The sequence below is a fragment of the Lathyrus oleraceus genome, chromosome 5 (genome assembly GCF_024323335.1).
Source record: "Lathyrus oleraceus cultivar Zhongwan6 chromosome 5, CAAS_Psat_ZW6_1.0, whole genome shotgun sequence".
NCBI lineage: Eukaryota > Viridiplantae > Streptophyta > Magnoliopsida > Fabales > Fabaceae > Lathyrus > Lathyrus oleraceus.
The window spans coordinates 602,353,583-602,425,671 of NC_066583.1; the positions used below are offsets into that span (position 1 = coordinate 602,353,583).

Consider the following 72,089-nt stretch of genomic DNA (forward strand, 5'->3'; position numbering starts at 1 on the left):
TTGAAAGTCACCTCTCTTCCCTTCACCAGAGTAGCAATCTTTCTTCCTCAGCAACTTGGATCTCTTTGGGCAAGAGCGGTATTTGGTGGTTGATCTCGATAAATCCTTTATCTCCTCGGATAGATTCCCTAGTAGAGTTATTGGTGTGGTGGACCTTGTCTATGATAACTCTCGTCCCCAGCTGGAATAATTGATGATTCATCCCTTACAGAGTTCTTTGCTTCCTGGTATCTCTGATCCCCAGCAGATTGGATACTCTTCGGTGAACTTGGCTTTCTCTCTTGAGATGTAATACCGGGTGGTTGATTCCTGGACCTGGTTGTGTTAAATATGTCTGTTTGTCAACATACATCATACATAAACCACACACATACATGCATAATTATAACATTCAGATATTCATGTTGCATTCTTTGCCATATATCGTTGTTTGCTGTCTCCTGCTATTTGGTGATATACTTCCCCAAGCAGACGTGTGTGTCTGATCTCTCCATATAGAGTCAGCTTCATAGGCAGAAAGCGTCTATCCTTTCTTCCATATTCCCCACCGGGTTATATCCTCGTGGATGTTGATTATTGTTGTTCCTTCCCAACACATATACTGGGATGGTTTTCCCCATTGAGTTATATCCTCACCGGGACAAGTCTTGATTTGGTATGCCTATCTAGTTTTATCCTAGATCGGTCTCTTGAGACTCTTTGAAGGTGAGAAAAACAAGAAAGGGGGGGTTTGAATTGTTTGAAAAAATAAGCGCTTTTCAAAATGAAAATCACACAAGGATTTTATACTGGTTCGCTTATAACACAAAGCTACTCCAGTCCACCCGGCCAAGGTGATTTCGCCTTCAACAAGGACTTAATCCACTAATCTTGAAAGATTACAAACAACGCCTAAGAGAAAAATCTCTTAGTCCTCTCAAGTTTACAGACTACACTAAGTCACTTGAGGAAATCAACAAACAATAAATGAAAGATTTATGTAATCTAGAGTGCTTCTAAGAAAGCAAATATTACAGTGTTAAGAACAAAAGTTTTTCACGTTATAAGCAAAAGCTTCGTGAATATCTTAGAGAGAAAGAATGTTTTCTTGTGTTGATGTTTCAGTATATTTTTCCTTGTATGTATATTGTTTGAAATGTTGATTTGCAATCCTTTATATAGATCAGTGAGGTAGTAGTTGAAACTGGTGGATATTGAGATGAAGTTACGCCATCACATAATTAGCTAATGCAGGATGACTTTTTCTTCTTGAAATGACTACTTACCACAAGTAGTATTTTCTTTATTGAGATTGGAGATTAACGTCTCTTTCTCAATTAGGAAATCCATTTGCAAATCTTTTCTTGACTTAAACGTTACTCTTTCATGATTAGCAATTCCATGCTCAGAGTATTTGTGTATCTGGAGATCTTGGAAACTTTCTTCTGATGTTGATCTCTTGTGAGTTCTGATGGATTCTTCAGATAGTGCCAAGAGCTTCTGAGGTTAGACAAAACTTTGTTCAGAGTCAAAACTTCTAGAGCTTACTACTTGTCCAGATGCTTCTGATACTTTGATGTTTTGCTCAGAGTTAGAACTTCTTGACATTGTTTCCACTTCAGATGCTTCTGATCATTTGATATTTTGTATCTGATCTTGTTTTGTATCTGATGATATCATCAGATTTCTTCCTTCTTTCTTTAGAATCCTGCACACTTAGAAACTTTTCGTTAGGGTGCCATTTTTGGTTTCATCCTTTGTTATCATCAAAATCAAGGAATCTGTTGTAGAACAATTTTTGTTCTTACAATCTCCCCCTTTTTGATGATGACAAAACAATCTTAATTAGCAGATGAAACATATAAAATATCAGATCAGATAGACAGAAGCTCCCCCTGAGATAATGCTAGGGAGTTTAGAAGTTCTTACCAGAGTTTCTTAAGTACAGAGGTTTCTGAAACTTTCTGCAATTACTTAAGTCCAAGTTAGATAATTTTATTTTATAAAAAAAATGTTGCAGAATGCTTAAGGTTTTAGACAATATTTTCATCAGAGCTAATAATTACTTCTCCCCCTTTTTGTCAGAATCAAAAAGACATAGTAGAAAATAAGTAAAGAGAAAATAAATAAGGAGAAAAACTGGAATTCATAGATAGAAGCACAAAGGCAACAAACAGAACATCAGGTTCAAAAGAACAAGAAAAACATCAGAGTCAAAAGAAGACAGAAGCAAAAACAATAGGCAAGCAAAATAAATCCTAAGTGCCTAAGGGTTCAGAGGCGGAGGCATTCTCTGAAGCAGCATAGCAAGCATGTTCTGGATGTTTTCGTTGACAGTATCTTGCTTGTCCATTCTGGCCCGGAGTTCATTCTGATCTTGCTTGAGTTCTTTCAGAGTCTGAAGAACCGTAGGGATCACAGAAGAGGACTCCCCCAGAGTCAGAGCCTGCTGAGCTTCAGCTTCTGCAGCAGCTTGTGCTTCTGCATCTGCCAGAGCCTTGGCTTCAGCTTCCTTTTGCCTTAGGAGTTCAGCTTCCTTAGCAAGTCTTTCTTCTTCTAGCCTTTTTGCTTCTTCTTCAGCTTCCTTGGCCAACCTCTCTTCTTCTAGCCTTCTGGCTTCAGCCTCTCTGGCAAGTCTCTCCTGGAGTCTTGCCTCAGCATTTCTGATGTAGTCATTTCTGACTTGTTCAGATATGCTCTTCAGCCTAAAGGACTCAGATGTCATCCAGCCAATGACTCTGTTCCAGTGTGTCCTTACAGATTCAGGATCATCACTGATTTCAGAGTTAGTGACCAGAGAATCAACCTTTTGAGCTGAAGCCTCGGTAATCATAAAGATGGCTTCCTTAAGGGTAGGTTTAGAAAGCTCAGGTTCAGGTTCTGGTTCAGAGGTGTGAGGTGGAGAGTTTGGAGGGCTGAGATTTAAAGTGAGAGGTTCTAGCTCAATTTCTGGTTCAGGTTGAGGTTCAGAAGATTGGGATGAAGCGTAAAGAGGGTTTAAGTCTAAGGGTTCAGATTCTGCTTCAGGTGCAGCGGGAATTTTTGGTGGGGTGATATCAGAGGTGTGGGGATCAGATGGTTGAATTTCAGAGGGTTGAGTTTCAGAGGGGATGGTGGTTGTTTGTTGTAGTGGTGAAGTTATTTCAGGTTCTGTGGTTTGTGTTTGTTGTGAAGCAAGTCTATGAGCGTAAAGTGTGGCTATGGTTGGGGAATCAGGATCAGAAAATTCTGGGTCAGATGAGAGGGAAACATATGGGGGTGATTCTGGTGCTGAGGATGATGAAGATGAAGTGCTTTGGTGGGTTTGTCTAGGTTCAGAGGGAGGTATGAATGTACGGGCTATATTTAGAACTGGTGTAGGTTGGGAGGTTCTGGTGATTGAGGGTGAAATATCAGAGGTGGTATAAATAGGTTGTGAAGAGAGAGGGTTAGAGGAAGCCATTAGAGGATTAGAGGTTATAGGAGGAACAGACTTACCAGTAGAGATATTCAGAGGCGCTGAAGATTTGCTTCCAGAAGTTTCTCCAAGTTTGACCTTCTTTGCCTGAGATGCTACCTTCTTTTCAGACAGACCTCTCTTGTATCTGACGAAGTCTTCTTCAGAATCCAGACAGTCATCGAGGCTGAAATCAGAGACATCAACACCTTCTTCCAGCAGACGATGAAGATAGATAGCTACAGCGTCTCTAGGTTCATTCTTGAAGAATCTGGCAAGGCCATGAGGCATCTTCCTCTGATCTTTCAAGCTATCCCAGGATGTTTCCAGAGTTGGCCTGACTTGAATTTTCTTGATAATCCCCATACTCTTGAGGTTTCTGGCATTCAGAGGCTTCCCCACATCAATTGCCAGATCATCCATCAACTTGGTCTTTTCCAGCTCATCTACTAGTCCATGCTCAATGAAGACGTCAGATAGTAATCTTCCCAGAGGAATGTAGGATCTGGGCTTCATGTTATTCCTGGTTTCTCTGACTGAATCTCTCAGATATCTGAAGAGAAGAGCAGGGAGGTTGATCTTCACACCCTTCTGAATACAGTACAGAATGCATTTCTGGTCTGCATTAATGTAATCAGAAGAGTTGGAGGCTGGACGGTGGTGGATAGTTCCCAGAATAATCTTCAGCCACACTCTGAGGTTCTGGTGTAGCTCCTTGTTCTTAGAGGGGTTTCCTTCAACATTGGGTTTGAAGATTGTTGGGTTTATCACATCTGTGATGCGTTTTGACCTAGGAGGAATGTTGTAGATCCTTTTTCCTCCACTTCTTTCCATATTCAACAGAGAGGCAATGGATCCTTCTGTGATAACTATCTTCACTCCCAGAACAAATGAGACGATGAAGTTGTCATCTGCATCTGCATGTCTCCAGAACTCCTTGACCAGAAGTGGGTAAATTGGACCATACAACCTTTGGAAATAGTTCTCCCACCCTTGTTGATGCAGTTCTCCAGTTAGATCAACGCCATTTCTTCTTAGATTGTCGAAATCAACCAACGATTCACACAGCACGTCCAAACCTTCAAAAGGAGTTGAAAGGTTGATGTGGCGTTCACGGTCAAGAACGTGAGGTTCTTTGTAAACAGGGGTTATGGTGACACCAGTAACGGTTGGAGTTTGAGTGTTTGAGGTTTGGGGATTAGAACTTGATTCCATCTGTTGAGAGAAGTTAAAAACTTCTTGTTGTTGAGCATCCATGAAGAAGAAGATGAAGATAGATGAAGAACTTGCAGAGAATGCTTTGAGAGAGGGTTTCGGGTTTTAGAGTGAGTGAGAGTGATAAGTGTGAAAAGTGAGAGAAAGTGTTTATATACTCTAAGTAAACACATGCAAAACGACACACATCCCAGCGTTAGCACAAAAATCAAAATAGCACGTTTGGGGGGAAAAATGATTACAGCTAATAAATGAATGTCTAATCCCAACAGTACGCACACTGCTCTAGGAGATTTCAAACGTTCTGACCTTTGATTTCTTTTGACAGCTGTCTAGAAGTTCTAGGGTTAGACGTTTAATGCTCCACGTGTTGATGTATCTGATCTTCAGGAATACCAAAGGATTGGTTTCTGAAGATTTCTAACTCAGATATCTCCTTAACTTGGTAGAAGTAACAGAGTCAGAGGCAGAAGTACATTTGTTTACATCAGATTCACATTTTACATTTTTCAGAGCCATTTTTCACTCAGGGCAATTTTTAATATTCAGATTTTCTAAGATAAAAAGAAATCTATCTTCAGCTAGAGGCTTAGTAAAGATATCTGCCCATTGATGTTCTGCATCAATGAACTTCAAAGTTACTATCCCTTTCTGAACATAGTCTCTGATAAAATGATGTTTTATTTCTATGTGTTTGGCTCTGGAATGTAGAATGGGATTCTTACTTAAACAAATAGCAGCAGTATTATCACAAAAGATAGGAATGTTACTCTCAAAGATTTGTAGATCTTCTAGCTGATGCTTCATCCAGAGCATCTGAGTTGTGCACAGTGATGCTGAGATGTATTCTGCTTCTGCAGTTGATAGAGCAATAGTTGACTGTCTTTTGCTAGCCCAGGAGATTAGATTGTTTCCCAGAAGCTGGCAATTCCCAGATGTGCTTTTTCGTTCTATTCTATCTCCTGCATAATCTGCATCACAATAACCCGAGAGTCTATACTCTGATGTTTTCTCATACATCAGGCCCAGGTTAGGAGTTCCTTTCAGATACTTAAGAATTCTCTTAACTGCTGTTAAATGAAATTCTCTAGGATCTGATTGGAATCTGGCACAAAGACAGACACTAAAGAGAATATCAGGACGAGTAGCAGTCAGATAGAGGAGAGAGCCTATCATACCTCGATAGAGCTTCTGACAAACCTTGTTGCTTACCTCTTCCTTTTCCAGAATGCAAGTTGGGTGCATGGGAGTTTTTGCAGAGTTGCATTCAGTCATGTCAAACTTCTTCAGAACGTCTTTAATATATTTACTTTGATGGACGTACGTGACTTCTGGAGTTTGATTAATTTGAATTCCCAGAAAGAACTTTAATTCTTGCATTAAACTCATTTCAAATTCTGCCTGCATTAACTTAGAAAATTCTTGGCAAACAGAGATATTAGCAGAACCAAAAATAATATCATCAACATAAATCTGGCATATCATGAGATCATTATTAAGGTTTTTACAGAAGAGTGTAGAATCAACTTTCCCTCTGATAAAATTTTGTTCCAGAAGAAAATTGCTTAATCGTTCATACCAAGCTCTGGGAGCTTGTTTAAGTCCATATAAGGATTTCTTAAGTTTGAAAACATGTTCTGGAAAGTTTGAATTTTCAAAGCCTGGAGGTTGATTGACATACACTTCTTCTGAAATATAACCATTAAGAAATGCACTCTTGACATCCATTTGGTATAATTTGATAGAGTGATTAATAGCAAAAGATACAAGAAGACGAATAGATTCTAACCTCGCGACTGGAGCAAAGGTTTCATTATAATCAATACCTTCTTGTTGACTATAACCTTGAGCTACCAGTCGAGCCTTGTTTCTGACAACTTCTCCTTTCTCGTTCAGCTTGTTTCTGAAAACCCATCTGGTTCCAATAACATGAGTGCCTCTGGGTTTAGGAATGAGATCCCAGACATCATTCTTTGAGAATTGATCCAATTCTTCTTGCATAGCTGCCACCCAATCGTTATCTTGAAGAGCTTCATCATAAGACATAGGCTCAATCAGAGATACCAGTCCCAGAGGAGTATCTTCAGAGGTTCTGAAGGTAGATCTTGTTCTGGCTGGTTCGTCTTTGTTTCCCAGAATCAAATCTTCAGATACATTGATACGACTTTTGACCTTCTTTGGAATTTCTGGAGATTTTATTTCTTCAGGGTTCTGAGTGACAGTTGCTTCTGGAGTTTTCTCAGATTCTACAAGAGTGATTTCCAAATCTGCAAACTTTTCAACTAGCTTTGACTTTTCAGGGTCAAGCTTATCATCAAATCTGACATGAATTGATTCTTCCACAATTTTGGTTTCTGTGTTGTATACTCTATAGCCTTTAGAGCGTTCTGAGTATCCTAACATAATACCTTTCTGTGCTTTGGAATCAAACTTGTTCAGATGTTCTTTAGTATTTAATATAAAACAAGAGCATCCAAAAGGATGAAAATATGAGATGTTGGGTTTTCTTCCTTTACACAGTTCATAGGGAGTCTTTTCAAGAATAGGTCTTATAGAGATTCTATTCTGAATGTAACACGCTGTATTTACAGCTTCTGCCCAAAAATGCTTTGCTACATTAGTTTCATTGATCATGGTTCTGGCCATCTCTTGGAGTGTCCTATTCTTCCTTTCTACAACTCCATTTTGTTGTGGAGTTCTAGGGCAGGAGAAATCATGGGATATTCCATTCGAATCAAATAATTCATCAAAATCTTTGTTTTCAAATTCTCCACCATGATCACTTCTGACTCTAATAATTTTAGAGTCAAATTCTTTTTGCACTTTGGAACAGAAACTTGTGAATACAGAGTGAGACTCACTCTTGTGCTTTAGGAATTTTACCCATGTCCAGCGACTGTAATCATCAACAATGACTAGTCCATACTTCTTTCCATTAACTGATGCTGTTTTCACAGGAACAAATAAGTCAATGTGAAGAAGTTCCAGAGGCTTAGAGGTAGAAACAACATTTTTCTTTTTAAAAGATGTTTTTGAAAATTTTCCTTTCTGACAAGCTTCACACAGAGCATCTGAAGAAAACTTCAGTTTTGGTAGGCCTCTGACTAACTCAAGCTTAGTTAGCTGAGAAAGTTTCCTCATGCTAATGTGGCCCAAGCGTCTATGCCATACCCATTGCTCTTCGTGAACTGACATTAGACATTTAACATTTTGATCTTTTAAATCAGAAAGATTTATTTTGTAAATGTTGTTTTTCCTCTTGCCTGTGAAAAGGACAGAGCCATCGTTCTGATTAATGGCTTTACATGTTTTTTGATTGAAGATTACATCATAACCGTTATCACTTAATTGACTTATGGATAACAAGTTATGCATTAATCCTTCTACATAAAGAACATCAGATATAGAGGGAAGAGTACCATTACCAATAGTTCCGGAGCCTCTGATCCTTCCTTTCTGATCTCCTCCGAAGCCTACAAATCCAGCGTCTTTAAGTTCCAGACTTTGGAACATAGACTTTCTTCCCGTCATGTGTCGCGAGCATCCAGAGTCCAGGTACCATGACTGGTGTCTGAACTTTGCTCTTCAGATTCTTCATCTGAGCTGCTGGATGTGGTAGCCATAAGTGCTATGTTGGCCTGTTCATCAGAGTCAGATTCTGATGATCCAGATTCACTATCATCCCAGGTAGCCATCAGTCCTTTCTTTGTTCTGAAGGTGTTTTTCTTGAAGCTTTCTTTTCTAGGGTTGTCTTTCTTCAACTTGGGGCATTCATTTCTGTAATGACCTGTTTCTTTACATTCATAACAGGTAATATCTTTGTTAGCTTTACCTTTTGAAGTTGACTCTGATCGATCCCCTCTGGGTCTTGGTCTTCTGAAGTTGTTGTTCCTCTTTTTCCAGAGTTGCTTAACTCTTCTGGTTAGTAGGGACAACTCTTCTTCATCATCAGAGTCTTCAGGTTCAGAGTCGTCAGTATCTTCAGTTTCTGCCTGGAGAGCTTTGGTTCTGTCAGGTTTCCGTCTTTCAGATCTGGACTTTAGCGCTACGGACTTGTTCCTTTTCTGAGGTTCATCCTCCTCTAGTTCTATCTCATGACTTCTGAGAGAACTAACAAGTTCTTCAAGGCTGATATTGTTCAGATCTTTTGACAGCTTTAGAGCAGTAACCATAGGTCTCCATTTCTTTGGCAGACTTCTGACTATCTTCTTAACATGATCTGCAGTTGTGTATCCTTTGTCTAGCACTTTAAGACCTGCAATAAGAGTTTGAAGTCTGGAAAACATAGCCTCTATAGCTTCATCATCTTCCATTTTGAAGGCTTCATATTTCTGGATAAGCGCCAGAGCCTTCGTCTCCTTGACTTGGGAGTTTCCTTCATGGGTCATCTTCAGAGATTCAAGTATATCTTTGGTTGTCTCTCTGTTGGTGATCTTTTCATATTCGTTGTATGATATAGCATTTAGAAGTATTGTTCTGGCCTTGTGGTGATTTTTGAAGACACGTTTCTGATCTTCTGACATCTTACTTCTGGGAACTTCAGCTCCATTTAAGACTGGAGGTGTGTATCCATCTGTGACAATGTCCCAGAGGTCAGCATCATAACCCAGAAAGAAACTTTCGATTCTATCTTTCCAGTAGTCAAATTTCTCTCCATCAAAAACAGGAGGCTTGGCATTGTAAGAATCTCTTTCATTTGAGTGGGCCATTGTTTTTCTCGTACTGGATCTCTCTACACGATTAAGTGTTTGATTAGAAAATCAATAACAGAGCCGGAGCTCTGATACCAATTGAAGGTGAGAAAAACAAGAAAGGGGGGGTTTGAATTGTTTGAAAAAATAAGCGCTTTTCAAAATGAAAATCACACAAGGATTTTATACTGGTTCGCTTATAACACAAAGCTACTCCAGTCCACCCGGCCAAGGTGATTTCGCCTTCAACAAGGACTTAATCCACTAATCTTGAAAGATTACAAACAACGCCTAAGAGAAAAATCTCTTAGTCCTCTCAAGTTTACAGACTACACTAAGTCACTTGAGGAAATCAACAAACAATAAATGAAAGATTTATGTAATCTAGAGTGCTTCTAAGAAAGCAAATATTACAGTGTTAAGAACAAAAGTTTTTCACGTTATAAGCAAAAGCTTCGTGAATATCTTAGAGAGAAAGAATGTTTTCTTGTGTTGATGTTTCAGTATATTTTTCCTTGTATGTATATTGTTTGAAATGTTGATTTGCAATCCTTTATATAGATCAGTGAGGTAGTAGTTGAAACTGGTGGATATTGAGATGAAGTTACGCCATCACATAATTAGCTAATGCAGGATGACTTTTTCTTCTTGAAATGACTACTTACCACAAGTAGTATTTTCTTTATTGAGATTGGAGATTAACGTCTCTTTCTCAATTAGGAAATCCATTTGCAAATCTTTTCTTGACTTAAACGTTACTCTTTCATGATTAGCAATTCCATGCTCAGAGTATTTGTGTATCTGGAGATCTTGGAAACTTTCTTCTGATGTTGATCTCTTGTGAGTTCTGATGGATTCTTCAGATAGTGCCAAGAGCTTCTGAGGTTAGACAAAACTTTGTTCAGAGTCAAAACTTCTAGAGCTTACTACTTGTCCAGATGCTTCTGATACTTTGATGTTTTGCTCAGAGTTAGAACTTCTTGACATTGTTTCCACTTCAGATGCTTCTGATCATTTGATATTTTGTATCTGATCTTGTTTTGTATCTGATGACATCATCAGATTTCTTCCTTCTTTCTTTAGAATCCTGCACACTTAGAAACTTTTCGTTAGGGTGCCATTTTTGGTTTCATCCTTTGTTATCATCAAAATCATGGAATCTGTTGTAGAACAATTTTTGTTCTTACACTCTTTTCCTGTTTCCCCGTGGTAAATGAATAATTGCTCAATAATTAGTAATTATTATCCCCGGCGGAGTCTGTGTTTCTCTACCCTCATACTGGTAGTTGTAAACCCTATTTCTTCCCTTTTTGCAGAGTAACTATTTTTGCTCATCTTTAATTGGTGACAGTTATCTTCATCCAATATTCGGTGATGATATCCCCTCATCTGCTTGGATAATTGCCCTGATTACGCAATTTATCCCCATCGGGTCATCTCTCGTCTACCTTGTTGTTGTTGGTAACGATTGTTTCTCCCCTGAATTGGTCATCATTATATACCTAGTTTCGGTATCCCGGTGCCTTTTCTTTTCGGTCGATTTATCCTTTATTAACCCAGTAACCGGTTGTGGATAATCGTCCATGCGAGTATATTATCTACGTTCTGACGGTAATAGATAGTATATCTCATGCACTCTCGGGTCTGAAGCCTTTTGTTCTTCCCCAGTTGAGTAAGATTCGTATCCCCTTTGTGGAGTCGAATATCCATCCTGTAATCGAGTTTGCTTTTAGCCCTCTTTTGGATGATGAGTGTTTTGGGAATATTCCCCAATTCACACCTTGGTTGGTCACCTATTATATGTCCAGTAACCGGTATCCCTGGTGTTCCTTCCTCTCTGCTCCCTATTATGACTTTTTGTCCTCTGTGGAGTCAGAATCCCTGAGTTGAAGTATACCTTTTAGGTTTTCCTCAGACGTTTTGAAGTTTTGATATCTCTCACCCTTATATCGGTATTGGATATTCATCTCTTCCTGAGCATGTTGTATCTCTCACCCTCATACCTGGCATTCAAATCACATGTCTCCTTGAGCTTATTACCCAGTAACCGATAATACCCCGTCTCGCTGCTTCCCCAGGAGTGTCCTTGTGGACATCTCCAGCGAAGTCCCTTAGTGGATTGTTTTCATCCGGATTTTATCCGAAGTATCCGTTGTGGATAGTTTTTTGCTGTATTGGCATATTCCCCAATACATGCATCTTCGAGTCAGCTCGAGTCTTTCCATTGGATCTTTTCCCTTTGGAATTCTGTTCCTCACGCTTTGAGTCGTGACCTGCTCGCGCATTTTTATCCCCTTTCTATCCCCAGGAGAGTCCCCAGGGTCGTGGTCCCATGGAGTGAATTGCTCATATGGATTATCAGTGGCTTCTGATTTCTTTGCTTTTGTGGACACATATCTCCACAGAGTGCTACCATTTTTCATACCTACATTTGCATCATGAGGTCTCTTAGGGACCAAAATTCGTCTCTTTGTTATTATTTAAGCCCATTCTACCCCGTCGAGACGAAGATTTTAACCTTCACTTCTCCGGCTAGAATGACCTTAAATAGGGGCATCTGTAAGACCCCAATTTTGACCCTAAGATCCCTCATGGCATCATAACATTGCATTTGCATTTCCTCAAGGATCTTTAGCATCTTGGTTCCCTTTGCCTTTGGGTGGGACTCCTTGTGATTAGTTTGAGATCACCAAGCATGCTTGAATTATACATCATTGTTTCTCTTACTTTTGTTTACTAACCAAAAGCACAAAAATGTTTCACTAACATCTTTTGTTTGAAGCTTGAGTATCATCCAAGACACTTTGTGGGTTCAATTTAGATGATCAGTCAACACAAGGGAATGGCTTGAGATACTTCCAACAGGTTCAAATGGGGTCTATTCGTCAGTCAAAACGTTAATCTTGAAGGAGCAAAAGTTTGTTCATGAGCTGTCATGCTCGCTAGGCGAGCAGAATGGGTCGCTTAGTGAGTCCCAAGAAAAGCCACCAGAATCACCTACGCTTAGAGGAATTTCTTGAACTGTCATGCTCGCTAGGCGAAGCCCACGTGTTTAAAAATAAAATAAAATAAATAAATAAATAAAATATAACAGAAAAATTTTGGACTTGGGCCTCTCTCATTTGAGCCCACAGGTCCACAAAAATCAGGTTATAAATTCAGAGTTTCAGTGAAACAAAAGGCAATTCTATTCCTATTACCCTGACAGGGAAAAAGATAGTGAGAGAAGAGCTAACAGAGTTCAGAGCAACCTCCAGAGACTGAAGGGGACTCATCGGCAAAGAACCAATTCCCTCTCATATAAACCCTAAGATTGCTTTGCAAACCCAACCGGGCAATTCAATTTCATTCAATCTCTCCAGTCAGGTTTGCCTTATTCCCATTACTTTATGCTTTTAATTTGAATGCTCTAAATGTATGAGGTATTATGGGTGAATTTGATACCCTTTTGATGCATGTGTTTGACAAGAGGTTTAGGCCTCCTACCCTTGGTTTCTTTTTGTGAATTTTAATGGCATGATTCATGTGGTTATATTTTGATTTGGGGGCAACTCTTGATTACCCTATCTTGTTTCTCTAACCTGTTTGTTAAGTTTTGTTTTGTGAGGGCTCACATACTCTTGCAGGGATAGCTTGCTTGGTGTTCCATTTTATTTGGGGGGTACCACCTGGAGGTCTATTCCGATTACCTGTACTGACTCGCTTTCTTTGATGGTGTTTAGCTTGGAAGAGTCTTTGGGTTTCTTATTTATCTAATTGTTGTTACTTCGGATCTTTATTCGTACGGTAGATCTCTCCATCCCTTTACTTTTCCCGCATGTTACCGATTTCTTAGGTTTCGTATAGCCTCTCGTGGCATGTCATTTAAGGTAGCGCGGTTCCTTCATCTAGGACTGCCTTTTTGCATGAGCATCCCTAAACACCCCAAACTTATTGATTTTTCTTCTCCTAAGAACACGTTATCTCCTTCTACTACAGGCGAGTAAGTCTCCAAAGGTCGAGCATCCGGTAGATTGCGTAGTAATGTCGTTCACCCCAAAACACAACCCTTACCCCATAGGTGGTCGAACTACATTTTGCTCTGATTTTCATCCCAGATGAGATACGTAGGCATAAGACGCGATGTCTTAGCGAGCACACTCCTCTTTAACCCATAGGTAGCCGAGCTACGAAGACTCTGATTCTCAGATTCAGATGAGATATGTATGCAGTGGATGCAACATCCGTGCGAGTCATTTTCTTTTGACCCTTCTTTTAGTAAGTAGTACATTAGATAAACATACACGCTTTTCTCATCCCTTCAATCATGTTTGCACAAATAAATTTTCACAAAATGCCAACCTTACAACAAGTGTGAAAAAGGCTCCCTAGGAGTACCTAGGATGTTTTGCGTGCCTAACACCTTCCCATTGCATAACCAACCCCCTTACCCAGTTCTCTGACATTTTTACTAGTTTTTGATTCGATAAAACTTTTAGGTTTTTGTTTGCTTTCTAACCATTCCTTCGGATAAATAGAAGTGCGGTGGCGACTCGACTTGTATGATTTACCTTGGATTTAGTCAATATCTCTAATGGTAACGAATACCCCACTACACGGTCTTGTTCTGATTTACCCGTTTCCCCTGCAGATTTTCCCTTATTCCCCCAACCGAGTCCTTCTATTGATCTATTTTCGTGGAATTCCCCTCGTGCCCCCAACAGTTTTTAAGTCGTAGCCTGGCCTACGCAAAACCTCTTATCCCTAGAGTCTCGGTCACCCCAGTGATTTTTCTTTATGGAATGCATTATGCTCTTGTGGACTTTCGGTCTCTCCGGATTCTTTTCCCTTGTGGCAATATTCTCCCCACAAAAACTATTTTTAACATTTTCATATCATATGCATCATGAGGTCTCTTAGGGACCGAAATTTATTTCTATATATTGTTATTTAAGTCCATTCTACTGAGTTGATACAAAGATTTTAACCTTCACATCCTCAGTTAGAATGTCCTTAAATTGGGGCATCCGTAAGACCAATTTTGACCCTAAGATCTCTCATGCTATCTCATCATATGCATTGACTTTGGGATCACACATTGGCATCCTCCTTACCCCTCATTCATTGGACTTGCATTGGGAGAGATCACCAAGCACATTTGATTGTATTATACTTTGTTTTTTATTATTTACTAACCAAAATACCAAAAATATGTCAATGTATAGTTTGTTGCTTTTGTAGGTAGTGTGTGTACTCACCTATGCTCCATCAATCTCATATCTAAGGTTTGAGACCCTCAATGCAAGAAGATTAATAAAGAAATGGTTTACATTGACTTTAGACATCGTATATGGATCCCCATGGTCTTAACATATGATTTTGATCAAGAATTCATCAAGGTTTTGAAGCTTGTTGTCCTTGGAAGCTCTAATTCATCTAGGTATCTTGTGTGACTTCCTCAACAAGTTTCTTCAATATTTGATAAAATATTTCAATGGATACTTCATATTACATCATCTTACACATATATGATCCTCCATGAGTCCCAAATATCAAGATAATGTCAAGTTTGCAAGATGGTTCATGGTGGTTGACTAGAGAAAGTCAACTGGTCAAAACTGGGGTTCCCTAGACCTTATCTCCTACAATATTTGTCAATTGAAAATGATTCTAAGATAAAAGTTACTCCTTATGACATTCCAAATAACTTTCATGTTTAAGTCAAGATCTATTTTTGCTTGTAAAGTCTTTTTATATGGTGAAAGATTATAGGTCATTTTGTATGAACCCTAGTTAGGAGGTCAACTTCCAAGGACCATAACTTGCTAAATTTTTATGATATGAAATCCATTAAAGTTCCATGATCAAATTCAATATGTCATTTTCAACTTTTATGCCAGGAAGAAGTTCAAATTCAACTTGCAAATGCATGTGTCATTTTGGGCCATTACCATTGAACAAGTGATTTTCCTCAACTTCTAAAATGCATAACTCCATTCAAACCTTTGGCCCTTTGTGCCCTCCTCAATTAAATTTTTGTTAAAAGCAATTCACCAATTTTGAAATTTTTACCACGAACTACGAGGTTTTAATCTGTCATTTTTATGTTGGTATGTAGGCATAAGTCCGAAGGTCTTGTCAAACACAATAATATATATAATGAATTCTTTTCTCATCCCCACACTCTATTTTTCTCAAACATATTTTATACCAAAAACACATACACACATAAAAAAGGGCTCCCTAGGAGTACCTAGGACACTTTGGGTGCTAACACCTTCCCTCTGTGTAAAATGCCAAAGATTACAGGTAAGGGGGTTGGTTACACAGAGGGAAGGTGTTAGCACCCAAAGTGTCCTAGGTACTCCTAGGGAGCCCTTTCTTGTGTGCATATGTATTTTTGTACAAAATGATGTTTGTAATAAATAGAGTGGAGGGATGAGAAAAGAATTCATTAATTATATTTTTGTGTTTGATAAGACCTTCGGACTTATGCCTACGTACGAACATGAAAATGAGGGATCAAAACCCCGTAGTTCGTGATAACAATGTCAAAGTGAATGCATTTCTTTTAACAAAAATTTAAGTTTAACAAAGGCACCAAAGGTCTTAAAAGATTTGAATGAGTGTTAGTTCTTTTTGTCTTTTGAAAATTTAAGTCAAGCATAGTTAAGTTTATTTACAAGTTTGATTAAGAAAAGATTTTAAAAATGAAATGGCAGAAAGCCAAAGTTTCTAATTTACAATATGGTCTAAGTTTAGAAATCACAAACAAATAAGATTTTAAAAGGAGGGAGAGATTTAAAATTAAAGAAGTGGAGAAGAGATTAAGAGACTAATCCTAAGCAAAAATTAAAATTTAAGAGTTGAAAAGATCTGGTCAATGGACTGCAATCCAATAGACAAGAATGTCATATAGAAACCCAAATTCCCCTTGGACTTTAGAATCAAGCAATATCAATACACAAATAGCAAGATGAAGAGCAAGGCATCAAATAAAGATAGCCACATCCGAGTTTAGCAACTCCATGATCTTCTTCATAATCTCTCATGTATCATATGAACTCGAAGATAGACATTTAGCACAGGTTCAAAGTAACAGCTTCAATCAGACCATGTAACAAATGAATTCAAATGGATCTTCAATACTTGCTTCAGATGAAGTTTCACTTCCTAAGCACTTGGTTTCATGAAAGTTGGCATTGGCCAAGTCCTTTTGCATAGTGTGTGTTGTCTAATTCTAAGTCCATTGTCTCAGACTAAATCCAACAGTCCACACAAATGTTTTTTAAGGTTTTTGTTGTTATTATGTACGTCAAGTCAAAAGACCACAAACACAAGCAAGTATATACAAGCACAAAATAATCACAAGGTATGGCTCAAATGAGCAAAGTGAAAATGGCATTAAAGTAACCAAGTTAAATGGTATGGATAATGGCAAATGAATAAAGACTTAAAATTAAAGTGCATAAAAGTAAATGACTTGAAATTAAATGTTAATTGTTAGTTGATTAGAAGTTAGTATCGCTTTTGCTTTTGTTTTGTTTAAGTCATTCTTTGGAGAATACTCAACCCACTATTCACAAGCATGGATCCTTGAACCAGGACATCTTCCAAAGGAAGGAAAAAAGGCCAAGTTTCCACATAATATCATGAAAGAGGGGAACTTACAATCTCACTTACTAGAATGCTATGCCTTTTGTGTCACAAATTTAGTGTTATATTAAGCAATTGTAATTGGACTTATTTAGAAGTCACAACTATTTGAGGTCGAACAATAGAAATTTTAGTGTTAATGCATGTTAGAGATATGGTATATTGAACCATACTCCTAAAACATACCACACTTAAAAGATTATGCAAAAGGGGTGGACCTAATCTCATCCACACTTATGTTGATTTTGCAATCAACTAGCCTTAGGATATAGAGACATCATAGGTCCATGAAATGAATGAGAAGAGAATGGGATTGAGATGAAGAGGGAGGGGAAATGGAATCAACACAAATTGTTCAAACGAGGACTTTTATCAAATTAAAATCATTCATTCATTTTGGGAGATGAAATGTACATTTCATCAATCCCCTAAATCCAATGATTTTAACTCAACAAAGTCAAATCAACCTTGACCAAGGCCCAACAACACAAGTCAAACTCAACAAGTAAATATCAAAAGCTCAACACAATTTATTTTGCAATTAAACAATTAAAATCAATTAAATGATGCATTAAATTAAATTATGGTTGGTCAAATTCCTAAAACCTCATCAAAACACCAAATAAATGGTCATGAGATTTATCATAGGTCAAACAAGGTCAAAAGACCTTGGAGAAAAAATTTCATTAATTTTGGAAACTTAAAACTATTTTTAAACAATTAAAAATATTCACAAAAACAATTAAATCATGAAAAATATTAATAATGATCCAAAAAATAATTTTAATTCAGAAAATGAAAGAGGGATTTATTTAAATTTTTTTTGTGAAACTCTCATATTTTTTGGATCAATATTAAAATTAGTATGAATTAATGAAAATAAACCAAATAAAATGAAAAATCAGAAAACAGCAAAAAACGTGGACCACTTGATCTCCCTTATTAATTGAGGTGGCAGATCAAGTGGTCCTCAGCGTGCATTCCATCATGGACATGAGTCAAAGCACTGCAAAGATGGTATTCAAAACCAACGCACGAGATTAAATCGTTTTGCAAGGATCATGTGGTTCAAATGAGCGCCAACACACCACCGGAGCCAAAGCTCCGGTCTCCTTCTCCGGTGAGCCTCACCGGACTTGTTCACTCACAACCATCACCAAAATTAAAAAGAAGGACATGGATTTAAAGTAAAAATGCTCAAGAGCTCGAATCTGGCCTCAATTTCTCCTAACTCCAAGTATATTGAAAGATACAGGGAGTTGAAATTTGAGGATCATGATCTGAGTTGCTTCTATTTGACCTCAAAGAAACTCAATCTTGTTTCCTACATTGGTAGGACTTCAGACAACCAAAGACCAAGAAAAATTATGGAGAATTGAGTGAGAATCGAAGAGATGAAAAATTCTGAAAAAGACCTTCAATGCAGGTTTGTATGAACACGATCTTGCTTCCAATTGCTCTTGATCTTGCTCTGGACACTTGATGGAGTGGGATTGAATCAATAAAAGGCACAATACTCTTGGAGATTTGAATCTCAAAACAATGGATATTCAAACTCAATTTCCAATGGAAATTCTCAAGGTTATCCTTTGAATGAGAGGGTTTTGGAGATTGGGATTCAAAGCTGGCGCGCACGATCCTTGATTCTGAGCATGAAGGGCTCTATTTATAGCCATATGATTGCTAATTGCACACTTAAAAATAAGTTCCAAAAATAGCAATGTACATTGCATGGATGCATGGGCGTGTGATAGGCCCATGTAATCATCTATTCAGGTCCCAAAATGAGTACGAACATTGTTGAAGTCACATTGGTACCATGCAATTGTGTATGAGAAATGCAAGTTCAATTATGCCAAATGGTCATCCATGTTCAAGCCATACGCAAGTCACTCATACCTTATCCAAATGGGATGAAATTGGACTTTTTAGAAAGGTTAGATCAAGAGGAATAACTTTCATGTTTAACACTTTTTCATTTGAAGTTTGGATCATGATAAATTTTAAGGTGGAAGTTGGGAAAATCAAACATGTCAAAAAAATTCCTAAGTGTCAAGCCATATGTTCACTTATTCCATCTTGGCTAACTTTTTATGTGAGCTTCAAATGAGAAAAGTTCCTTAATCAAAGTTGTAGCTATCTCAAAGTCCTTCAAAATTGTCATAAATTTGACCTCATTTGGATTCATCATGAAGGAGTTATGCATTTTTGAAGTTGAGGAAAATCACTTGTTCAATGGCATTGGTCCAAAATGACCTATAATGTATCCTCATATCACATGCACATAAAAGTTTAATTTTCTCATCCTACAAATATCAAAGTTGAAGTAGACATCTTGAATTTGATTTTGCAACTTGAATATCTTTCATATCATAAAAATTGAGCAAGTTATGGCCTTGGGAAGTTGACCTCTAAATTAGGGTTTAGACAAAATGACCTATAATATTTCACCATAAAAATAAACTTTCCAAGAAAAACTATCTCTAGACCTCAACATGAAAGTTGTTTGGATGTCATTTAGAGTAATGTTTCTCTTGGAAGAATTTTTATATGACAAAAATTGTAGGAGATAGGGTCTAAGGAACCCCAGTTTTGATAAGATGAATTCCTCTGGTCAACCACCATGAACCAACTAGCTAGCTTGATATTCTATTGACTTTTGGGACTCATGGAGGATCATATATGCATAAGATGATGAAATTTGAAGTATCCCTTGAAATATTTGATCAATTGTTGAAGAAGCTTGTTGAAGAAGTTACACAAGATACCTAGATGAATTAGGGTTTCCAAGGCAAACCACCTCCAAACTCTTGATGATTTCTTGATCAAAATAACATGTAAAGACCATGGGGATTCATATATGATGCCTAGATCCATATTAAACCAAATCTTGATTGAGCTCCTTGCAATGAGGGTCTTAAATCCTAGATGTGAGTTTGACAGATCAAAGGTGAGCATGTGCTCTACCTACAAAGGAGTTAGTTTATACAAAGACATATTTTTGGTATTTTGGTTAGTAAATGATAAAATACAAAGTATGATACAATCAAATGATGCATGGTGATCTCTCCCAATGCAAACCCAATGAATGAGGGGTAAAAAGGATGCCAAGGTGTGATCCCAACGCCAATGCATATGATGAGTTAGCATGAGGGATCTTATGGTCAAAATTGGGGTCTTACAATGGGGACTGTAAAACTGGGATGGTATTGCCCAGAAGTTCCCATTGTTGTTGGTGTCGACATTTGTAGTTGGCACGGTGTCATTATTGGCCCTATAAACGTTGTCGAAACTGTCGGCGCCATGCTGGAACCGACATTGGCCGTGTGTGACGTCGTCGTGTCTCCCGAAGACGTTTCTTCGTGTGGTCGAGGAGACGTCATTTTTCCACTGCGTAGTCGCATACACTAAACAGTTCGGGGTCCAACCAGATGTGCCAATTGTTTTTTGCCAGTAATCCCTGACCTTCCTATGAGAGGTTACTTGCAGGACCGGCTACAATGTCCTAGACTTAGTGTTAAGTGTATGATGGTTTAGTAGACAAACTCCTTGGAATATTCAGAAAGGAGTGGATACAACTCTTAGTAAATTGGAAACACAGTAAAGTAAATGCAAATAGAAAGCAAACAAAAGGCTGGTAGAAGTAAAAACAACAAGGTAAAGACAATTTGATATTACATTTTTTGTAGGGAGATAACTCTTTTCTCGTAAATGCTTTGGTACTTCAAGTGTACTCCTACTGCAAAATACTAAAATGCCACCTTTTGAAATGATCCCTAAGACTTGCTTGAATACTAATAAAAAGTAACCGTCGGGAGGTTACAAATCTTTCTTGAGATGACACATGTCGGCTCACTCCTCCCATATACGTGGATATCTACCCACATTTCGGCTACCCATGATCACCCTTCTCATGGAGATATCCTTCGACTTCGACTGACCCTTCTGACGTCGACCCTGGATTGTCCAATTCCCTTGTCGACCTCCTGTTCCGACGAACCTTCTAATCGACCAGACTTCTTCTTTAGCCGAAATTTGTCAGCTATCAGTAGCATTGAATAATATTATTTGATTGAATGATGATTATATATCCAACTAAATTCAAAGAGTAACAAAATGTTCACCATAAAAAAATTCTCAAGAAAATTATTTCTTAAAATATATATATATATATATATATATATATATATATATATATATATATATATATATATATATATATATATATATATATATATATATCTTTCTTAAATCTATAACAAAACCCTAAATCCTAATCAAAGTAGTTTAAGGTGCAGAGGTGACTTAGATATTGCACTATAAACAGACTTTTTTATGCCATTAAATGAATTTAATCACACCATCTCTCTCTTCTTCCTCCTAAACATGCTGCGATCTACCAATCTCTTCATCACCTTCTGTCACCATCTCTTTTGGTTGTTGTTTTGTCTTAGGCTTTCATGGAGCTGTGTAGCCTGGTTCTCTTTATTCCTTTATAAATATTTAATTTTATTTATATATAACTTATGTTTTGCTATTAAAAAAAGTACACAAGAAGACACTTATATTAAATAAACACCTATTAAGAAAATTAGGGCAAATATTTATAGTTCGCCAAATTTTCAAAATCTATACTACATGTTCAAAAGGTTCTATATGCTACACATAAATTAGTTACAGTCTGCAGTGCATTTGTTGCATCTCTTCTTCTTCCTCTTCATTAAGAATTTGGTAAATACTTGTTTACTATAGAATTTAGATCCCAAGTCTCATTTCCAATCTCAAAATCCCACAATGGAGGCTCTATTAATTGCACCTTGCTCATAGATCCATTCACAAACCTCTTTAATCTCTCACCTACTTTGGTCTCTCCAAATTGAAACAATGACCGCGGATTCTACAGAAAAGCAATTATCAAACAAAATAAATCAATCATAAGATTAGTTATGTTAATTTCCTTTGCAAAAAATTATTAAGATTAAAGAATAGATCCATGTATGTATATACCTCTGCATGCACAACATGAATAACCGAATCTCCAGCCAGTGAAGAATTTACAGAGATGACCTCCACGTGATCTTCATGCAGTATTCTCATAATTTCACAGAAAATGAACTGTTCGTCAACCCCACATGTTACAATAACTTGTAGAGAAGAACCATTTTCATGAATCTCTATTTTTGGTCTTGAAGAACTCGAACAGCCACTACGCGATCTCTTGTTTCTCATTAAACTTTCTTTCTTCTCCTTCGCCGATTTCAAACTTGTCTCTAAGCTCTTAATGTAGTTTATAGCTTCGTCTATCTGATCTGGTAACGGTAAAGCTTCCTGCATGAAATGAAAAATAATAACAAATTATATAGTATTATAAAACAATAATATATATTGATGGAAATAGAAGAGAGATGATGCTGCACCTTGGGATTGTAGTTAGGAAGAAGAGAGTTGAGTTTGGAATAGAGACTCTTCATCTTATTTCTCCTATTTTTCTCAATAATCTTTCTTTCGATTTTTGTTGAACAACAAGGTTGACCTTTTTGTTGATAGTGGTCCATTGGAAAACAATCCTTGATTATGATGAGAAGGTTAAATGAATTGTTTATGTATTTATATATAATCAATTTTACAATATGATTTAGTCATTGATTCATAATAGATGAGGTGAATGTGAAGAGTGAAAAAGTGAGGGCAAGACAAATATATCACCTATTTGGAATCACATACAGTCATACCTTGAATATGTTTTTGTTCTTTCTGCACAATCCGACAAATCTTCTTAAACCGCGTTGTTTCAATTTCAGTCATAATAATAATGCTTTCAGTATTATTGTCGTATTTCAAGATGTGATTCATATGTCAAATATTGCGTCCGTCTTGTTCTTCCGTTAGACTGCGATGTCTATTTTTAGTCATCCTAACAAAATCTAAAACCACACCATTTTGACAAGATTTGTGCAGATTTTTTTAACATTCAAAATTATATATATATATATATATATATATATATATATATATATATATATATATATATATATATATATATATATATATATATATATATATATATATATATATATATATATATATATATATATATATATATAATTTAATGATGTACTATAAATTTTATTTAATTTTGATAAATAATATTATTTTAATATAATTGTTATGGTCTCATAATTATTTTTAATATTAATTATAATAAATATAATATATATTTTATGATGGAATTAAATATTAAAAAATATATATATATATTAATTTTAATATATATTTTATTATAGAATTAAATAGTAAAAAAAATTAAGTTCAACTAATAAGTTATTTAGTAAAATTAAAAGTCAATTAATATTAAATTAATAAAATCCAACATACTATTTAGTAAAATTAAAAGTCAATTAATATCAAAGAGGGCAAAGCACAATGAAGAATTGTTTGATTTAGATGTTTAAGTTGGGTTGCGCTTTAGAGTATGTATAACTATGACATCTTTGTCTAATATTGTTTAGATCCTATCTACACAGAAGAAAATAAAATTTCTATTGTTTTCTAATAAAATCAATACAAATTTTTAAAAGTTTAATTATTTTGATTCTTGTACCATATGCCTCGTATGCTCTATATTTTCTTTTATGCATGTCTTCGTATTGTATCCTAAATCTTATATGCACTGCACCATCAGAAATTCAAAAAATTATATATATATATTGTTTTACAATAGAATTAGGATCCATCCTGTAAGAACCCTGCCAATCTACCATGCTTAGTCGTACTCATAAGTATTAGGATCCATCTTGTAAGAACAAAATCAGTTTTACAATAGAATTCCAAGATTTTGATGATAACAAAGGATGAAATCAAAAATGGCACCCTAACGAAATTTTTCTAAGTGTGCAGGACTCTGAACAGCAACGAAGGACTCTGATCATTCTATCAGACACAAACACTGATCAGATACAAAGTGCTAAAAGATCAGATGCATCTGAGGAAGAAGTGCGCCCAAAAAGTTCTGAATCTGAGCAAAGCATACAGTAAAAAGAATCAGAAGCTCTAACATCTACTGGTCTTAGTTCTGATGATCTAGAAGACTAGTACTCTGAGAAGCTCTGATGAAGTCAGACATGTTCTCCTTCTGAAGAATGACTCCGTACAACAAGACTCTAATGAAGATTCACCAAATTCAGAAAGAGTAACGGAAAGAATTTCTCTATATGGAAAGGAATTATTTTAAGAAAGAATTTATTCAGGGAGACAAAATGGTTATGGCAAGAAACACAGAAGTAATGACATTGAATGCTCATCAAAGACCAAGATTCTGTCATCACTCCAACGGTCCTTCTCACTACTATATAAAGGACAATCTACCTCATTGAGAGAACAACAACAACGCACAGAAAAAGTCATTCATATTCTCTCTCAATTTTCACGAGCTGCTGCTCATACGTGAAAACTCTTGCTCAAATACTTTGCTGTAATACTTGCTTACTCTTATAAGCACTTTCTATTACAAATTTATTTTACTAAATTGCTTTTGTTCCTCAAGTGACTCTGTGTAGTCTGTATACTTGAGAGGACTAAGAGATCATTCTCTTAGACGTTTGGTTGTGTAATCTTTCAAGATTAGTGGATTAAGTCCTTTTTGAAGGCGAAATCACCTTGGCCGGGTGGACTAGAGTAGCTTTATTTTCTAAGCGAACCAGTATAAAATTCTGTGTGTTCTTATTTTTGAAAAAGCTTTTATTTTCTAAAAAAATTCAAACCCCCCCTTTCTAGTTTTTCTCACCTTCAGTTGGTATCAGAGCTTCGGCTCTGTTATTGATTTTCTAATCAAACACTTAACAGTGTAGAGAGATCCAGAACGAGAAAAACTATGGCCAACACCAATGAAAGAGATAGTTACAACGCTAAGTCTCCAGTCTTTGATGGAGAGAATGTCGATTACTGGAAAGATAGAATTGGAAGTTTCTTTCTGGGCTACGATGCTGACCTCTGGGACATTGTCACAGTTGGTTACATACCACCTGTAACAGATGCTGGAGTTGCCATTCCCAGAAACAAAATGACAGATGATCAGAAGCGTGAATTCAAGAATCATCACAAAGCCAGAACGATACTTCTCAATTCCATATCCTACAATGAGTATGAAAAAATTACCAACAGGGAAACAACTAAAGAAATACTTGACTCCCTGAGGATGACTCATGAAGGAAACTCTCAAGTCAAAGAAACAAAGACTCTGACTCTAATCCAGAAATATGAAGCCTTCAAAATGGAGGATGATGAAGTTGTAGAGGTAATGTTTTCTAGATTTCAAACTCTAATTGCAGGTCTCAAAGTGCTAGATAAAGGATATACAACTGCGGACCATGTCAAAAAGATAGTCAGAAGCTTGCCAAAGAAATGGAGACCCATGGTCACAGCCTTAAAGCTATCAAAGGATCTGAACAACATCAGCCTTGAAGAACTTGTCAGTTCACTCATAAGTCATGAGATAGAACTGGAGGAAGATGAGCCTCAGAAGAAGATCAAGTATGTAGCACTAAAGTCCATATCAGAAAGGCGCAAGTCTGACAGGAACAAAGCCTTCCAGGCTGAAGAAGAAGACATTGATGACTCTGAAAAGGAAGATTCTGACGATGAGGAAGAATTATCCCTTCTGACCAGAAGAGTAAAACAACTCTGGAGAAAAAGGAATAATAACTTCAGAAAACTAAGATCCAAAGGAGATCGATCAGAATCACCTCAAAAGGTAAATCTAACAAAGATGTTACGTGTTATGAATGTAAAGAAACAGGTCATTACAGAAACAAATGTCCCAAGTTGAAGAAAGATAGTTCCAGAAAAGAGAACTTCAAGAAAAAATCCTTCAGAACCAAAAAGGGACTGATGGCTACCTGGGACGACAGTGAATCTGACTCATCAGAATCAGACTCTGATGAACAGGCAAATGTGGCACTCATGGCTACCACCTCCAAGAACACTTCAGATGAAGAATCTGAATCCGAAGAGGTATTTTCTGAACTTTCTCGATCTGACCTAGAATCATGCCTATCTGAAACTCTAAACTCATATCAGAAACTCAAACAAAAATTTAAGGCTGTAAAAGGTGTGCTTGAAGAAACTCTAGAAGAATGTGGTAAACTTGAGATAAAAATTTTAGAACTAAAAGATGAAAACAGAACCTTGATATTAGAAAGAGATTCAACAAAGAAAAAATGCTCAAAACTTGAAGAAGCGTTATCTCAAGCTCCACAAACTTCAAACACAATAATTTATGAATATGAAAAATCTTTTCAAAAGTTTATGAAAAATGGGATAGAGAGGAGCAGAATGGCATCCATGATTTATGGGGTCAGTCAGAACAATAGAAAAGAAATTGGGTATGATCCTAGTGAAGATAAAAGTTCTACTAATGACCAACCTAAATCTCCATTTTCCTATCACTATACACATACACAAGCACAACGATTTAATAATGCTAGAAAACCCAAAGTGTTAAGAAACTCTGGGAAAACTAATCACAAAGGACCCAAAAGATTCTGGGTACCAAATGATAAGATTGTTTATGTTGCAGATATCTTATGCAGTAGAGTTAAAACACCAGTCATGGTACCTGGACTCTGGATGCTCGCGACACATGACGGGAAGAAAGTATATGTTCCAAAAACCTGGAACTTAAAGATGCTAGATTCGTAGGCTTTGGAGGAGATTAGAAAGGAAGGATCAGAGGCTCCAGAACTATTGGTAATAGTACTCTTCCCTCTATATCTGATGTTCTCTATGTAGAAGGATTAATGCATAATCTGTTATCAATAAGTCAATTAAGTGATAACGGTTATGATGTAATCTTCAATCAAAAAACATGTAAAGCCATAAATCAAAACAATGGATCTGTCCTATTCACTGGAAAGAGGAAAAACAATATTTATAAAATAAATCTTTCGGACTTAAAAGAACAAAATGTAAAATGTTTGATGTCTGTTCATGAAGAGCAATGGGTATGGCATAGACGCTTGGGCCACATTAGCATGAGAAAGTTATCTCAGCTAAATAAACTCGAGTTAGTCAGAGGTCTACCTAAGCTGAAGTTTTCTTCAGATGCTCTATGTGAAGCATGTCAGAAAGGAAAATTTTCAAAATCATCTTTTAAAAAGAAAAATATTGTTTCTACCTCTAAGCCTCTAGAACTTCTTCACATTGATTTATTTGGTCATGTGAAAACAACATCAGTCATTGGAAAGAAATATGGACTAGTTATTGTTGATGATTTTAGTCGTTGGACATGGGTAAAATTCTTAAAGCACAAGAGTGGTCTCACTTTGTATTCACTAGCTTCTGTTCCAAAGTTCAAAACGAATTTGACTCTAAAATCATCAGAGTCAGAAGTGATCATGGTGGGGAATTTGAAAATAAATTTTTTGAGGAATTATTTGACTCTAATGGAATATCCCATGATTTCTCCTGCCCTAGAACTCCACGATAAAATGGGGTTGTAGAGAGGAAGAATAGGACACTCCAAGAGATGGCCAGAACCATGATCAATGAAACAAATGTGGCTAAGCACTTTTGGGCTGAAGCAGTAAATACAACGTGTTATATTCAGAATAGAATCTCCATAAGACCTATTCTGGAGAAGACTCCCTATGAACTGTGTAAAGGAAGAAAACCCAACATTTCTTATTTTCATCCTTTTGGATGCTCTTGCTTTATTCTAAATACTAAAGAACATCTGAACAAGTTTGACTCAAAAGCACAAAAAGGCATTATGTTAGGATACTCAGAACGCTCTAAAGGCTATAGAGTATACAACACAGAAACCAAAATTGTGGAAGAATCAATTCACGTCAGATTTGATGATAAGCTTTACCCTGAAAAGTCAAAGCTAGTTGAGAAACTTGCAGATCTAGAGATTACTCTTGCAGGTTCTGACGAAAAGATCAAAGCACTTGAAGCAGCTGCCACTCAAACTTCAGAAGGAACTAAATCCCCAGCAATCCCAAAGAAAGCTAAAAGTCGCCTCAACATATCTGAAGAGTTGATTCTGGGAAGCAAGGATGAACCTATCCGAACTAGGTCAACCTTCAAGGTACCTGAAGAAACTCCTCTGGGACTAGTATCTCTGATCGAGCCTACTTCCTGTGATGAGGCACTTCAAGATAGCGACTGGGTTCAAGCCAAGCAAGAAGAACTGCAAAGGATAAAGAAAGCTGAAGCCAAAGCTCTAGCTGATGTCGTTGCTGCCGCTGAAGCTGAAGCACAAGTCAAAGATGCCGCTGAAGCTGAAGCACGCCTAGCTGAAGAGTCTGCCACCAGGGTAGAACAGGATGCTCTGACTCAGGGGGAGCCCTCCACTTTTGTCCCTCCGGTTCTAAAGACCCTTGAAGAACTTCAGAAAGAACAACAAGAAGTCCGAGCCAGACTGGATCAACAGGACTCAGTAAATGTCAACATTCAGAATCTGCTGACCCAGCTGCTCCAGAGGATGCCTCCACCTCCAAACCCTTAGGCACCTAGGACTTGTTTATGTGTTCTTTTCCTTTTGCTTGTTGCTCTGATTTGCTTGTTGTTTTCTGCATTCTTGTTTTTTTGTATTTCTGGCATCTGTACCTGCTATGTGAATATATATATATATATATATATATATATATATATATATATATATATATATATATATATATATATATATATATATTTGCTAAGTCTTTTTTATTCTGACAAAAAGGGGGAGAACTAAAAACAGCTCTGGTGAAAACATATCTAACTCCTATCAGAACTCTGCAAACATTGTTTCTAATGCTTTGACTTAGAAATTTGCAAGAGAGTAGCTAGAAACAACATATCATGGAAGGTCCGGTAAGAACTTCTGAACTCCCAGACTTATCTCAGGGGGAGCTCACTTCCATCTGATCTAAAACTCTTATCTAAAAACTATTTCATCTGTGAATTAAAATTGTTTTGTCATCATCAAAAAGGGGGAGATTGTAAGAACAAAATCAGTTCTACAATAGAATTCCAGGATTTTGATGATAACAAAGGATGAAACCAAAAATGGCACCCTAACGAAATTTTTCTAAGTGTGCAGGACTCTGAACAGCAACGAAGGACTCTGATCATTCTATCAGACACAAACACTGATCAGATACAAAGTGCTAAAAGATCAGATGCATCTGAGGAAGAAGTGCGCCCAAAAAGTTCTGAATCTAAGCAAAGCATACAGTAAAAAGAACCAGAAGCTCTAACATCCACTGGTCTTAGTTTTGATGATCTAGAAGACTAGTACTCTGAGAAGCTCTGATGAAGTCAGACATGTTCTTCTTCTGAAGAATGACTCCGTACAACAAGACTCTGATGAAGATTCACCAAATCCAGAAAGAGTAACGGAAAGAATTTCTCTATATGGAAAGGAATTATTTTAAGAAAGAATTTATTCAGGGAGACAAAATGGTTATGGCAAGAAACACAGAAGTAATGACATTGAATGCTCATCAAAGACCAAGATTCTGTCATCACTCCGACGGTCCTTCTCACTACTATATAAAGGACAATCTACCTCATTGAGAGAACAACAACAACGCGCAGAAAAAGTCATTCATATTCTCTCTCAATTTTCACGAGTTGCTGCTCATACGTGAAAACTCTTGCTCAAATACTTTGCTGTAATACTTGCTTACTCTTAGAAGCACTTTCTATTACAAATTTATTTTACTAAATTGCTTTTGTTCCTCAAGTGACTTTGCGTAGTCTGTATACTTGAGAGGACTAAGAGATCATTCTCTTAGACGTTTGGTTGTGTAATCTTTCAAGATTAGTGGATTAAGGCCTTTTTGAAGGCGAAATCACCTTGGTCGGGTGGACTGGAGTAACTTTATTTTCTAAGCGAACTAGTATAAAATTCTGTGTGTTCTTATTTTTGAAAAAGCTTTTATTTTCTAAAACAATTCAAACCCCAATTTCTTGTTTTTCTCACCTTCACATCCTACATGCAACGCAACGCAACATTACATAATTTACAAATAATTTATTTTTTATATACTTTTTCTAGTAAGTGATGATTTAATTACGTGATCGACAGTGTAGTTGTATATGTTAAAAAGTGGATAAGATTTTTAAAGTTAAATTAATTCGTCAAAAGAATACCTAGAGTAACGTTAAGTTATATATATATATATATATATAAATATATATATATATATATATATATATATATATATATATATATATATATATATATATATATATATATATATATATATATATATATATACTGAGAGAGAGAGAGAGAGAGAGATTTTGATGATAACAAAGTATTTAAAGAATAATGGTGTATACTAACAAATGATCAAGTGTGCAGGATCAAAGACTAAAATTTATGAAGAGAACCTAGTACTGATATTGAGAATGGACATTTAAAGAGAAACTAAAGATCCAGATTCTAAAATATCAGAAGCTGAAGACCAAACTCTAAAGATTGAGACTCTGAATGAAGTCAATCTCTAAAGATCCAAACTCTGGAGATTCAGACTTTGAAAATCCAGTCAACATAAGGATCGGGGAAATTATGAGAGGTCACTATTAGACTCTGATGATATTTTGTCTTCTTCTGATCACCTGTCAAAGGTGACAGACGTTCAGGAAACCAAAGACTTAAACACTATTGTCATACCCTGATTTAGACCTTGAAATTTTTTTTCATCAATCATTCGTTTGCATTCTTTTTTTATGACCATTTCATTTGGTCATGATGCTACCCACCAACATTAGTTGTTGGACTTGCTACCACGACCAATCCATGTTTGTCTTTTGGGTTTTTTTTCTTTATTTTGGTATAAGATGATTAATCTCTTTAGCCATACGAGATTTTAAACCTCTTTCATTTATCGGAGTCAAGTAAACCTCATGTTTCATCTTTCGTTCCAGTTTCATCGAAGTGATTATTCAACTCGCCTTGTCACATTACTAGTTCTCACTACCTTTCAATGAAATTCTGTGTTAGGTGCAAAACATTTTGTTTTTGGTCATCATCCATATTCATTGTCCATTCATTCATGATTAAAATAAATTCCACATGTTCCTCTACATACATTCATATTCTCCATTTCATATTCATATTTTTCACTCTATATTGGGAAATTTTCCATTCATTCATATTTAAAAAATTTACACATATTCATTCATATTCCATATTATTTCATTCATGTCCAAGAATTTCTCACATTCATTCAATCATAATTATCCATGCACATGGCATATGAATAACTTATAATCAAAAAGTAGCTCAAATGAATACTTGGAAGTTCTAAGGCAAAGAACGACTATGTTTTGCTACAAGGAACACCTTTTCGTGTGGATGCTTTCAAATACCTAAGAGGAGATTGTTCCCACTGGTTTCTAACACACTTCCACATGGACCATTATCAAGGTCTCACCAAGTCGTTCAATCATGGAAAGATCTATTGCTCCTTTGTTACGGCTAGACTTGTAAATATGAACCTAGGGATTTCATATGATAAATTACATATTTTGCCTCTAAACCAAAAGATTGAAATAGCTGGTATTGGCGTCACTTGCTTGGATGCCAATCACTGTCCAAGTTCCATAATAATACTCTTTCAACCTCTGAATGGTCAGGTGGTACTTCACACAGCTGTACAATTGGAAAAGAAAGGCTATTCTTGGAGGTTGCACATTCACTTCGCAAAAAGGTTTACGTGACTGCAGCCAAATTACGCCTTTTAAACTGTTTAGAATTTACTAAGGAGGATATGCAGTGGTTTATTTCAAATGAGCATGAAAGCAATATTCATGTTGCCCTATGTGGACGCTCGCAAGAAAGCAATATTCATGTAAGCATGAAAGCAATTTGATTCGCATCCTTGCATCCCGATTTTTATCCGTGCACGTCCCGATGTTGTTTCTTTCAATTTAATTTTTGAGTGTTTTGTAAATATAACTTGTTGTGTTATTTATTTTCTTCACATGGCTTACTCTTAGGCCTTCTTACATTGAGACAGTTCCCTTGCACCTACCCTCATGCATTGTTTATTCGTTTGATTGGGCCTGATTTAATTATTTCAGTACTTTGAATCCCCATTCGACAAAATGTATCCCCACTCCCATGGCATGTAATATTTTTATCGCTTTTTATTTCTTTATTTGCTTGACTGTTTAGTTAGCTACTAACACAAGAATAAAATCAACCATTTCCAAAAGACCAAAAATAAAAACTCGATCCAACGTCGAGTATTTTCTCAATAAACAAATCAATCCATTTCTTCCTCCCATTCTATTCCATTTTTTTCAAACCTTCATCAAATGTTTGATCCAACGTCAAGTCATTTTTCATAATAAAAAATCAAAAAAAACTTAATTCATATTTAAAGACCTTTTCAATAAAGATGGAAGTGGAACATGGTGGGTACCGTGTACTCCTGCGATTAAGATTCGAGGTGGATGCCTCGCCTATCTTAGCTCTCGCCATCATCCAAATTTATCTATTCTGTTTCTCTCAAACACTCATTCAAATCTTTCTCAATCGCTCATCAAATGCTTGATCCAATATCAAGCCATTTTTATAATAAAACCCAAAACATTTAACTCATATTTAACATTTTTTCAATAAAGATGGAAATGGAACATGGTGGATACCGTGCGCTCCTGATATTAGGATTCGAGGTGGATGCCTCGCCTATCTTAGCTCTCGCCATCATTTAAAATTGTCAATGCGGTTTCTTCAAACTCTTTCTCAATCAAATTCAAAACACTTAATCCTTATTTAACACTTTTGCAAATAAGATGGAAATGGAACGTGTGGATACCACGCACTCCTGAGACTAGGATTCGAGATGGATATCTCGCCCATCCAAGTTCTCGCCATTACTCAAAACACATCAAATTAGTCGATTTCTTTTCTCGCTGTCGTGCGATTGGTTCTTAAACCTTTCTCAAACGAAAGGTACTTTGTTTCAAAACAATACAAGGCAATGTTTCTTCACCTGTTTTGGGTAGTCCAACAATGTTTTCGTCGATTTGACACAAAGTAGCTTTCACTAAAATCGACCAACAAACAAACATTTTTCTACCCAGAACTACGTAAGCCTTGACTTCTCTATTGAGATACGTAGGAGCAGGATTTGTAAATCTTGTCAGGCCCACTAATAAAAAAACTTAGGTTTAGTCCTTCGTCGAAAATCCAAAAATATTCTCCTCTCATCCTTTCTTTCTTTCCCACCTAATAACTTGAAAAGCCTAACATTTCAAACTAACACTAATGCATACAACTAACCTAATGGTTCCCATTGAGTACAACGGACGTGAGGGGTGCTAATACCTTTCCCTTGCGTAATCGACTCCCGAACCCTGATTTGGTTGCGACGATCAATATCATTGTCGTTCTTTCTTGGGTTTTATCGATATTTCCCATTTCCTTTTTAGGAATAAATAAAGTTCGGTGGCGACTTTGTTCAGTTCATCATTGTGAGCGTGCGATTGCACTTCGCTAGGTAGTGTCTCTCCCATTTTCCGAGGTACGACAGATGGCGACTCTGCTGGGGAGTATATGATCCCTAAGTGAGTCAAGCCTAGTTAGGACGCTTGTGTGCCTTTGTTTGTTTAATTATATGGCTTTTCCTTATTTATTGCTTTTATTATCTTTATTCTTATATGGATATATTTGTTGTATATTGGTTCCACTGTGTTGGGTACTTGGATATTTGATTGCAAACCATGTGGGAAAGACTCTACACCCGAGTCTAGAGAAAAAAAAACATAAGATAGGATGATGCTTGAGTAGTACAGACTCCCGAGGTGAATACTTCGTAAGAGACGGTACGAGAACCTCACTTAGAGTAGATCCTTTTGCAAATATTGTCGCCCAAGGTGTATACCTCGTAAGCTTCGATTTTTCAAAGGGGTCCATGACTATAAGAACCTTTTAGAACATTGAACCTTTGGCCAACTAGAAATGATGGTTGTGTAGTATGGATTCCCGAGGTGAACACTTCGTAAGAATCGATACGAGAACCTCGCTCAGAATAGATTCTCTAGATGGAGTTGACGATCGGAAAGTATTTTCCGTAAGCGTCAAACATTCATTTGAATCCATGACTCTGAGTACCCTGTCTAGAACCAAGTCGATGGTTGCGTAGTGTAGATTCCCGAGGTGAATACTTCGTAAGAGTCGGTACGAGAACCTCACCCAGAATAGATTCCCTTGATGGAGTTGACGACCAGAAAGTATTTTCCGTAAGCGTCAAACATTCTTGTGAATCAATGACTCTGGGGACCCTTTGTAACAAATCCCTAGATCACACCCGGTGAGAACCCCGTTTTGGAAAGCAATCAGATTTATCCATACCTCGGACCTTTGAACCTGTACGAAAAAAAGCATTGCATCCATCCATCCATTGCATACGCATAAAAAGCAAAACTCTTAGTTTGTTTCACATTATTTCAGGAATCCAAGACTTGTTAGCAAGATGAATCCTGAGAGAAGAAGTACTTTTCAGTTCAAATACAAGAACGTGGACCTTGCCAGCCTGCAAAAGTTGAGTGCCAAAGTAACACCAATCAAACTCAACAGCTTTGTGCAAAACTATGGAAGAATCCTGGACATCCTAAATGAGAAGATGGACATGATGACCGCAGTGACTATTGCTCAATTCTATGATCCACCTCTACGTTGTTTCACATTTTCTGACTTCCAATTGGCTCCTACCTTGGAGGAATTTGAGAGGATTGTAGGCCGGAACCTGAGGGATCATAATCCATTTCCGAAGTTTGATGAAGGTATTCCTCCCAAGAGGATAGCCTTAGCTTTGGGTCTAAAAGTTTCTAAATTCGGGGACAATTGGGATGTGAAGGGAGCTTTCAATGGTTTTTCTAGGAAGTTCTTGGAAGATCAAGCTAAGAAGATGGAAAAAGAAGGGAATTGGGAAGCCTTCTATGCTGTGTTAGCCATGTTGGTATATGGGATAGTTCTCTTCCAAAATATTGACCATTTTGTGGACCACCTGACAGTGAGAATCTTTCTCTCTGGTAACCCTGTACCGGTCCTCCTGGCAGACCTCCACTACGCTCTCCATGATCGTCATGAGAAGAAGGGAAGAACCATCTTATGTTGTGCGCAACTTTTGCATGCTTGGTTTAGATCCCATATGCCCGAAGAAGGCCCTTTTGTCTCAAAAGAACTCAAGCCTTCCCAGAAGTTAGCTTCCCTCACCTCCAATCATGTCAAGTGGTATATCAGGGACTGGGAAACTGAGGATGTTATTGTCAGCATTGGAGACTTCCCCAATGTGCCTTTGATAGGAACCAAGGGTTGCATCAACTATAACCCAGTGTTATCTCTGAGGCAGCATGGTTACCCTATGAATGGCCCTCCAAAAACTGAAGCTTTAGAGCCTTTCATCTTACACAGTGCTGAAGCAGATCATCCCATGGTGAAGAAGATCAAGAGGGCTTGGCAAGCAGTTATCAGAAAGGGTAAGGAGTTGGGTAAGAGAAATTTCATTGCTCAAGAGCCTTACACTTGTTAGGTTAGAGAAAGGGTTCAGATGGTTAAACTCCCTTTTCCATTTGATCCTTCTATCTATCCCTCGGTTCCTGAGCCAGAACCCATATTACCTGAAGATGTAGAGAAACTCAATGCCCGTATCAAGGAGTTGGAGTTGGAGAATGCTGACTTGAGAATTAAGCTCGGCCGAGTTTCGATAGAGAATGGGAATTTGAAAGACGATCAACAGAAGAAGGAAAAAGAGCTTGAAATCTCCAACAAAAGAGCTAGGGAGTATGAAGCAAGAAGAGAAAAGTTCGGACAAGCGCTCTACAACACTAAATCTGTGTTCAAGTCAAAGGAGGAGGAGTTGGATAAAGCTTTACTCCGGATTCAAAAACTCAACAAGACTTTGGAATTGACCCTTGAAATGAAAAGGGAAGCACGACTGATTTCTGAGATTCGTACTCGTGAACTGGAGAATACCATTCAGAAATAAAAGGATACTCTGGAACACGAGAATCTGAGGATTGAAGAGTCAGAAAGAGTTTGCACACGGCTGAAATATCTGTTGGAACAAGTCGATGCTAGAATCCAGGCACTTGAAGGTGGGGATCAGGATGTTGCCTATATGATACTGCTAGGTGAATGCAGATATTGGAGAAACCTCTATAGGGACATAGAGGTGACCAAGGCTGAAGACTTGTGCGTCATTCAAGACCTTCAAGGGCTTTACACTGAGTGGAAAGGCAAATTTCTGAGGCTGTCCAGATTTGCGAATTCCGTCATGCGAGAGCTACCTGAGAAACTGCAAGAAGATCATTGGTGCATGTGTCCAGAGAACACCCTGCATCAAGTTTTTAATTTCATTAAGTTTTGTAAGGCGATGCTAGAAGGGCTGACTACCGACCTTGCTATGGTTCGGAAAGCCCATAAGCCATAAGCACGTTGTTTGTATTTGAACTTTGCGATGAGTTAATGAAAAATCGCTTTTGAGATTCATTTTTATTGTGTTTTATTTCCTTATTACTTTAAATATTTGCGAACAAGGTTGTGGCATTTCTGAAATAAATGACTGAAATTAACCAAGAGTTTTGCAAACAAGATGCATCCATACATGTATTCATACATTTTCAAAATAGAGTCTCACTCTGCCCTTTCTTCCTTCAGTTTCACGCTGAGTTTTCAACACCAGTACAATACTCACGCCTGAGCAAGACAAAGAATGGCTGAACAAGAGCAAGAGAGTGCCCGAGTTAGAGCTGAACTAGACGAAATCAAGGGAGGCATGTCCCAGATGAGAGAGATGCTGCAAGCTTTAGCCTTCAGGTTTGAGATTCCGCAAGCGACCGTGATTTCAGAGACCACGGGCCCAGCAGTGGAAGTCCAACCTCAGAGGACGTTACCCTCAACCTTTTCTCCATATGGGCTACCTTATGACTTCGTCCCTCGAGCGGAAGTAGTGCACGACATGGGGCAATCTGTCCAACAAGCCGTGTCATTACCGGTTTACACCGACGGACGTCCAGTCATCCATACTGTTGTTCCACCTGCTGCCTACGCTAGGCATATTCCTCACTATGAAGATCAATAACACATGTATCAGACTGTCGACTCAACCGTTGCTGGTGACGAATTAAGGTTTGAGGATTTCAGAGAAGTAAAGGAGAACATGCAGCTCCTTGAGAAGAAGTTCCGAGATTTAGAAGGAGACCACGTCTTTGGATCTGCCGCCAAAGAAATGTGCCTTGTATCTAGGTTGGTGATTCCAGCCAAATTCAAAACTCCGGACTTCGATAAATACAAGGGGCATACTTGTCCAAAGAGCCATCTCATCATGTATTACCGAAAAATGGCTACACGCGTGGAAGACGACAAGCTGATGATCCACTGTTTTCAAGATAGCTTGAGTGGGGCGCCTTCCAAGTGGTATTTGAGTCTGGATCAGAATAGGATCAGGTGCTTCCAAGACCTGTCAGACGCGTTCATAAAACATTACAAATACAACATGGACATGGCGCCTGACAGAAGACAGTTGCAGAGCATGTTCCAGCGTGACAAGGAGTCCTTCAAAGAATACGCTCAGAGATGGAGGGAACTGGCTTCTCAGGTTGAACCACCTCTTGCTGAAATGGAATTGGCTAAACTATTTATCGACATTGTCCAACCCCAATTCTATGAGAAGATGGTTGAAAGTGCTTCCTTGGGATTTTCCGAGCTTGTGGCTATAGGTGCTCGCGTTGAATATGGTGTAAGAAATGGAAAACTTGCGACTGTAGCTGGAACTTCAAATGCTAATCCAAAGAAGTTCTCTGGAGGGTTTCCCAAAAAGAAGGAAGGGGAAACAAATGTTGTGACTGTTGGTCAAGGAAAAGCTCCTCCAAGAAGGAGACCACAACAATATTGACCTCAACAGTATGTTCAACAACCATTTCCCTATCAGCAGCCCATGTATCCCGTCCAGTATGCTCCGCAACCATACGTGGCCGCTGTGACGCCTGCATTTAATCAACAGCCTACTCAGGCTTATCAAGCGCCTCCAATTTACCGACCAGCTCCGGTTCAACAATGTGTTGCGGCTCCTCCAGCTTACCAACAAGCACCAGCAGCTCCTGTTTATCAACAGCCGAGAGCTCAAGCACCAAGGAAAAATGCTCAAAACCAGAATAGGATGCAAAGGGATAGGGAAACCTTCAATCCAATCCCAATGAGGTACACTGAGCTTTATCCCTCCCTATTGCAAAAGGTTTGGTGGTTCCCAGACCTATGGGACCTCCACCTGATCATCTTCCTCAATGGTAAAACCCTAATGCACATTGTCCTTTTCATGAAGGTGCCCCCGAGCACGACCTAGAGGGTTGTTACGCTCTAAAGCATAGGGTTCGTGAACTAATTGAAAGCAAGATCCTGTCTTTTAAGGACATGGGAACGAATGTGAAGAACAATCCTCTTCCTCCCCATGGAGATCCTGCAGTAAACGCCATTGAAGATGCCTCTGTTGGTGTTACGGTTGATAAGGTGGATGATGTTAAGACTCCTTTGGCAGCATTCCATGCCCGATTGGTGGAAGCTGGCCTGGTTAATGTAAATCATGAAAATTGTGAAGAGTGTGCCACATACCCAAGGGGGTGTCAGGTGGTACGAGACAACATTCAAGATTTGATGGATAAAGGAGTGCTTCAGATCTCCAGCGTTGCAAAGAGAGAAGACGTGTTGGTAATTGAACCTTGCTTCAATCTACCCGAACCGATCGAGATCCCATATTACAGTGGTGGAGTGGTTCCGACGAATAGTAAGTTGTCGCCTATTGAAATATGTACGCCCACGCCTTTTCCATACGAGAGCACCAAGGTTGTGCCTTGGAAATATGAGATTACCGCTATGGATAAGGTTATTGAAGGAAATGCAGACGTCGAAGTGACAGAAGCTATGAGTGAGGACGTCACCAATATTGCAGGAATGAGAAGAATGACCCGTAGCGGTCGAATCTATACGCCTGAATTCAATGTGACTCCTCAAGGTCCAAACAAGGAATCAACAGTCGCAGCTCCCACTAAAGAACCCGAAGTGGTCCAATCTGAGGATGCTGTTGAATTTTTGAAGTTAATCAAGAGGAGTGATTACAAAGTGGTGGATCAGCTGCATCAAACACCATCTAAGATTTCTATTCTATCTCTATTGTTGAAATCCCAAGCCCATAGGAAGGCTTTGTTGAAGGTGTTTGCTCAAGCTCATGTAACACAAAGCATAACAGTAGACTAATTTGATGGAGTAGTTGCAAATATCACAGCTTGCAATACTTTGAGCTTCAGTGGAGAGGAGTTACCTGAGGACGGACAAAATCACAATCGTGCTCTCCATATCTCGGTAAAATGCAAAGATGATGCTTTGGCGAGAGTTTTGGTTGATACCGGGTCTTCTCTGAATGTGATGCCAAAAAGAACACTCGCCAAGTTATCTTATCAAGGACCAACTATGAAGCCTAGTGCCTTGATACTGAAAGCTTTTGATGGTTCCAAGAGAACCGTGATTGGAGAGGTTGAATTGCCCATATTGATTGGTCCTCACGTATTCCCGATTAATTTCCAAGTCATGGATATTAATCCAGCATATAGCTGCTTGCTGGGACGTCCCTAGATTCATGCTGCAGGGGCAGTCACCTCCACTCTACATCAGAAAATGAAGTTTGTGGTGGATAATAAATTGATCATTATCTATGGGGAGGAGGACTTTGTGGTCAGTCACCTTTCATCCTTCAGATACATCGAGGCTGATGAGGATGCTTTGGAAACTTCTTTCCAAGCTCTGGAAATAGCCAACGCCACTTTTATGGAGATGAAGGACCCTGTTGGGAAAACTTGTTCATCTTTCGCTTCTCTGAAAAGCGCTAAGTCTAGTATTGAAGGAGGAAACCCTGAAGGTTGGGGTCAGCTTATTGATATTCGTGAGAAGCATGATCGCTTTGGTCTGGGATATGTGCCTTCCACTGCGAAAGGAGCCCGAGTCCCTGCAAAGGACAACACCCGAAACATCCAGAAAGTATTCCTTAGCACATGATTCATCCATGGAGATCAGGTCAATGCAATTGAAGATAGCACCGAAAATGAAGATGAGCCATGTTTGGTTTACCGGTGTGAGACAGCTTTGAACAACTGGAAGGCGGTTGAGATCCCCGAAATTTTTCCTTTGTCAAAGTAATAGTTTTTGTATTTTTCCTTTCAAATCCTTAGCTCTGCCCAAGGCTAATGGATCATGTTGTAGGGCCCCTTTTCATTTTCAAATAATCATTATCAATGAATGAAAGGCATTTTGTTAAATTCTTATTATTCATTTATTTTGCTTTCTCTTAAGAAAAATGGCAATCTTTTCAAAACAAAGACAAAAAACTTTTCATTTATGCATCTTTTATTTTTTACTTTTCTAAAAGAAATCAATCATTCAAACATGCAAAATAAATGATAACCCCGTTGAATCCAATGACTTTACTACGTCTCATAACTTTGACTCTCCTATCTCCAAGCGGAAGAAGAGGGTGAGGAAGATTGTTACATCCCCGACGAATTGGTAAGGCTGCTCGAGCACGAGTCCAAAGCCCTTCAGCCACATGAAGAACCGGTGGAAACAATCAACCTTGGCACATAGGAAGAGAAGAAAGAAGTCAAAATCGGCATCACACTTGAAGCAAGCGTCAAAGAGAGATTGGTTAAGCTGCTACAAGAATATGTGGATGTATTCGCATGGTCATACCAGGATATGCCAGGCCTAGACACCGACATCAATGAGCACAAGCTGCCATTTCAGCCAGATTGCCCGCCAGTAAAACAGAAACTCTGAAGAACAAGACCAGATATGGCTCTGAAGATCCGTGAAGAAGTCAAACGATAATTTGACATTGGTTTTCTCGCAGTGGTGAAGTACCCACAATGGGTAGTTAATATTGTACCTGTGCCTAAAAAGGATGGCAAGGTGAGGATATGTGTTGACTATAGGGATCTGAACAAAGCTAGCCCAAAGGACGATTTCCCTCTATCATACATTGATACTCTGATAGACAACACTGCAAGTTTTGCTGTATTCTCCTTTATGGATGGTTTTTCTGGATACAATCAAATCAAGATGGCTCCAGAAGACATGGAGAAGACCACTTTTATTACCCCTTGGGGCACGTTTTGCTACAAGGTAATGCCTTTCGGTCTCAAAAATGTTGGGGCAACTTACCAAAGAGCTATGGTCACTCTTTTCCATGATATGATGCACAAGGAGATAGAGGTCTATGTTGACGACATGATCGCTAAGCCTCAGAATGAAGAAGATAATATGAACCATCTGAAGAAGTTGTTTGAACGCCTCAGAAAGTTTAGATTACGATTAAACCCTGCAAAATGCACATTTGGTGTCCGTTCAGGGAAGTTGCTTGGTTTCGTCGTTAGTCAACGAGGAATTGAGGTAGACCCTGACAAGGTCCGAGCTATACAAGAAATGCCGGCTCCACGCACCGAGCGAGAGGTTAGAGGTTTCCTTGGACGTTTGAATTACATCTCAAGGTTTATATCACATATGACGGCCACGTGTGAGCATATCTTCAAATTGCTTTGAAAGGATTAAGCTATCGAATGAATTCTGATTGTCAAAATGCTTTTGAGAAGATTCGTCAATACTTGCAAGAGCCTCCTATTTTGATTCCACCTGTCCCAGGAAAGCCATTAATCATGTGTATGACTGTGCTTGAAGGATCAATGGGATGCGTGTTGGGGCAGCCTGACGAAACTGGTCAGAAAGAACATGCTATTTACTATCTGAGTAAAAAGTTTACCGACTGTGAAAGTCGATATTCGCTTTTGGAAAAAACTTGTTGCGCACTAGCATGGGCCGCTCGTCGTTTGAGGCAGTACATGATTTTCCATACTACTTTGTTGATCTCGAAAATGGATCCAATAAAGTATATCTTTGAGAAACCTGCCTTGACTGGAAGGCTTTCCCATTGGCAGATGCTCTTGTCAGAGTACGACATCCAATACGTAACCCAGAAAGCAATTAAGGGAAGTGTTTTAGCAGAGTATCTTGCTCACCAACCGGTTGAAGACTATCAGCCATTGAAGTTTGATTTCCCTGATGAGGATATTATGGTGATAAAAGATTGTGAGACCCCAGGTCCAAATGAAGGACCAGAACCAGGATCTCGATGGAAAATCGCGTTCGACGGTTCCTCCAATTACAGTGGTCATGATGTGGGAGTTGTTTTGATGAATCCTAATGGTGGCTTTACCCCTTTCACAACAAGGTTATGCTTTGATTGTACGAATAATGTCGCAGAGTATGAAGCTTGTATCCTTGGTCTTGAAGCTGCAATTGATCTCCGAATCAAGATCCTTGAGGTGTATGGAGATTCAGCCTTGGTGATCTATCAAGTCAAAGGTGAATGGGAGACCCATGATATGAAGCTAATCCCGTATCGTGCTCATGTTGTAAAGATGATAGAATACTTTGATGATATCACTTTCCATCACATCCCAAGAGTAGAGAATCAAGTGGCTGATGCTTTGGCAACATTAGCATCAATGTACCAAGTCAGATTCCATAATGAAGCTCCACTTATTCGAATCGAACGAAGAGATGAGCCTACTTACTGTCAGCTGATTGAAGAAGAAACTGATGGTAAACCATGGTTTCATGACATCAAGCGATATCTTTTAAGTCAAGAGTATCCAGAAGATGCTACATTGTTGGATAAGAAAACGCTGAGGAGGTTATCGTCCAAATTCTTTTTGAGCAATGATGTGCTTTACAAGAGAAACCATGACATGGTTCTGCTCAGATGCGTGGATAGACACGAAGTAGACATGTTAATCAAGGAAATTCATGAAGGATCCTTTGGAACCCATGCTAATGGACATGCCATGGCCAAGAAGATTTTGAGAGATGGCTATTATTGATTGACCATGGAGTCCGATTGTTTCATCTATGTTAGGAAATGCCATAAATGTCAGATTTATGCTGACAAAGTGCATGTACCGCCCACACTACTGAATGTTTTGACATCACCTTGGCCTTTCTCAATGTGGGGCATCGACATGATTGATGCTATAGAGCCTAAGGCTTCCAATGGTCACCGCTTCATCCTGGTTGCCATTGATTACTTTACTAAATGGGTAGAGGCTGCTTCCTACACCAATGTGACGAGACATGTGGTTGCTCGCTTCATCAAGAAGGATATTATTTACCACTATGGAATCCCAAGCAAGATCATCACCGACAACGGCTCAAACTTAAACAACAAGACAATGACAAAATTATGTGAGAGTTTTAATATTGACCATCATAATTCTTCTCCATATCGTCCAAAGATGAACGGTGCTGTTGAAGCCGCCAATAAAAATATCAAGAAGATCCTGCAGAAGATGGTGAAAACTTATTAGGATTGGCACGAGATGCTGCCATTCGCTTTGCATGGATACCGGACCTCAGTCCGCACTTCAACAGGGGCAACCCCATTCTCCTTGGTCTATGGGATGGAAGCAGTTCTCCCAGTCGAAGTAGAGATACCTTCAATGAGAATATTAATGGAGGCCAAGCTAGACGAAGCTGAATGGATCCAGAATAACTATGATCAACTTAACCTCATTAATGAGAAGCGTATGACCGCTCTGTGCCATGGACAATTGTACCAGCAACGAATGAAGAAAGTGTTTGACAAAAAGGTTCGTCCTCGAGAGTTCAAGGAAGGAGATCTCGTGCTCAAGAATATCTTGCCAATACACAAAGATTCGCGTGGGAAGTGGACTCCCAACTATGAAGGCCCATACGTTGTAAAAAGAGCATACTCTGGAGGTGCTCTATTTCTCACAACTATGGATGGCGAAGAGCTCATTCACCTTGTGAAATCTGATTCAGTCAAAAGATACTATGCCTAACAAATCTCGGTGGACTGAAAACCCGAAAGGGTGGTCCGGGAAAAAGTTAGGGATAAAAAAATGATAGCTCGCTAAGTTGAAAACCTGAAAAGGAGACTTAGGCAAAAAGGAGCGTCCCGGTGGATTGAAAACCCGAAAGGGCAATCCAGGCAAAAATTAGGGACAAAAGGCATAGACTGCATCAGTTTGTCACTGATCAACACAGAAGAGCTAAAGATGGAAGATTAACTCAACTGCTCCCTTCAGAAGCGAGGTTTTGTGGAGTCATTGTTATTAGGGATAGTAGTAGTCATTGTGATTCAATGTAAACCTTTCCCTATTGCCATTTTCAAATTTGTAACATTTCGTGGAGCTACACCATTTGTGTGCTACAATTCTTGAATAAATTTAAGTTTGCCTATCAAATTCTATCATTTTATATTTTTCTCTGATTTTCTTTGTTATGCAAAATGTCATTTATTTATTAATAATGAAATTTTGAACTCAAAAGAATTTTTCAACATATTAAGAAACACAATTTTGCTTTGGCATGTGGAAATATTAAAAAGGAAACCTTTCGCCTTTCCCCGCAAGTCTCAAGTTGCAAGACTTCTCTTGGATGATCAACACATATCTCCAGAAAGCATAAAGTTATCATTCTCTGAAAGGATTACTGGGCCAGTTGTAACTGCTCAGCTTGATAGATCCTCCTTTGATACATTTACTCACTCCTTCGGTTGAGTTATTGGTGTTGAGGATTCAGTACCTCCATAAAGCCTTCTTTAATCTCCAGTCTGCATATTGTCATCATTTTCATATCATGATCATTCATACATCATGCATATAAGCAAAACCCAAATCATGCATAGCCCGAAGTGCTTCGCGCTCATTTGCATAATCTTAGGTCTCGTTGTTGATTGTATCCCTTGACCTCTAAGACCAGTTGTTACTGGCGTCGTTTGTTAAGTCTGGTTGTCACCAGTGTCTTTGACCAAATCCAGTTGTAACCGGTATCCTTTAAAGTCTGGTTGTAACCAGCATTTGTTTTAAGCCCAATTGTTATTGGCATCGTCTATTCAAATCCAGTTGTAACTGGTATCTCTTTAAATCTGGTTGTCACCAGCGTTTTCTATCAAGTCCAATTGTTATTGGCATCATCTGTTAAGTCCAGTTGTAACTGGCGTTCGAATGACAAAAATCCAGTTGTAACTGGTATCTTTTAAAAGTATGGTTGTCACCAGCACCTTGTCTCAAATCCAATCGTAATTGGTACCTCAAGAACAGTTGTAACTGGCACTTTGATAAAATCCATTTGTAAAGGGTATGATAAATCTGGTTGTAACCAGCATTGTCTGCAAGTCCAATTGTTATTGGCATCATCTGTTAAGTCCAGTTGTAACTGGCGCTCAAATGTTAAAATCCAGTTGTAACTGGTATCTCTTTAAAATCTGGTTGTCACCAGTATCTTATTTTAAATCCAATTGTAATTGGTATCCCCAATCAGAGTTGTAACCGACACTGTCAAATCCATTTGTAAATGGTATGATAGGTCTGGTTATCACCGTTTTTGTTTGCAAGTCCAATTGTTATTGGCATCATCTGTTAAGTCCAGTTGTAACTGGCGCACATTTTGAAATCCAGTTGTAACTGGTATCTTTTTAAAGTCTGGTTATCACCATATTTATCTGCAAGTCCAATTGTTATTGGCATTGTCTGTTAAGTACAGTTGTAACTGGCACACATTTTGAAATCCAGTTGTAACTGGTATCCTTTTAAAGTCTGGTTGTCACTAGCATCCATCAAATCCAGTTGTAACTGGTATCATTTTGAAGTCTGGCCGTCACCAGCACCTCAAATCCAGTCGTAACTGGTATCCTTTTAAAGTCTGGTTGTCACCAGCATCTGTCAAATCCATTTGTAAATGCTATCTTTATGTCTGGTCATCACCAGCGCCCTTGAAGTCCAAGTGTAACTAGAACTTCCTAGAAAGTGGTCATTTTGACTCTTTCATTGACAGTAATTTTCAGAATTTTTGATCGGATAATTTTCTTGTGAGAAATCTCCGGATTTGTCAAGAATGTTCAACTTTGTCATCAGGTCATGTAGGAACCTGTTGATATACTCTTTTTGAATTTTTCTATTGTTGTCAAGTCATGTTTGAACTTGCTGTCAGAACTACTCTGGATATTCCTCAGCATTGGCAGATCATGTATGAACTTGTCGCTGAACTTTTTATTCCAGCATTACCAGGTCATGTCTGAATTTTTTTTTGAAGAACCTTTTTCTTTGATTATTCCAGTGTCGTCAAGTCATGTATGAACTTGTTGTGGAAATTTTCTCAAAATGTTCAAGTTATTAGTGAGTCATGTGTGAACTTACTGGCGAAATATCTTGTATTCTAAGTGTCGTTTGTCAACTTTCACTTTGAGTACTCCCTAGTGTGTGTCTAACTCCCCAGCAGGATTGTTATCCCCAGCGAGTTAGTTTTACATTATTTGTCTATTTCCCTGTGGGCCATCAGAATTCCCCGCAGATTGGCTTGTCTGTTGTAGCATCTCCTGTTAAGGATTCACTATGTCCCCAATAGATAAATTCAGAAATAAAGTCTTTTCCCATGCATATCATATCATAGCATTTGCATTTTTCAGGATCAAAATTTGGGTCCACATGGTATTTAATCATCCCCCACTACGATCCAATGAAGAGGTGCCGCTTCATTTTTCTCTGGTTGAGGATGCTTAAATAGGGGCAACTGTCATACCCTGATTTTGACCCAGAATTTTTTTTCATCAATCATTCGTTTGCATTCTTTTTTTTATGACCATTTCATTTGGTCATGATGCTACCCACCAACATTAGTTGATGGACTTGCTACCACGACCAATCCATGTTTGTCTTTTGGGTTTTGTTTCTTTATTTTGGTATAAGATGATTAATCTCTTTAGCCATACGAGATTTTAAAACTCTTTCATTTGTCGGAGTCAAGTAAACCTCATGTTTCATCTTTCTTTCCAGTTTCATCGAAGTGATTATTCATCTCGCCTTTCATTCCAATTTCATCGAAGTGATTATTCATCTCGCCTTGTCACATTACTAGTTCTCACTACCTTTCAATGAAATTCTGTGTCAGGTACAAAACATTTTGTTTTTGGTCATCATCCATATTCACTATCCATTCATTCATGATTAAAATAAATTCCACATGTTCCTCTACATACATTCATATTCTCCATTTCATATTCATATTTTTCACTCTATATTGGGAAATTTTCCATTCATTCATATTTAAAAAACTTACACATATTCATTCATATTCCATATTATTTCATTCATGTCCAAGAATTTCTCACATTCATTCAATCATAATTATCCATGTACATGGCATATGAATAACTTATAATAAAAAAGTAGCTCATATGAATACTTGGAAGTTCTAAGGCAAAGAACGACTATGTCTTGCTACAAGGAACACCTTTTCGTGTGGATGCTTTCAAATACCTAAGAGGAGATTGTTCCCACTGGTTTCTAACACACTTCCACATGGACCATTATCAAGTCTCGCCAAGTCGTTCAATCATGGAAAGATCTATTGCTCCTCTGTTACGGCTAGACTTGTAAATATGAACCTAGGGATTTCATATGATAAATTACATATTTTTTCTCTAAACCAAAAGATTGAAATAGCTGGTATTGGCGTGACTTGCTTGGATGCCAATAATACTCTTTCAACCTCCGAATGGTCAGGTGGTACTTCACACAGCTGTACAATTGGAAAAGAAAGGCTATTCTTGGAGGTTGCACGTTCACTTTGCAAAAAGGTTTACGTGACTGCAGCCAAATTACGCCTTTTAAACTGTTTAGAATTTACTAAGGAGGATATGCAATGGTTTATTTCAAATGAACATGAAAGCAATATTCATGTTGCCCTATGTGGACGCTCGCAAGCTTCAAAAGATTGAAGCACATATCAAGTCAATATGCGAGTCGGTTCAGTCTTATAGTTGCTTTCTCCCCTACTGGTTGGACATTAGGCAAAGGTAAAAAGAAGTCTCCTGGAAAAAGGTGGCAGCAGGATACTGTTATAAGAGCTTCATTCAGAAACGCAAGAAAACGTCATAACAGTAGTGACAGCAGGACCCTGCAGCAAATCCAAAACTTCACGACTGTTGGCACCAATGGCAAGTGTTATCACACGACTGTCATTGCAGCAAAACAACTATAGCCCTGCAAAAATCAAAGCCAAGATCAAACGCAGTACAAAACCAAAATAGCAAATGAAGTTTGATTAAAACGCAAGTGCGGACAAAAGAAAACCAAGTAATCCTTACCCTCGCAAGACCAATGTTGGCACCCCAACATCACATAGTGGAGCCAAGTATGGAAAGCCACTTATTGCAGTTGCATCTTCACATGGTAAACAAGCAATGGATTTTGGGACGGAACCATTTCTGTTAAGCATTGTTCTAATGAAGATAGTACAACAAGGCCACTTATATTTGTCACTGCTTCTGTGGATAAGATTGTACTAAAGAAACCGATTAGTGTTAACATTGATCTTACAATTGTTGGTTCTGTTATATGGGTTGGACGCTCCTTGATAGAAATTCAACTTGAGGTTACTCAATCCAAACAAGTGATTGATGTAGAGGACGGTGATTCAGACTTGGTAGTACTAACAGCAAACTTCATATTTGTTGCTGCCAGACTCTGTTGGGTTCAATTGCTTCTGAATTCTTCTCATAAGAGGAAGCCATTAGACATTTGGAATGTGCTAAGATGCATTTTGATGAAGGGTTATCTGCAAGGCACAAAGGTTGAAGTTGTTAAATCCTTTAATGACTCGGAAGGAGCACAGTGGGAGCACTCACTTTTTTTGGAAATCCCATTGATCCAGACACTTTTAGATGAAGGTGTAAAATTGCATACACGCATTTTGTTGCAGAAGGAACCAATATTGCAGTGATGCATTATCGTGTTCGTGTGGTGATGCGAACCGTCGCGCGTATAACAACTCACCAATCAATGCAACGCACCAAACCCTACACAAATTCACCAACTTTGTAATATGCCACGAAAAGCTTGAACAAGGAACAAAAGCTTACCATTTACTGTCGTGAGATTCCCCAAACCAATTTGCAGGTGAGCATTGCAACCGGCACCATTTCTGCAACGATTCTCGCCTACGAGTGAATTCACCATAGCTTCTGCTAAGTGTCAAATTTCCAAGTGAGAACTCCATTCATAAGAAAAAGTCAACAACAAAAACATAAAAGATTAACTTGCTGATACACCCAACTCAACTTTCTGCAAAAACCAAAACCACCAGAAACTTGTGATGATCCTAAGGTTTTTGATCTTATATAGCATTCAGAATCAAGTCCATCACATTAAGTGCTTATTGAAAATATTCTTTCCGGAAAAAGCACCAAATGATTCATTAGATATATCAGTGTTTGAAGGAGACATAAAGAGAAATCTTTCACCCTCATCTTTCATAGACACGAATTTATAACAGGCTCACGTAACAAAGCAGTAAAAATCTGGGCTGTAGAGAATGAATTATCATCAGTAAGGCAGTTTATGACTCTACCTCAATTCACAAGCAGTGTTTAAATTCTTACCAAGCAGTAAAAGGGTAAACCGAGGAGTTGAGAAGAGGGACCACAAGCTGGGATGAGGACAAAAATCTCCAGACATCCTCTGTACGAACAGACCTCCACTACACAGCAGGAAACACAGCAGAGGAAAGAGATTAGTCATATATAAAAGAGGTACTACTATTCACGAAAAAAACCCTAAGGATCATTTGGAGACGGCGAAAGGAACCTCCAAACTCTAATCAACGAAAGTAAAGGAGGAAAGTCTGAAGAACTCTATACCTTTTTTCACCGCCATTGGACGAAGCTCATACCGAAGGCAAGGGAGGCGAGTTTTGAGCGCACCGGTGGGAATCGATTGGAAAAAGAGTGAGAGATTCCAACGTCCATCACCCAATCGTTGTTGAACCTCCTTGTAAACGGTTCCGTTTGTGCTTCCCGGTCGGGTTTCATCTCCGTCGCCGGCATTCGTTTGTTGTTTGCGGTCATTCATTTCTGGATCTCCTCAAGTTGAGAAGGTTAGGTTTTTCTCTGAGAATAACTTGGGTTCTGGGTGAGGGAAAAGACATTGTTTGTTTTTTTTTTCATTTCATTCACTACCGATTCCTTTTTCAAATACCATTTCCTTGCATTTATTTTTCATTTAAAACATTTAAAACATATTCGGTTACTGTGTCGTGGGAACTTTTGTGGTTTCCCAGCAGCTACCTGTCATTATGGCTGCCAGCTAGGGCTAGCGGTAGCCGTTCCTAATTATTCACGCCCAACAGCCACGCGGCTAGGGCTGTCGGTCGCTATTCCCTGGTTTGTTTCCACATTTGGGCCACCCTTGAAATGGGTCTTCTACGACCCAAGCCCAGGTGGTCCAAGAATTTTTTGGGGCTTTATTCTTTAACTTATCCCAGCGGCCCACGGTGGCCTTTGTTATTTGTTTATTTTTTTTCTTTTTATTCATTTTAATTCTTTGTTTATATGTTTGGGCCACTGCAAGTCTAACAGTAGACAAGTCATGGCCGAGTGGAGATGGAGTCAGCTCGTCTCCTTCTTAGTGTTGGGTTTGATTCCCACTTGTGGCATTTGGTTTTTTTTAGCATTTAATTGTTACTTTTTCATGTTTATGTCTTAACCTAATTGCTCATATACTTATTTTTTAATGTTTATCCCTTTTATTTATTTTAATTGTTAAACATCGATTTTAATTTATGGATTCAATAATTCCCATGTTGTTTATTCATGATTATTTTTATCGATACATCGATAGTATTTCGTCGCGTTTTCATTAATCACATATGACATTTCAATTATTGTCAATATGTGTAAACCGGCTTTGAGCACATTATCTAGATTTCTTGTTTGCTTTTTAATTTCCATCTGCCTTGCACGTCATTGCGTTATGCGACTTTGATTCGCATCCTCGCATCCCGATTTTTATCCGTGCACGTCCCGATGTTGTTTCTTTCAATTTAATTTTTGAGTGTTTTGTAAATATAACTTGTTGTGTTATTTATTTTCTTCACATGGCTTACTCTTGGGCCTTCTTACATTGAGACAGTTTCCTTGCACCTACCCTCATGCATTGTTTATTCGTTTGATTGGGCCCGATTTAATTATTTCAGTACTTTGAATCCCCATTCGATAAAATGTATCCCCACTCCCATGGCATGTAATATTTTTATCGTTTTTTATTTCTTTATTTGCTTGACTGTTTAGTTAGCTACTAACACAAGAATAAAACCAACCATTTCCAAAAGACCAAAAATAAAAACTCGATCCAACGTCGAGTATTTTCTCAATAAACAAATCAATCCATTTCTTCCTCCCATTCTATTCCATTTTTTTCAAACCTTCATCAAATGCTTGATCCAACGTCAAGTCATTTTTCATAATAAAAAATCAAAAAAAACATAATTCATATTTAAAGACCTTTTCAATAAAGATGGAAGTGGAACATGGTGGATACCGTGTACTCCTACGATTAAGATTCGAGGTGGATGCCTCGCCTATCTTAGCTCTCGCCATCATCCAAATTTATCTATTCTGTTTCTCTCAAACACTCATTCAAATCTTTCTCAATCGCTCATCAAATGCTTGATCCAATATCAAGCCATTTTTATAATAAAACCCAAAACATTTAACTCCTATTTAACACTTTTTCAATAAAGATGGAAATGGAACATGGTGGATACCGTGCACTCCTGAGATTAGGATTCGAGGTGGATGCCTCGCCTATCTTAGCTCTCGCCATCATTTAAAATTGTCAATACGGTTTCTTCAAACCCTTTCTCAATCAAATTCAAAACACTTAATCCTTATTTAACACTTTTGCAAATAAGATGGAAATGGAACTTGTGGATACCACGCACTCCTGAGACTAGGATTCGAGATGGATATCTCGCCCATCCAAGTTCTCGCCATTACTCAAAACACATCAAATTAGTCGATTTCTTTTCTCGCTGTCGTGCGATTGGTTCTTAAACCTTTCTCAAACGAAAGGTACTTTGTTTCAAAACAATGCAAGGCAATGTTTCTCCACTTGTTTTGGGTAGTCCAACAATGTTTTCGTCGATTTGACACAAAGTAGCTTTCGCTAAAATCGACCAACAAACAAACATTTTTCTACTCAGAACTACGTAAGCCTTGACTTCTCTATTGAGATACGTAGGAGCAGGATTTGTAAATCTTGTCAGGCCCACTAATAAAAAACTTAGGTTTAGTCCTTCGTCGAAAATCCAAAAATATTCTCCTCTCATCCTTTCTTTCTTTCCCACCTAATAACTTGAAAAGCCTAACATTTCAAACTAACACTAATGCATACAACTAACCTAATGGTTCCCATTGAGTACAACGGACGTGAGGGGTGCTAATACCTTTCCCTTGCGTAATCGACTCCCGAACCCTGATTTGGTTGCGATGATCAATATCATTGTCGTTCTTTCTTGGGTTTTATCGATATTTCCCATTTCCTTTTTAGGAATAAATAAAGTTCGGTGGCGACTTTGTTCAGTCCATCATTGCGAGCGTGCGATTTCACTTCGCTAGGTTGTGTCTCTCCCATTTTCCGAGGTACGACAGATGGCGACTCTGCTGGGGAGTATATGATCCCTAAGTGAGTCAAGCCTAGTTAGGACGCTTGTGTGCCTTTGTTTGTTTAATTGTATGGCTTTTCCTTATTTATTGCTTTTATTATCTTTATTCTTATATGGATATATTTGTTGTATATTGGTTCCACTGTGTTGGGTACTTGGATATTTGATTGCAAACCATGTGGGAAAGACTCTACACCCGAGTCTAGAGAAAAAAAACATAAGATAGGATGATGCTTGAGTAGTACAGACTCCCGAGGTGAATACTTCGTAAGAGTCGGTACGAGAACCTCACTTAGAGTAGATCCTTTTGCAAATATTGTCGCCCAAGGTGTATACCTCGTAAGCTTCAATTTTTCAAAGGGGTCCATGACTATAAGAACCTTTTAGAACATTGAACCTTTGGCCAACTAGAAATGATGGTTGTGTAGTATGGATTCCCGAGGTGAACACTTCGTAAGAATCGATACGAGAACCTCGCTCAGAATAGATTCTCTAGATGGAGTTGATGATCGGAAAGTATTTTCCGTAAGCGTCAAACATTCATTTGAATCCATGACTCTGAGTACCCTGTCTAGAACCAAGTCGATGGTTGCATAGTGCAGATTCCCGAGGTGAATACTTCGTAAGAGTCGGTACGAGAACGTCACCCAGAATATATTCCCTTGATGGAGTTGACGACCAGAAAGTATTTTCCGTAAGCGTCAAACATTCTTGTGAATCAATGACTCTGGGGACCCTTTGTAACAAATCCCTAGATCACACCCGGTGAGAACCCCGTTTTGGAAAGCAATCAGATTTATCCATACCTCGGACCTTTGAACCTGTACCAAAAAAAGCATTGCATCCATCCATCCATTGCATACGCTTTCCATCACAAGAGTTGATGATATCACTTTGATGATATCCATACCTCGGACTTTGATGATATCACTTTCCATCACATCCCAAGAGTTGAGAATCAAGTGGCTGACGCTTTGGCAACATTAGCATCAATGTACCAAGTCAGATTCCATAATGAAGCTCCACTTATTCGAATCGAGCGAAGAGATGAGCCTACTTACTGTCAGCTGATTGAAGAAGAAACTGATGGTAAACCATGGTTTCATGACATCAAGCGATATCTTTTAAGTCAAGAGTATCCAGAAGATGCTACATTGTTGGATAAGAAAATGCTGAGGAGGTTATCGTCCAAATTCTTTTTGAGCAATGATGTGCTTTACAAGAGAAACCATGACATGGTTCTGCTCAGATGCGTGGATAGACACGAAGTAGACATGTTAATCAAGGAAATTCATGAAGGATCCTTTGGAACCCATGCTAATGGACATGCCATGGCCAAGAAGATTTTGAGAGATGGCTATTATTGGTTGACCATGGAGTCCGATTGTTTCATCTATGTTAGGAAATGCCATAAATGTCAGATTTATGCTGACAAAGTGCATGTACCGCCAACACTATTGAATGTTTTGACATCACCTTGGCCTTTCTCAATGTGGGGCATCGACATGATTGACGCTATAGAGCCTAAGGCTTCCAATGGTCACCGCTTCATCCTGGTTGCCATTGATTACTTTACTAAATGGGTAGAGGCTGCTTCCTACACCAATGTGACGAGACATGTGGTTGCTCGCTTCATCAAGAAGGATATTATTTGCCACTATGGAATCCCAAGCAAGATCATCACCGACAACGGCTCAAACTTGAACAACAAGACAATGACAGAATTATGTGAGAGTTTCAAGATTGACCATCATAATTCTTCTCCATATCGTCCAAAGATGAACGGTGCTGTTGAAGCCGCCAATAAAAATATCAAGAAGATCCTGCAGAAGATGGTGAAAACTTATAAGGATTGGCACGAGATGCTGCCCTTCGCTTTGCATGGATACCGGACCTCAGTCCGCACTTAAACAGGGGCAACCCCATTCTCCTTGGTGTATGGGATGGAAGCAGTTCTCCCAATCGAAGTAGAGATACCTTCAATGAGAATATTAATGGAGGCCAAGCTAGACGAAGCTGAATGGATCCAGAACAACTATGATCAACTTAACCTCATTAATGAGAAGCGTATGACCGCTCTGTGCCATGGACAGTTGTACCAGCAACGAATGAAGAAAGCGTTTGACAAAAAGCTCCGTCCTCGAGAGTTTAAGGAATGAGATCTCGTACTCAAGAATATCTTGCCAATACACAAAGATTCGCGTGGGAAGTGGACTCCCAACTATGAAGGCCCATACGTTGTAAAAAGAGCATACTCTGGAGGTGCTCTATTTCTCACAACTATGGATGGCGAAGAGCTCATTCACCTTGTGAACTCTGATTCAGTTAAAAGATACTATGCCTAACAAATCTCGGTGGACTGGAAACCCGAAAGGGTGGTCCAGGCAAAAGTTAGGGATAAAAAAATGGTAGCTCGCTAAGTTGAAAACCTAAAAAGGAGACTTAGGAAAAAAGGAGCGTCCCGATGGATTGAAAACCCGAAAGGGCAATCCATGCAAAAATTAGGGACAAAAGGCATAGACTGCATCAGTTTGTCGCTGATCAACACAGAAGAGCTAAAGATGGAAGATTAACTCAACTGCTCCCTTCAGAAGCGAGGTTTTGTGGAGTCATTGTTATTAGGGATAGTAGTAGTCATTGTGATTCAATGTAAACCTTTCCCTATTGCCATTTTCAAATTTGTAACATTCCGTGGAGCTACACCATTTGTGTGCTACAATTCTTGAATAAATTTAAGTTTGCCTATCAAATTCTATCATTTTCTATTTTTCTCTGATTTTCTTTGTTATGCAAAATGTCATTTATTTATTAATAATGAAATTTTGAACTCAAAAGAATTTTTCAACATATTAAGAAACACAATTTTGCTTTGGCATTTGGAAATATTAAAAAGGAAACCTTTCGCCTTTCCCCGCAAGTCTCAAGTTGCAAGACTTCTCTTGGATGATCAACACATATCTCCAGAAAGCATAAAGTTATCATTCTCTGAAAGGATTACTGGGCCAGTTGTAACTGCTCAGCTTGATAGATCCTCCTTTGATACATTTACTCACTCCTTCGGTTGAGTTATTGGTGTTGAGGATTCAGTACCTCCATAAAGCCTTCTTTAATCTCCAGTCTGCATATTGTCATCATTTGCATATCATGATCATTCATACATCATGCATATAAGCAAAATCCAAATCATGCATAGCCCGAAGTGCTTCGCGCTCATTTGCATAATCTCAGGTCTCGTTGTTGATTGTATCCCTTGACCTCTAAGACCAGTTCTTACTGGCGTCGTTTGTTAACACTACGCCAAAAACTGGAATAGACAGCGCATCTTAGATGGCGCTTTATTACAAAAGCGCACCCTAAAGTGAAGCGAAAAAATAAGGAGCGAACAACTGGAATAGACAACGCACTTTAGAGGGCGCTTTTGTAATAAAGCGCCCTCTAAGGTGAAGCGAAAAAATAAGGAGGAGATAGAGGGACAACAATACAGGGCGCTTTTTAGAAAGCGCCCTCTAAGGTTACCCTTAGAGGGCGCTTTTAAAAAAGCGCTCTATAAGTCCATGTGCATTTCCAGTTTATAAAGCGCTTTTGGAAAGCCTTAGAGAGCGCTTTCATAAGCGCCCTCTTAGGCCCCCTTTAGAGGGCGCTTTTTTTCCACAAGCGCCCTCTAAGGTCCCCTTTAGTAAACATTAAAATTATAACATACTGCGCGTTTTGTTATTTCACTCTCTGTTATTTTCGTTCTTTTTCACGTTAGGGTTCTCACTGTTACGATTTTCGCTACTTCTAAGGCGTTCTCCTTCCACCTCTGTTAGATCTACGACGTTTCCTCCTTCTATTAATTCGTTGTTAGCTGTTCGATTTTGACACCATAAGTATTTTTCTAATCTTCATATTACTTGGTTTCTCTTCTGACGTTCGCTATTGTTCATTTTTGGTTTCTCTTCTGACTTCGAAGAACTTAATTGGAGTTCTAGATATATATGGATTCGAGAGTTTCAAGACAAACAGGTTCTTAATCTTAACCACCCTCTTGCCTAATTTTATATGAAGTTTATAGACGTATGCACATTTGGCCAATCTCTGTCATTTTACATAATGTAAAGTGGCGTTAGCGCATGCAAATATATATACTTTGAGCAATAACTATGTTTTATAAAACTAGCATTTACCAGTTGAGCTACCCTACCCACTCACTGGCCTAACAGAGGGTTTAATTAAACTTCTTGAACATCGCCGTGGCCAGGATGACGCATATATTGGATGCATGAAGTCAGGAGACGTGATATCAGAAGAGTACTTTCCTCTATCTGAATTAATTCTGATTATTTATTTATGATGATAGATCTGAGGAAATAGTTGCCAGTTTTTATGTGTAGATGGTCCCAGAAGATTTTGTTTTAAGATGTCTAAAATTGTTCATTTTTAAAAATTGAACATGTGTTGAATTTTATTCATTATTATCTGTTATCCATTTTTGTCGAGTTATTACTGTAGGTTTTTATTTTTCAGTAAATACTTTGAAGTTACCACATTTGTAGATGTAACTGATTATCTTAATTTTCATCCCTTTGCAAGTCTTTAGGCATGTCTCATTTTTGCCAATAAAATTTGCATTCCCCGGTGTTTAGATATTCCCAACCAGTATCTTAATTTCTAATGAGTAATGAAAGTTTCTATTTTGAATTGATATGTACTTAATCTTTTCTTAGTACAATTATATTTCTTTATCGCATGTTATTTTCTCCTTCATAACTACAATATCATTTTGTTTCATAATTTTTTTACAAATTTGACCTTTTCAATTGTGATTTTGTATTCAACTTATATGCTCTGTATTTTATCCTTTTTTTCCAGGGGAAAGCCTTGGTATGAACCTGATTGGTGGAAATTTGGGGATGAAAAATCGTAAGTAATAATACCATTTAAATGAGAAAATATTTGGTGATTATTATTTTTTTTGTTTATTCAGGAATGATCTTCAATGTGATTATGGCTTAATATATTATTTGTTGAAACCAAATCTTATTGAATGGGTAAATTAATGATCTTCAGTCTTCACAATATATCACATCAGTGCCAAGTACTAACATATATTAGAGGCAACAAATAATTTTTAACTTCAGCATACTCATCTCTATGATATTATAAGTTATAACTCCTGATGGAAAATGCATGTTGGATACTTTTGACTGAAGTCTCTTTATGTATAAATATTGCACATGATTTTTTTTTCTTTTTTAGTATGGATCTCCATATTGAACTGCTTTATTTTTACAATGTGTATCTCATCTCTATTGATTTATTTTGTTTTTAGGTATTTCCGACATGCATCTGGTTCACTTGTTATACTTTCAAAGAATTTGGCACAGTACATTAACATAAACAGGTTAGTCTTGATGGTATTAAATGTTGCTTTTTCTTTAACTCTGTTTCCTTTTGAAAGATACTTTCTCCTATTTTATCTTCATATCTAGTAATATATCTTTGATTGATCCGAAAACAAAATGTAGTGTATCTTTGAAGACATATGCTTATAAAACTACCTATTCCAAAGCTGTTTGTATTCAAACCGGCATGCGAGGAATGACTGCTAGAAATGAACTTCGATTCAGGAAGCGGACCCTAAGAAGACTGCGGCTAGCAAAAAAAACATACATCTCAGAGATGCTTTTGCTACTTAGTTTTATTTCTTTTTAAGTTATGAATTGGTTGTATATTTAGAATCTTTAGAAGTTAAACGATTATATATCAGTGAATTGTTGTATATGTATGGATTGTTGTATATAAGTGTCATACCCCAAAATTTGCCCGTTGGTATTACAAAGCATTTCTCAAGACCCTCCGGCTTATTCTGCAAGGCACCGACATCAAGTGAACAAAAGCCCAGCTCACAACAGGCCCAATCCAAAAGGGGCCCAAAATAGCTTTCTCGCTAGGCGAGCAATCCCTTCGCCTAGCGAGTGCTTCGTCATGACACTCGCCCAGCGAAGCGTCAGATCCAGGAAAAGGCCCAGACCTAGTTTGCTCGCTAGGCGAGCAATTCCTTCGCCTAGCGAAGCTTGCGAAGTTTGAGATTTTTGGACCTCATTTTAAGCCCATTAGGTCACTACTACCTCTACTATAAATACCTGCTCCTCTGCTACGAAAAACACACAGAGACGGACGAAGGTGGACGGAAACACGCATCCAGAGGGAGAAACACAGAAACCCTGCTGATCCAAAGAATTCAGAAGGCGGAAACCCTGAAGGCCGCTTACTCGCTCCGAAGCTACCGCCGTCCATCTCAATCCGGCTCACCAATTCAAGGTTACAACTTGATTCGCAAACAGGTTAGCCTCACTATTATTCGCTTTAGCTTCTTAATTGGCGTATGATTAATGGGCATATGATTATCATTTGGTGTCCTTATTTTGCATGTAGTATCACTTTAGTATCTTAATTTGCATGTGATATCGTTTTGTATTTTCACTTGGCATATGGTACCACTTCATGTTCTTAATTTGTGGATTATAATTGAATTCATAAACATTTTGAAGTCTTGCATGAGAATTTAAATGTGTTTGCCTATTGTGAAACTGAACCATATAATTGTATGTTGGATGCCATAAGCCATGCTGCAGGTTGAGGTCATAATGTTCTCAAATTTCAAACCCGTGGCCGCTCGCTAGCTCATCGCTAGGCGAGCCCGCAGCGAGCCTTCGCTGAGCCTTCGCTAGGCGAAGCAGAGGCGACTGGGCCAGGGGCTGCTTTGCTTTTTGCTGCCTATTTCATGTCTACCTAATGATGATTCTGCATTATTTGGCCTAAATTCTTGGCTGCTATATTTATCTTATGATGCAATTTCCAATTGTATTTTATGCTTTAATCCGTGTGTTCATGGTGTAAAGGCTAGCATACTTCCGAAGAAATAGCCGGTTAGGTACTCCGCTTTACGCATGGGAAGCCTTCATGGAGGGGGATCCTAAATCATTTCACTTTAATGTGAAGATCCATATTGATTGCCTAATTAATTTTACTATATTAATTTTTAATGTAATGTTGATTTTAATGTATCGATTTAATGCGGTATCACCATAATTACCTAATGAACCTAAAACATGGACTTTAAATAAATGATATTGGACCTCTCTTTATTACCCCACGATTACAATATTACGGTCATGTCCCGCGAATATGGGGATATCCTTAGCAAAGACCCTTCGGTAAAATCATCATAGTCCCTCGGATGTTGCCTTCGAAAATACCATTTTGTCCCTCGATGACCCTTCGGTGTAGCCTACGGTTAAATGATGATAGTCCCTTCGAATGCTAAGGTATCCTCACAACTGTTGCCTTCAATGACCTATCGATGACCCTACGATGACCCTTATACATCCCAAGGATAAACTACTTGCTTCTCAATAGTAAGGACAGTTTTACCCTCATAAGGATAGGAAATGCCCGGAAAGACCTCAGACAGGTATAACCTTAATTGCTCATTCATAACAAAAAATGCTTTTCATACCCCACACTTTTCAAACATTTTTTTGGAAAATCACCACTCAGCATACATCCGTACTAGGATCATTGCCAAGTTATATTTTTCTAAACTACTTTCAAAAAACTAAATGAGATAACCACTTTGTATACATTCATGCAAGAATCATTACAAAGTTAAATTCTCATTTTCAAAACATTTTCTACACATTTCTCCACCACTTTTTTTCAAACAAGGAAAACATAAATGATTGAGCAATTAAGAGCCCATGGATAACCATGGATACAAAGGGTGCTAATACCTTCCCTTTGTATAAAGTACCTCCCGAACCTAAGAATTTAAAATTAAGGTCTTTCCTGTTCTTTTCCACCTTTCCTTAAGGGATAAAAGAAAAGTCGGTGGCGACTCTTGCTAACCGCGACATTGCGATTACAAATCCAAATAAAGTCAGTTCACCGTATGACAGAACTGGCGACTCTGCTGGGGATGACAAAGAGAGGTCCATCGTAAAAAAAAAAAAAAAAAAAAAAAAAAAAAAAAATATCATTTATGTTTCCTTCTTTTAAGGGGGGCTTTGAGTGAAAGATCCTACACCCGGATCTAGTGTACCTTAGGTAAGTAGCAATAGATCATCGCGACTATCCGGCGTATACTGGAATGGTTAAAGTGATAGCTACGGTTAATGCGACACTTTGGTTGTCCTGATGTTCCTCCTGTTACTTGAGGAAAAATTTGGCTTCCGCGTGGTGTCATTAAAGCATTAACCAGACCTTTAGAACCCTAATTGACTCATCCTGGCCATTAGAAAGTAGTGAGATAACTGACTTCGGTTCCGACTGGGGTTGGTTGATACTCGATGCTACACTCTTTGAGATTGGACTTTAGGAAAGCTTCGGTCAACCACTTGGTGTTGCACTGAAGTGGACCTAAAGAAAGGTCGATGATCTGAGATCCTTCTAGAACCCGGTTACTATTCTAGGACAGGTTGAACCAACCAAACTTCAGTGGGGAGGGTACTTACCTATGGAACTCAGGCAAGCCTTAAAACCTAGGGATGATTGTTGTGTGACTTGTTTATGCTTGTTTAACATCATAACATCATAACATCATGGCATTGTGGCATTGTACTAACCATTTCGAGGACTTAGGGATTTAACTTTGCTCTGTTTTGTAAAAAAGAAAAAAAAAAGAAAAAAAAGTTTCCCTTTTTGGTAGTTTATGCAAAGTTAAATTCCAAAAGGCCTTGAAAACATTTCATGCATTGCATAGCATAACATAGCATAACAGGTACTCTAAAGGGATCAGTGTTCTCACGGTTTTCCTCCACACAGAAAAATGGACCTCGAACAAACTGTCAAGGATCTCCGTGCTCAGAATGCTCAACTCCAGGAGATGATCTTGAACTTATCCAAGGGGCAGGAGGAACTGAAAGCTCTCTTGCTCGAGAAAAAGAAAGACAAGAAACCTGTGAGTTACATTAACCCGGGAAGAAGGCTTAAAGGACAGGCTGCGGGAATCAAAATCAGAATTCCGAAGGATCAAGAAGAGGAAACAGAGACAGATTCAGAAGATGAGAATGCTGATCCTTTCAACCCTGAGGATGACGATGAAGATTACGAGAATGAACAGTACTCTCCAAAAGATGGCAAGTACAAGTTGCTGGAAGAACGCATGCTAGTTATGGAAGGTCAGAAGGCACCCGGTCTGGATTTTGAAAGTTTGGGTCTAGTCTCCGATGTGATCATTCCTCGCAAATTCAAGGTCCCCGCTTTCACTCAGTATGATGGGGCATCTTGTCCTCAGATGCATCTGAGAGCTTACGTGAGAAAGATTCAGCCGTATACCACTAATAAGAAGCTCTGGATCCATTTCTTCCAAGAGAGTCTGTCTGGCACACAATTGGAGTGGTATTATCAGCTCGAGAGCTCTGACATCCACACATGGACTGATTTAGCGACAGCTTTCTACAAGCACTATCAGTATAATTCTGAACTAGCGCCTACTCGGCTACAGCTGCAGAATATGACTATGGGCTCTAGAGAAAGCTTCAAAGAATATGCTCAGAAATGGAGATATTTGGCTGGCAGAGTCAAACCCCCTATGACCGATCGAGAATTGGTGGACATGTTCATGAGCACACTGACTGGCCCATTCTACAGCCATCTATTGAGGAGCTCCTCATTGGGTTTCACTGAACTTATATTAACAGGGGAACATGTTGAAAGTGGCATTCGAAGTGGGAAGATACAGGCAACTACCTTTGATCCTCCGGAGACCCCTAATGGCATCACTGCCCCTCGGCCTAATCATGACGAGACTGTCAATGCTGTGGAAGATACTGATAACGATTATGACTTGGATAGCTGGATTTTCCCAACAATTGGTGACGGACTCAATAATGGGAAGGCTGAAGACACTATCCCGATCTCCTTTAGTCAGGAGTAATTGTTATTGTCTATTTAGCATTGCAAATTCTAATTGAACTTCTTAAAGCATTGTGTCTATACCCGGGGCACAATAGCTAACTTGTTAAGGGTTTTGTCATTTCATAAGCATATTTTCATATTCAATAAATCTATGGACGTTTTCGCATTCAAATATTGCGCTCTTCATCTTTCCTGTCATTTTTCAAACAAGCTATGTTTTCTTGCACACACTCACGTAACAATTTGCCGATCCATATCCACTATGGATCCTATTGATAATAATTCCGCTACTGTTCATTATGACTTTGAAAATCCAATCTACCAAGCCGAAGATGGAAGTGAGGAAGATTGTGAAGTCCCTGGAGAGCTTGCCAGATTGTTATTGCAAGAAGAAAGGACTATACAGCCGCATGAAGAGTCCCTCGAAATTGTAAATCTGGGTACTGAGGTAGACAGAAGAGAAGTCAAAATAGGAGCAGGATTGGAAAGCAATGTCAAGGAAAGATTGATTCGGATGTTACATGACTATGTAGAGGTTTTCGCTTGGTCTTATGAAGACATGCCCGGGTTGGATACTGATATAGTGGTGCATCGGCTGCCTACGAAGGAAGACTGCCGTCCTGTCAAGCAAAAGGTTCGCCGCATGCGTCCTGAAATGTCTGAGAAAATCAAAGCCGAGGTTATGAAACAATTCAATGCCGGTTTCCTAGCCGTTACTTCTTATCCTCAATGGGTTGCTAATGTGGTGCCAGTGCCAAAGAAGGATGGTAAGGTGCGGATGTGCGTAGATTACAGAGACCTGAATAAGGCAAGTCCCAAAGACGACTTTCCACTCCCACACATCGATGTTCTGGTAGACAATACCGCTCAACACAAAGTATTCTCCTTCATGGATGGTTTCTCGGGATATAACCAGATTAAGATGGCACCTGAGGACATGGAAAAAACTACGTTTGTGACGCAATGGGGCACTTTCTGTTACAAAGTAATGCCATTCGGTCTAAAGAACGCCGGGGCAACATACCAGCGTGCTATGGTGGTTTTGTTCCATGACATGATTCATCATGAGATAGAAGTATATGTGGATGACATGATAGCTAGATCTCATACTGAGGAAGAACATCTCGATCATTTATACAAACTGTTCGAGAGGTTGAAGAAGTACAAGTTGAGATTGAATCCGAACAAATGCACCTTTGGAGTAAGATCCGGTAAACTCTTGGGCTTTATTGTCAGTGGTAAAGGAATTGAGGTTGACCCGGCTAAAGTGAGAGCTATTCAAGAAATGCCAGTTCCCCGTACAGAGAAAGAAGTCAGAGGTTTCTTGGGACGCTTGAACTACATTGCTCGATTTATCTCCCACTTGACCGCTACCTGCAAACCCATCTTCAAATTGCTGAGGAAGAATCAAGAGATGATATGGAATGACGAATGCCAAGATGCTTTTGACAAAATCAAGAACTACCTCCAGGAACCTCCGATTCTGATACCACCAGTTGAAGGAAGACCTCTAATCATGTATTTGACCGTGTTAGAAAATTCAATGGGGTGCGTATTGGGGCAACATGACGAGTCTGGTCGAAAAGAGCATGCCATATACTACCTGAGCAAAAAGTTCACCGACTGTGAAACAAGATACTCACTGCTCGAGAGAACTTGCTGTGCTTTGGCCGGGGCTGCTCGCCGACTAAGACAGTATATGTTGAATCACACCACTTTGTTGATTTCTAGGATGGATCCCATCAAATACATGTTCGAGAAGCCTGCCCTCTCCGGAAGAATAGCAAGATGGCAGATGATCTTAACAGAGTACGACATCCAGTACACTACCCAGAAAGCAATCAAAGGAAGCGTGCTAGCTGATCATTTGGCTCATCAAGCGGTGGATGATTACCAATCTATGAATTTTGAGTTCCCAGATGAGGATGTCATGTTTGTTACGGATAATGAAAAACCTAAACCAGATGAAGGACCCGAATGGGGATCCCGAGGGACTATGGTCTTTGATGGATCTTCTAATGCATTGGGCCATGGTGTTGGGGTTGTACTCATTTCTCCCGGAGGTTACCATACACCTCTCACGGCTAGACCATGTTTCCATTGTACCAATAATATGGCTGAGTATGAAGCATGTATTTTTGGACTCAAAGCTGCTATAGATTGGCGAATCAAGTTTTTGAGTGTGTACGGAGATTCGGCCTTGGTAATCAGTCAGATCAACGGGGAATGGGATACTAAACATCCAAATCTCATCCCTTATCGAGAGCAGGTGATGACATTAATCCCATACTTTGAAGAGGTAACATTTGAACATATTCCACGAGAGGAGAACCAGTTGGCAGACGCATTAGCTACCATGTCATCTATGTTCAGAGTCAGATGGGGCAGCGAAGCTCCCATGATTACCATTGGACGATTAGATGAACCAGCTTACTGTTATGGACTTAACACTGAGAAGGTACAGGAGAAACCTTGGTTCCATGACGTAAGGAGATATTTAGAAGCTCAGGAATACCCTGAAGGGGCATCCATCAAGGACAGAAAATTCCTGAGGAAGTTCTCCGCTAAATTCTTTCTGAGTAATGGAGTGTTATACAAACGTAATCATGACTCGACTCTGCTTCGCTGTGTGGATAAAAAGGAAGCAGAAAGGATTATGGAAGACATGCATGACGGTATTTTTGGGACTCATTCTAATGGACATACAATGGCCAAGAAGATTCTGAGATCAGGGTATTATTGGTCTACCATGGAAGCTGATTGCCATCATCACTCCAGAACCTGTCACAAGTGTCAGATCTATGCGGACAAAGTACATGTGCCTCCTGCTCCATTGAACGTGTTGACAGCTCCTTGGCCCTTTGCAATGTGGGGCATCGATATGATCGGAGAGATTAAACCTACGGCTTCTAATGGACATCGCTTCATTCTCGTCGCTATTGATTACTTCACAAAGTGGGTAGAGGCAGCCTCATTCGCTTCTGTCACCAAGAATGTGGTGGCACGGTTCATCAAGAATAGTCTTATTTGTCGATATGGCATCCCTGAAAGAATTATCACTGATAATGGTACTAATTTGAACAACAAGATGATTACTGAACTCTGCACGCAGTTCAAAATTAAGCATCACAACTCTTCTCCGTACCGACCAAAGATGAATGGCGCCGTAGAGGCTGCTAATAAGAATATCAAGAAGATCCTACAAAAGATGACGGTAACGTACAAAGACTGGCATGAGATGTTACCGTTTGCCCTTCACGGTTATCGCACTTCAGTACGCACTTCGACAGGGGCAACTCCTTTCTCTTTAGTTTACGGAACGGAAGCCGTTTTACCAGTGGAAGTCCAGATTCCCTCTCTAAGAATCATGAAAGAGGCGGGTTTAGATGAAGATGAATGGATTCAGACACGACTCGATCAGATAAATTTGATTGATGAAAAGAGACTTGCGGCTGTTTGTCATGGGCAGATATATCAGAAGCGCATAACCCAGGCATTTAACAAAAGAGTCAAGAGACAGGTGTATCAAATTGGTGACTTGGTGATCAAGCGTATCATTCTACCCCAAGGTGATCCCAGAGGCAAATGGACTCCCACATACGAAGGGCCATTTGTAGTTAAGAAGGTATTCTCTGGTGGAGCCATGATACTTACTACAATGGATGGCGAAGACTTCCCGCATCCCGTGAACGCGGACATAGTTAAAAAATACTACGCATAAAAGAGACCCGCTAGGTCGACGTACCTAGGCAAAAGTAAGGGCATCCCGGCGAACCAAAAGGGTTCGGGCAAAAATTAGGGATAAACATATAAAAATGTACAGCCGGCAAGTCAAAAACCTGAAAAGGCGGCTTGGGCAAAAAAGGGTATCCTGGTGGACTGAAAACCTGAAAAGGCGGTCCAGGCAAAAATTAGGGATTAAAGCGTATGACTATGTCCCGTTCTCAGTCAACTTTCATCCAAGTTCAAGGGACTGACCAAGCCAATCACTTCTATCCGACAGCAGGGGATGAGATGCTTGAAGACATAATGGCAGTAGTAGACTTAAAATCAATAGGACTTTTTCTGCATAGCTTTCTCTCTGTTTTTGACAGTTTCCTCTTACTAGGATTTCTGTCTCCTTGTACACAATTTGCCTGTTTATAGGCCTTCTTTCAAAAAAGATACTTTTGTTTTTTCTGTTTTGTTTGCGTAAACGTCCATTGATTTAATTTGAATTAATATATGCATTTGAATATGACCAATGTTTACCAAAATACATGCATAGAATAGCAATAGCAATTACTACAAGACTTCGGGATCGAGGATAAGGTCTAATCATGCTTCCAATGAATCTACTACCAATTCTCTTCCCCCAGCAAGCCTGTTTTTCCCCAGAAGAAGTTGGCAGTATTCCCCGGCAAAGCCAGCTATTCCCCAACAGAGGTCGGCCTCATCAGGCAGATTGATCATCTCATCCATCCCTAGCCAGGCTCTGTTGAATATCTCTACCATCAGACAGAAATCAGAACCCCCAGCCGAGAGAGGGTCCTCAACACGAATATCTCCAATCAGTAGATGGGGATTTATTTTCCCCAGTAGAGTCCCCAAGCAGAACTTCTCATACGCATAACTCATTCATTACATCGTTTCACAACATACGCATGCATACAACATTCGCATTTATTTTCGAAAGCATAAAACATCTCATGCATCATGACATGGCATAAAGCTAACCTTTCTTTGCAGGTTAATTATCCTCCTGATATAGTCAAAGTAAAAGGCTCATTCAGGTAGACGCCTTTATCAATCATAGACAAGATTCAGATACATATTCCAGATGCAATTCATGGGAACATTCATTCTGACAACACTTCGATATCCTCCTAGCGATGGCATCTTTAAACCCATCCCAGACTTTTATTGCAAGTATAACGTATACAGATACAGCCTAACATACGGTTCATTCTGATTCAGCTCAACATATGACTCCTTCAACAACTCAAATACAGTCTAATGTACGACCAAGTTAGACCTTCCAGGCATCAGATACAGTCTAATGTACGACCAAGTTAGACCAGATGCTGCTCAAATACGGTTTAATGTACGACCAAGTTAAACCTTCATCTTTCTCAGGTGCTACCTTCGGACAGGTACATTCCTGAATGGTAGTCTAGTATATGGCTACTCCCTTGCTCAGGTGCTACCTTCGGACAGGTACATTCCTGAATGGTAGTCTAATATACGGCTACTCCCTTTCTCAGGTGCTACCTTCGGACAGGTACATTCCTGAATGGTAGTCTAGTATACGGCTACTCCCTTTCTCAGGTGCTACCTTCGGACAGGTACATTCCTGAATGGTAGTCTAGTATATGGCTACTCCCTTGCTCAGGTGCTACCTTCGGACAGGTACATTCCTGAATGGTAGTCTAGTATATGGCTACTCCCTTGCTCAGGTGCTACCTTCGGACAGGTACATTCCTGAATGGTAGTCTAGTATACGGCTACTCCCTTTCTCAGGTGCTACCTTCGGACAGGTACATTCCTGAATGGTAGTCTGGTATACAGCTACTCCCTTTCTCAGGTGCTACCTTCGGACAGGTACATTCCTGAATGGTAGTCTGGTATACGACTACTCTCTTTTCAACAGCTTCAGCCTAACGTACGGCTCATTCTGCAACTCAGATACGATCTAGCGTACGATCCATTCTGATCTTTCATCCCCAGCAAAGTCATCTGCCTAATGAACAGCTCCCTCTGGTATTCAGACACGGTCTAACGTATGGTCCATTCTGATCCCTTATCCCCAGCAGTATAGCATACTCTGACTCCCCAACGAAGTCAACAGCATAATGGATGGTTCACTATACGGTCTGATGTATGACCCGGTGTGACACCCATGTCTCTAGGTATCGTCTAACGTACGACACAATCTGGAAATCTCCTCAGCAAGTTTCTTGGATGGCATCTTTAAGCCCATCTCCGTCAAGACAAATGAACAAGTGCAAATTTTTGGGGCATTCTAAGTGTTCAATAATCTTTCACCTCCAGACCACGAACGGCACCTACCATTCTACTCTCTCGGTTCAAGAATATTGAACAGGGGCAGCTGTCATACCCCAAAATTTGCCCGTTGGTATTACAAAGCATTTCTCAAGACCCTCCGGCTTATTCTGCAAGGCACCGACATCAAGTGAACAAAAGCCCAGCTCACAACAGGCCCAATCCAAAAGGGGCCCAAAATAGCTTTCTCGCTAGGCGAGCAATCCCTTCGCCTAGCGAGTGCTTCGTCATGACACTCGCCCAACGAAGCGTCAGATCCAGGAAAAGGCCCAGACCTAGTTTGCTCGCTAGGCGAGCAATTCCTTCGCCTAGCGAAGCTTGCGAAGTTTGAGATTTTTGGACCTCATTTTAAGCCCATTAGGTCACTACTACCTCTACTATAAATACCTGCTCCTCTGCTACGAAAAACACACAGAGACGGACGAAGGTGGACGGAAACACGCATCCAGAGGGAGAAACACAGAAACCCTGCTGATCCAAAGAATTCAGAAGGCGGAAACCCTGAAGGCCGCTTACTCGCTCCGAAGCTACCGCCGTCCATCTCAATCCGGCTCACCAATTCAAGGTTACAACTTGATTCGCAAACAGGTTAGCCTCACTATTATTCGCTTTAGCTTCTTAATTGGCGTATGATTAATGGGCATATGATTATCATTTGGTGTCCTTATTTTGCATGTAGTATCACTTTAGTATCTTAATTTGCATGTGATATCGTTTTGTATTTTCACTTGGCATATGGTACCACTTCATGTTCTTAATTTGTGGATTATAATTGAATTCATAAACATTTTGAAGTCTTGCATGAGAATTTAAATGTGTTTGCCTATTGTGAAACTGAACCATATAATTGTATGTTGGATGCCATAAGCCATGCTGCAGGTTGAGGTCATAATGTTCTCAAATTTCAAACCCGTGGCCGCTCGCTAGCTCATCGCTAGGCGAGCCCGCAGCGAGCCTTCGCTGAGCCTTCGCTAGGCGAAGCAGAGGCGACTGGGCCAGGGGCTGCTTTGCTTTTTGCTGCCTATTTCATGTCTACCTAATGATGATTCTGCATTATTTGGCCTAAATTCTTGGCTGCTATATTTATCTTATGATGCAATTTCCAATTGTATTTTATGCTTTAATCCGTGTGTTCATGGTGTAAAGGCTAGCATACTTCCGAAGAAATAGCCGGTTAGGTACTCCGCTTTACGCATGGGAAGCCTTCATGGAGGGGGATCCTAAATCATTTCACTTTAATGTGAAGATCCATATTGATTGCCTAATTAATTTTACTATATTAATTTTTAATGTAATGTTGATTTTAATGTATCGATTTAATGCGGTATCACCATAATTACCTAATGAACCTAAAACATGGACTTTAAATAAATGATATTGGACCTCTCTTTATTACCCCACGATTACAATATTACGGTCATGTCCCGCGAATATGGGGATATCCTTAGCAAAGACCCTTCGGTAAAATCATCATAGTCCCTCGGATGTTGCCTTCGAAAATACCATTTTGTCCCTCGATGACCCTTCGGTGTAGCCTACGGTTAAATGATGATAGTCCCTTCGAATGCTAAGGTATCCTCACAACTGTTGCCTTCAATGACCTATCGATGACCCTTATACATCCCAAGGATAAACTACTTGCTTCTCAATAGTAAGGACAGTTTTACCCTCATAAGGATAGGAAATGCCCGGAAAGACCTCAGACAGGTATAACCTTAATTGCTCATTCATAACAAAAAATGCTTTTCATACCCCACACTTTTCAAACATTTTTTTGGAAAATCACCACTCAGCATACATCCGTACTAGGATCATTGCCAAGTTATATTTTTCTAAACTACTTTCAAAAAACTAAATGAGATAACCACTTTGTATACATTCATGCAAGAATCATTACAAAGTTAAATTCTCATTTTCAAAACATTTTCTACACATTTCTCCACCACTTTTTTTCAAACAAGGAAAACATAAATGATTGAGCAATTAAGAGCCCATGGATAACCATGGATACAAAGGGTGCTAATACCTTCTCTTTGTATAAAGTACCTCCCGAACCTAAGAATTTAAAATTAAGGTCTTTCCTGTTCTTTTCCACCTTTCCTTAAGGGATAAAAGAAAAGTCGGTGGCGACTCTTGCTAACCGCGACATTGCGATTACAAATCCAAATAAAGTCAGTTCACCGTATGACAATAAGGCTTGTTGAATGCAATGTGTGAAAAATGGCATCAAATTATACAGTTTTAGGTGTACTGCTTCAATATACAGGTTGTCTAAAATAAATAAAAAAATATAGCGCTTTTAAAAAAAAAAAAATTAAATAACCACCCACTTTAGAGGGCGCTTTCCAAAATAAGCGCCCTCTAAACCCTTTAAATTTCCACTTTAGAGGGCGCTTTCCTGTAAAAGCGCCCTCTAAACCCTTAAAAGTTTCCACTTTAGAGGGCGCTTTCCAGTAAAAGCGCCCTCTAAACCCTTAAAAGTTTCCACTTTAGAGGGCGCTTTCTTTAAAAAGCGCCCTCTAAAGTGGCCCTTAAAGGGCTTAAAGAGCCACTTTAGAGAGCGCTTTCACCAGGAAAAAAAGCGCTGTCTTTACCTATGCCAGCGCCAGATTAGAGGGCGCTTTAAAGCGCTGTTATAGGCCAAAAAAAGCGCCATCTTTTCCCTTATTTGGCGTAGTGTAAGTCTGGTTGTCACCAGTGTCTTTGACCAAATCCAGTTGTAACTGGTATCCTTTAAAGTCTGGTTGTAACCAGCATTTGTTTTAAGCCCAATTGTTATTGGCATCGTCTATTCAAATCCAGTTGTAACTGGTATCTCTTTAAATCTGGTTGTCACCAGCGTTTTCTATCAAGTCCAATTGTTATTGGCATCATCTGTTAAGCCCAGTTGTAACTGGCGTTCGAATGACAAAAATCCAGTTGTAACTGGTATCTTTTAAAAGTATGGTTGTCACCAGCACCTTGTCTCAAATCCAATCGTAATTGGTACCTCAAGAACAGTTGTAACTGGCACTTTGATAAAATCCATTTGTAAAGGGTATGATAAATCTGGTTGTAACCAGCATTGTCTGCAAGTCCAATTGTTACTGGCATCATCTGTTAAGTCCAGTTGTAACTGGCGCTCAAATGTTAAAATCCAGTTGTAACTGGTATCTCTTTAAAATCTAGTTGTCACCAGTATCTTATTTTAAATCCAATTGTAATTGGTATCCCCAATCAGAGTTGTAACCGACACTGTCAAATCCATTTGTAAATGGTATGATAAGTCTGGTTATCACCGTTTTTGTTTGCAAGTCCAATTGTTATTGGCATCATCTGTTAAGTCCAGTTGTAACTGGCGCACATTTTGAAATCCAATTGTAACTGGTATCTTTTTAAAGTCTGGTTATCACCATATTTATCTGCAAGTCCAATTGTTATTGGCATTGTCTATTAAGTACAGTTGTAACTGACACACATTTTGAAATCCAGTTGTAACTGGTATCCTTTTAAAGTCTGGTTGTCACTAGCATCCATCAAATCCAGTTGTAACTGGTATCATTTTGAAGTCTGGCCGTCACCAACACCTCAAATCCAGTCGTAACTGGTATCCTTTTAAAGTCTGGTTATCACCAGCATCTGTCAAATC

At 38.8% G+C, this 72,089-nt stretch overlaps 2 protein-coding genes and 1 long non-coding RNA gene across 10 annotated transcripts; 1 reads left to right on the top strand and 2 right to left on the bottom strand.

The window, feature by feature from the left end:
- Positions 1-21,228: 21,228 nt before the first annotated feature.
- Positions 21,229-22,595, bottom strand: LOC127086898 (transcription factor bHLH162). Its single transcript, XM_051027722.1, has 3 exons — positions 22,374-22,595; positions 21,964-22,284; positions 21,229-21,853 (listed from the first exon to the last, which is right to left on the bottom strand). Exons 1-3 carry the CDS (start codon positions 22,509-22,511, stop codon positions 21,677-21,679), a joined length of 636 nt encoding a protein of 211 aa, XP_050883679.1. The 5' UTR covers positions 22,512-22,595; the 3' UTR covers positions 21,229-21,676.
- An 8,777-nt stretch (positions 22,596-31,372) lies between these two features.
- On the bottom strand, positions 31,373-50,225 carry LOC127086899 (uncharacterized). 8 transcript variants are annotated; one of them, XR_007789665.1, is made up of 6 exons: positions 49,716-50,220; positions 49,458-49,555; positions 48,705-49,381; positions 48,165-48,634; positions 47,567-48,060; positions 31,373-31,570 (listed from the first exon to the last, which is right to left on the bottom strand). It is a non-coding gene; the product is annotated as an uncharacterized LOC127086899 (long non-coding RNA). The 8 variants fall into 8 exon arrangements; XR_007789669.1 differs by lacking the exon at positions 31,373-31,570 and having other exon boundaries at positions 47,171-48,060; positions 48,705-48,875; positions 48,939-49,381; positions 49,716-50,225; XR_007789667.1 differs by lacking the exon at positions 31,373-31,570 and having other exon boundaries at positions 47,171-48,060; positions 48,705-49,040; positions 49,138-49,381; positions 49,716-50,221.
- Positions 50,226-56,560: 6,335 nt separating this feature from the next.
- On the top strand, positions 56,561-58,955 carry LOC127082334 (hydroxyproline O-galactosyltransferase HPGT2). Its single transcript, XM_051022570.1, has 6 exons — positions 56,561-56,575; positions 56,679-56,809; positions 57,371-57,421; positions 57,831-57,902; positions 58,027-58,152; positions 58,937-58,955. The coding sequence occupies exons 1-6, from the start codon at positions 56,561-56,563 to the stop codon at positions 58,953-58,955; spliced, it is 414 nt and encodes a 137-aa protein (XP_050878527.1).
- The last annotated feature ends 13,134 nt before the right edge of the window (positions 58,956-72,089 follow it).

Bases quoted from the DNA above. Each gene is read 5' to 3' on its own strand.
- LOC127086898 (XM_051027722.1), bottom strand. From the start codon at position 22,511: ATGGACCACTATCAACAAAAAGGTCAACCTTGTTGTTCAACAAAAATC. The intron at 22,285-22,373 runs GTGCAGCATCAT...CATTTCATGCAG, and splicing joins TTCCTAACTACAATCCCAAG to GAAGCTTTACCGTTACCAGA. The intron at 21,854-21,963 runs GTATATACATAC...GCTTTTCTGTAG, and splicing joins TTCATGTTGTGCATGCAGAG to AATCCGCGGTCATTGTTTCA.
- LOC127082334 (XM_051022570.1), top strand. The intron at 57,422-57,830 runs GTAAGTAATAAT...TTTTGTTTTTAG, and splicing joins AAATTTGGGGATGAAAAATC to GTATTTCCGACATGCATCTG. The intron at 57,903-58,026 runs GTTAGTCTTGAT...AACAAAATGTAG, and splicing joins CAGTACATTAACATAAACAG to TGTATCTTTGAAGACATATG.